Source organism: Ostrea edulis, chromosome 2 (genome assembly GCF_947568905.1).
Source record: "Ostrea edulis chromosome 2, xbOstEdul1.1, whole genome shotgun sequence".
In the NCBI taxonomy this organism is placed as follows: Eukaryota; Metazoa; Mollusca; class Bivalvia; order Ostreida; family Ostreidae; genus Ostrea; species Ostrea edulis.
This window is the reverse complement of record NC_079165.1, coordinates 21,156,329-21,228,417: the sequence shown is the minus strand read 5'-3', so window position 1 is coordinate 21,228,417 and position 72,089 is coordinate 21,156,329. Positions and strand designations below refer to the sequence as shown.

Sequence of the window (72,089 nt, the reverse complement as noted above, 5' to 3'; positions counted from 1 at the left end):
GGAGAAGCATTTTAATGCTCAATTTAAGACTTTGTGACAGACAGACTTACAGATATGGACAGAAAGTACAAAAACCATATAATTATATGAAATGATTTTGCATTTAAAAAGTACATGAAGTGCACAATTATGATTTAAATGTAATTATCATTTTTATTAGGAATTTAGATGTCTCCTCTTTTTGCAAACAATTACACATCTATATATGAAGATGACATATATAGTGAGCATATAAAACACTCCTACCAAAAATGTAAACAAATATGTGCAATGCGAGTTTGAAAAATATGTATGTCTTAAAAAGTGATTGACTAGATATCAGGAAGCAAGCAAGCTCACTCCATGTTACTGTGCTACAACTAACTGAAATTCACTACATTATCCAAAATCCACCCAAAAAGAACCAAAACCTACCAACACTAAATACCAATATATATCCATGTGAGGTCAAGGTTTCAGGAGTGAAACAATGTGTTTTTTAAACTTTAAATCATTATGTTTTACTTTTGTAGGATATTCATAATGTTGAAATTGATTTAAAGCAATCAATTTTCAATTGGAGATACAAGGTACATGTATGCACATAAATGTACCACCCTGAATCTCATATCATACCTTATTATAGCTGGCAAAATTATGAAATGAAATTTAATGTCACCACAGAATTTATAATTTCCATTTCTTTCTCTCAATTCACATGGAGACCTCCTTTTTTAGAGTCTTATTTTCTTTTACTTGAATATTCTAAATTGAAATCTAAGGAATAATAATCTTGGAAGAAAAATCTACATGAAAATATTTTCTACTTTGAGAAACAAAATGACAAACATAACTGTTTTAAATGTAAGTCAGAAATAGAAAAATAATTCAATTTAATGCACTCACATATGTAATTGAAAGAAAATTCCTTTGAGTACATGATTTTAGAATGAAAATAAGATTGATTAATATTCAAAAAAGTATTTCAATTTCTTTAAAACTTCGATCTTCAGATGATTTTCCATCCATTGACACCCCAAACGTATGATCACACACATTTAGCAGGAACATATGTTCCTCAAATCTCCTTCACATAACACTTGACTACTTTTGAAATGCAATTTAAGTCTTTTTAGAAATTAACAAAGATGAGTGTACAGATTCATACCCTAGCTGTTGATGATTGCTAAAACTGATCACTACTCAAAACTCTGAAACAAATCTTTATGGATTTTTTTTGTATTTCACACACACACGCACACATACACGTACATGCATACACACATCAAAAATATCAACAAGACACTGACCCTACCAGCCACCTGAGTTATTTAGTTAAAAGTATTACTAACCTCAATATGAATGAAATCTATATAATACAGTAACTTTTCTTGCTCTAGGCATGCATTTATATGCTAAATTCTAATATTCAGTAGAAGTATAATATAAGGTGTAATTCATTCCCCCAAAAGCGTCTATACTGATGAAACATTTCACAATTATAAACTTGATATACACTTTTAACACTATTTGGATCTGACCTTGAATCAGAACCCTGGAGTTGCAAGCGTCACAATTTTTGTACATCTCTTTCTGTTTTTCTTGACAATGCATCCATCATTTATAATATTCTAGTGTCAACAAAATTAAAGAAGGATTCTTTTAAATCATAAAGACATGTGATTACTATGACCATTTTGGTTCCATCTATTTGAAAGCTAGTATCAAAACCTTTAGATTCTAACATGTATATATAAACTGTGTTTTTAATTATCAAATACCAAAAAAAACAACAACCAAAAAACCAACCAACTTTTAGCTATTGATCTTAATCATAGTGTTTTATTTTGATAATTTAATTTACAGATACATATATAAGTTGTCATAATGTCATTTACTTCTATTTTATTGTTGCATTCCTCTTCTTGCCCTTGTAAAGCACAATCTGATTAAAATAAGATCTTTGATCCGCTCCGTTATTGTTATAAATAAGATCTTTGATCCGCTCCATAACAATAACGGAGCGGATCAAAGATCTTATTGTAACGACATAACAATAACGGAGCGGATCAAAGATCTTATTTTAATCAGATTGTGTAAAGCACCTTAGAGTAATAAACTGTTTTATATAAGGCTGCATGTATATAAATTTTATTATTATTATCACTGATCGAGGTCATGAAATTTACAATTACCTGTTCCTTCTTTACCTAAAAGCATCAATAGCATTAAGGAAGATGTTATCTAAATTTAAATGTTTTACACATAAACACTATATATCAAGTTTGGTTCCTCCTGGAGTCAGAATTTCTACCCTAGGAATCATGATATTTACAAGCTTGATGTTTTGTTTACTGTCACAACAGAAGCTGACCACTAGCAATAGGTCACATGAGAGAACCAATTGACCTAAAAATTTATTAATTAACATGATTGAAATGTTTTAATCTTTATATCCATGATAAAATATTCTTTATATATTTTATATTGAATTCAATTTGGTACTTTGACCTCTTTATTTTCAAAATAATTGGAATTATGTCTATATACACACATGTGAGAGTTGGCCTCCAGGTGTCCAATGAAGAAATTATGAATAATGGAATGACAAATTAATGATTGTCTAATGCTTACAGGGATGGATCCAGGAATTTTTGAGAGAGGGGAATTTTAGCATTAATTTTGGTTATCAAGGGAGGGGGGTCCACCCTCAAAATGTGTTATTTTTACTTTATTTTAGCAAAATTTCCTGAACCAGCACCCCCTCTGGATCCACCACTGGCCACTCAGCCGAGTGGGTTATAATTTACTCCTTCATTCTTGATTACAAACCTAAGGACACTAAATTGTAATTTCACTTTTTTTTTTTATTTAACAATATTTCATTATCACACAACAGCAAAATTATGAAAGCATATACATGTACGTACAATAATAGCAAATTGATTGTTCTGATATATCATTTGATGTACATATATATTCATAAGAAAATTTGAACTATCATGCATATTATGGATTATCAGTCATCAAGTTTTTTGTTGTGTTTTTTTTTTTTTTTTGTTTTTTTTTTTGTTTTTGTTCAAAGTAATTTTACATTTTGAATCTTGCTTATTAATTGATATGGAATCAAATGACATGCATGCACGCAGAAGCTATGTGAAAAATATCAGATGTTGTGTAGCAATTTGTAAACCTAATGATTACAAAGCCTATTAGTATTCTATATCAGTAAAAGAAAATCCTATTTTAATTCATATTTTGCAATAGATATGATAAAAGGAATAAGCATTTAATAATAATTATCAAAATCTATAGTTTAAAATTGAAAAACAATCTCATAAAAAATATAACATTTTTTTTTTGTTCAAAGTAATTTCACATTTTGAATCTTGCTTATTAATTGATATGTTGATATGGAATCAAATGACATGCATGCACGCAGAAGCTATGTGAAAAATGTCAGATCTTGTGTAGCAATTTGTAAACCCAATGATTACAAAGCCTATTAGTATTCTATATCAGTAAAAGAAAATCCTATTTTAATTCATATTTTGCGATAGATATGATAAAAAGAATAAGCATTTAATAATAATTATCAAAATCTATAGTTTAAAATTGAAAAACAATCTCATAAAAAATATAACATATATTTTACACATGCATTTTTGTAAACTTTACGAAAGGAACAGATTTCCCCCCTGAATTTATATAAAAATCAGTATTATGTCCTGTGACATTTTGTTATTATGCTTTAATAAACTTCTAATATTGACTTTGTCCTTGCATGGTCATTTTGTCCATTTTTTTTTTATCTGTACCCAGGTTTTGTTTTGTGACTTTTACCCCAACTAATCCCTTTGTGTATAATACACATTGGATGTTCTTTACAGCTCAGCAAGCCCCTGGCTTTGTTTCTCATTGTTCCTTATCTACAATTACTGGGTGAATGACTTTGTGAAGTTGTAATTTGCCATCTAATACTTTTATAAGCATTTCATGTCATGATCAACATATCATGCTATTTCAGTCAATATTATAAATAATTCATTTGATACATAATATGTAATATTGTAGGCTTATATGGTGATATTTGGAAAATAATGGCAAAGCAATTCTCAGCATGAACATTGAAAATTATGTTGCAATATACATCACCCAATACAAAGGCAAAGGATACATTTTAATTTTTACGTTTAAATTCATATGAAATATTGTGAAATTCATAATCGTGTGAATGCATAGCTGCAAAACTGTAGCTCTTTGAGAAAATATTAATTGGTACAGATCTGTCCCAATATTTTCTCAGAGAGCTACAATTTTGCAGCTAGTGAATGTGGTTAACTTATACTACCATTAAGATATGTAATCTCTTTCTAATATTTGTTTAATTTGTACCTTTTTCATATTGTACAACAAAGTATAATTTAATGCACATTAATCCTCAGATTATAATAATGTTTTTAAATTTTTATTTTTTTTAGGCTTAATTTTTTTTTAAAATATTTGTACAAATAGAAATTAAGTGCATCATAATATATACTTTTAAAGGTAAGATGTACAATTGATACATAATCACTCATACCAACCATTCATACTCCACTCAAACATTTCAAAACTATGGATTATAAATTTTGATTAGTGCAAAATTTGTTAATTTCTATAAGGTCATCTCAAATCTGTTAAAATCGTATTAGTGACTTTTTGGGGGAAAACACCTGAAACACTTTTAAAGCCAATTTAAATGGTCCAGGTCAAGCATATTTTGCTTTTAGGCCAAATCTTTGTAAGATCATTTGTGCACTTTGACAATTATTTCTAAATATTCGGGCTAGTATAATGAAGAAGTATGGATGTTTCAATTTTCATTAACATTTAATACCAAAACCGTATCTCCTTTGCTTGACCAAAAAAGCCCCCCCCCCCCTCCACACACACACAAAGTGAGGTCTAGATCCGCCACTGTTTAATCTGTGATTTTGGGGCGAAGTTGGATCAATTTCATTTTATAAACAGGTCCAGTGGTACGATGGATTTTTCATTTTCAAGACAAATTAATAGAAATATAAATTGTTAGCCAGTAAAAAGAAGTAATGATTTAAATCAGATACTTGGAACAGTGTTGATGTTAACCTATATACTAGTTAGTATATAGGTCCCTGATGTTAACTTATGAAATTCTTATATTGTATACAAGACATTATCCAACTAACAGATAGACTTTTGCAATTATATCTTATGCATTATGAACTGTAGCTAAACAATATCACTATTAAAATCTTATGTCCATTTCCATGTAGTTGGGAATCAATTAAGCTTTCCTGGTTCCGATTTTGATTTAATTGTTATTTTGTGAACATAAATCAATATTTGTCTAATCACAGGAACCGGTAATTTTGTCTGTAATGATAATAATGAGAGTCTATACGATACCACCCCCCCCCCCCCCCGTGTTTTTATTAGGAGGTGGTATTGAATACACCGTAAATATCATTACAGACAAAATGGTAATATATTTACAAGTGCACTTTACGTACTGCTCTCCACGGGCAAGGACACAGGCACCGGAAGTATGGATACATGTATTTAGAGATTGGCCTTCTACTGGTATATAATAAAATGAATTTTATTATACCGGTAGAAGGCCAATCTCTAAAGCTTACAAAAAAAGCGTGAAACGATTACATGAATCGAAAGAGGGATGAAATAGACTACGAATTCATACATTTCAGAGAAATTATTCCCACCAAAAAAAATATGAAAAAAGGTGGGGGGGGGGGGGGTAGTAATATCCATATTTAAGGTGCCTGTGGGCAAGGGCGCATCCAGGAATTGTTTAAAGGATGAGCGGATTGCGACCCAAGTTTGTGCCTATTCCGCCCCGGCCCCAAAGATGGGTGAATATCGCAAACTGGTAAAATGACCAGTTTTGTTTAAAACTATGGAAGTAAAGTGGAGTGACTACAACCCTCTCGATCCGCCACTGATGAACAAGAACTACATTACGGGGATTAGGAAGCACAGGGTTCATTTAGAATAATTGTAATCTTTAAGGAAATCTTCGTGGAGCACATTATCGCAAATAGTTGCTGAAATTGAACCTTACCATAATTCCGCCGGCGAGGATTGCAGCTATTTTCACTTTCACATCGCAGGAGGTGCGTTTGATGAGCTATCAACTTATACAGGCAGTATCTCCTCATATCTACATGTACAGGGGCGGATCCAGGAATTGTGGTTACGGGGCGCCACTTTATGAGGCAGTGGGTCCATGGCGAAGCCCTGGTTGGGGCCCAAGGGGCGAAGCCCCCGGAAACTCCTGGGTTTTACAAATTTTATGGGGCTTGAAATATTTCTCCTATTTAGTCATTTGTACTAGATCTACATGTATTTTCTATCATTTTAATAAGGTGAAATTAATAAAATGACCCAAATTTTAAGTTTCTTGGGGGGGAAATATTAAGTTCTCCCAATAAAGTAATTAAAAAAATTAAAAGATTTTGTCATTTATTTCTCCGCCTGCGCCCCCTCTAAATCCGCCACTGATGTATATTGCAATAATCTACCAGAATATACTGACACCTTATAGGTGATACTTCATTAGTACAAATGGACACCACCACCACCACCACCATCCCTCCAAAGGGAGGGGGTGAGACTAACAACGAAAGGGGAAAAACACATTCATAGGCGTAGCTTGGGTTCGAATATTACCGAGGCAGGGGGTCTGCCTCGGCTATCGACATTTTAACAACGTAAAAGGTGGGTTTTTTTTTTTTTTTTTACCGAGGCAGCTGCCTCGGTTGCCTCAATGGAAGCTACGCCACTGACATTCCGCAAATTATAATATACATGTAACAGGCTGTCTTTGCATTTAGTCCGAGTTTTTTCAGTTATCTTTTTAAAAGTGTAGATTATCAGTATAGCAATGTGCATACTAAAACAGAACAGTTTCTGCAAACCGAAATTTGCGCAAACTTGATCAGCTTTCAGCAAATTTTCGTTGCGGAAACTACTTGAAAACAACGTAGATATATCAAGTTTCAGCAGGACACACCAAGTTTTTGCAGGGAGAAAGCTTTCAAGATGAAAAATGAGTGCGGAAACTTGACGAAAACCACTTGTACACCTAAGTCTATGTAGTGAAATTTGTATTTTTCATCCATTTGTAAATTCCATGTTTTTAATGAAAAGAACTTATAATAATTGACATTAATAAATACTATGTAATATTGCAGGTAAATTTTGTAGGGTATATAAGCGAGTGGGGGGGGGGGGGGAATTCAGACCAGTTTTTAGTGTTAGGAATTGCATGCTTTAGTCCCAGTTTGTGTTACTCTGAAGTGAAGTCCCAATTGGTTATTAAAATGCACGCTTTTTTCTCTCTTCTTTTTATTGCAAAAACTAGCACCAGTACTCTCTAAAGTATTTTGATTGCATATCTTTATTCTTAAAAGCTGTATATTTGGCATGCGCATATTTAATATACATTAATGAAAAAAAAGTCTAAAACTATATCGCATTAAAAGTGTACAAATTAAGTTTACTTAGTTCATTCCCAACATTGGGTGCATGATCTTTAGTTCCTTAGAATGTATTAAGTACTAGAGACACACGTTACATGGATATGAAAACAGACTCAGATTTGATTGATAGGATATTGTTTAAGTTTCCTCTCGAGAATTTTTCACTCATATGAAGACGTCACCATTGCCGGTGAAGGGCTGAAAACATAGGCCTATGCTCGGTGCTTACGGCCTTTGAGCAGGGAGGGAATTTATCGTGCCACAGAAGTTGAGACAGTGGGCCTCGGTTTTTGCGTTCTCACCCGAAGGACTGTCCCATTGGGTCGTCTCTTACGACAGGCAAGGAGTACTGAGGACCTATTCTACCCGGTGTTGTAAAGCATAAGATTTTCCCCCGCATAGACTTTCCCTCCGGAAAAACGGGCCCGGGATAGACATTCCCCCGGAAAGATGGGCCTGGAATAATATTTCCCCTTACGAAGAATTAACCCGGGTCCAACCCAACCCCCTAGGAAAAACCGTCCCAGTATAGAAATTCCCCCTAAATGACAGTACACCCCCATTCTTACATTTTAGCTATGTATCTGTTTCCATTTCTATTACTAGAATTCTCTTGCTTATTTAGACCCAGTAATTCTTCTGATTATTTGTGTGTGTGTGTGTGTGTGTGTGTGTGTGTGTGTGTGTGTGTATCGTGAACAATCATCATCTTATGATTTTTTATAAAAAGGAAATTGCTCAAATCGTGTAATGGTATATCAAAATTCATTCAGACATCTTAAGTCTTTATCGTTATTTACAAGTATCTAACATTTGAATTAGTAAAGTTGGGAAGAACTTAAATGATTTTTTAAATTTAAATAAACGAGAAAATTTAATTACTTTTATTTATACAGTTCATCTATTTTACTTTTCAGATATTTTAATTATACATCGTATAGTCGATTTCTTACGAAAAATCCTACTTATATTGACCATCGTTAAAGTCTTTTGGTATTTACAATATGCATTTCAAAGTTTTCAGCGTGTAAATCCAACTTCATCATGTCAACAACAAAAAATATTAATTTGTTTTATGAATATCGTAATATTAATGAGCGCATATCTATTTCCTTAAACTATTATAACAAATGAAATCCGAAAACAGGGGGGGGGGGGGGGTCCTATATATACCAGGGCGATTTTTCCGCCAAAGGGGAGACTCTATACTGACTTTGTACATAGGGGGAAATTATATGCTGGGGCGCAATTCCGGGCCCGTTTTTCCGGGGGGGGGGGGTGTCTATGATACAACACCGGATCCCCACGGGATAAAACATATCTGATATACATATTACATGTAAAATCCCTACATTAACTGGATACTGGATATTGGACTACAGGGGCTTTGCAATTGAGGACTAACCAAATCACGGTTAGGGTGGTTGGGGAGGGGTTGTCCCCCTCCCTTACGGGAGAAAATATTGAAGCAGAGCAATTTCAAGCACATTAAATTCTAATCTTTGAAATGATGGGGGGGGGGGGGGGGGGAGGGGGGATCTCCACACCCCTTAATTCCGCAAGTGAGAATGTTAGTTAACTCTATGATAAAATTTAGAAGATATAAAACAGAAAGGATTTTGATACAAGTAAAAAGTTTCATATATTTTTGGAAAATTATTTAGATGTGCAATATTTAGGATTAAGCTCAATAAAAATCCGAAGTATGTAACATTTGATAAGGGTAATTTTCGCATGGGGCGCCTCTATGCCGACTTGATTAGATCGCGTCGTATACGTACATTTAATGACAGAGTGAAATTTCAGTGTTTTTATTGAAGAAAATAAGTGGTTGTCATAGACAAAAAACTCCGCACTTTTATCGTCTCCAGAGTTAAATGTCGCACTTTTAAAGGTATTTTGTTGATTAGGAATATGCATTGATTGATCACTATTTTACGATCAAGTGTTGCATCTATATATTTTGGAAAATGAACTATACGTGATGGCTGGTCGAGGGGTTGGGGAAAGGGTGAGTGCTTTGATCAGTCCGCTACTAAAGTTTTCCTAGTAATGAAGACAGTATTAGTTCTTCATTGTAAAATCAATTTCCAATATCAACCGTAACTATTTCAACTCCAGTAAAGCTTCCACCAAAAATTACAACAAACAACAAATCATCGATACATAAATGTTCGAGATTATGTCTCTAGGTAGTGTCAAAAATAACAACGAAATCTTTCTTTGGAAGCGGAAGACCATAATGATAACAGAGATAACAATGAGGTCTTCAGCTGGAAGCGGAGGACCTGAATTATACAGTAAACAAAAAACCCATATATACATGTACTAGACTAGATAGGTTAGGGTCAATGGCTTATGATCTCGTGTCTGACGAAGTGTAACGTGTAGAATTTAATAGGGTAGTTTGTTAATTGGGAATACAAAATGACTGACTAGTGGGGCCACTATTTTTTTTTTTTTTTTATTTAAGTAGTGTCAAGAACAACGAAATCTTTCGTTGGAAACGGAAGACCTTAATGATATCTTATTCAGGTTTCCATTTGGGAGCAGAAGACCTTAATTACAAGACCTGTTCGGTTAGGGTCAATGTGTTATGTTGTCGTGTCCGACGAAGCGTAACGACTAGAATTTAAAAGGATAGTTTGTTAATTGGGAATACACAATGACTGACCAGTTGGGCCACTATATATTTTTTTATATCCGAACTAAACATCGTGTGATTATTTCCTGTACATATATGAAGTATTCAAATTGTACATTGCATAGAATATCAGGGACTAAGTAGAGTGATTGATCAGTATTTTCCGTTCAAGTGCCATTTCTATCTGGTCAAAACGAGCCTTTTGTCAATTTTGGACCATAAATCCTGCAGGAGGAGGGGTGGCTTCTGCTCCTCCGCCGCTAAATTTTTTTTTTTTTTAAATTTCAAAATATTCAAAAATAAACACCGCACGATTATCTATTCTAAATATTTAAATTATTCAAAATGTTAACGTTGTCTATTTCAACTTTCAATATAGTTAGGAAGCTAAGTGAATAACGCTGAATATTACCGCAGATATCCATTGCCTTCATTTACCTAATTAGTATAGATCAACACAATTATATTTATACGTTTACTTAAAAAAAGTGGCGGATCCAGGGGGTTAAATTGCAATATGAATACTTTACTTTTGAAGAAGAAAAAAAATAGAAAACCCAAACAGATAGAAACTCCAAATAAACAATGAAACATACTAGTAAAGATCACAGGAATTTATCACGTACAAAATCAGTATCTAGGTAGTATTAGTGGGTTAGTGTCTGACGAAGCGTAACGGTCAGGACTCAATGGTGAAGTTCGTTAATTGGAATTACACAATGACTGACCAGTGCTTTACGTTCAAGGGTAAAAATGGACCACTTGTCAATTCTAGAAATTGAATTGTGCGAGGGAGAGGGGGATGTTCGCTCTCGGTCATCCACCACTAAAGTTAATAAACATCATATGATGAATTCCTTAACATGTATATATGTAAAGTATTCAAAATTTTAACATTATATCTATTTGTATTTTAACTTCCAATAATGTTACAATGATAGATGAGTACCGCTGTTATAGGCATCACCAAAATTATCTAGCTATTGGCGGATCCAGAGGGGTAAGAAGTAGGCATAAAATCGTGATAACAGTACTTTGCTTTTGGAATAATGATAAATAAACCCTGACAAGACAACCCTGATATATATATAAATGTCCGTGATCATAGAAATGTATCACATAAAAAATCGATGACTAAGTGGAATAACAATTAATTGTCAATGATAACAGGTTTTTATTGCGAAGCAGACCTTAATTACAATAGACAAGTACATCCATACATACAAGACTAGTTCGGATATGTTGTCATGTCTGACGAACCGTAACGAGTAGGATTTAAAAGGGTAGTTTGTTAATTGGGAATACACAATGACTGACCAGTGTCCCCACTACATTTTTTTTTTTAATTTCCTAACTAAACATCGTGTGACTGTTTATACCATACAGATATGAAATATTCAAATTGTACATTGTAGAATACCAGGGACTAAGTAGAGTTACAATGGGAGTAGTTTTTTTAATTGGAAGTACACAATGACTGACCAATATTTTCCGTTTGAAAGTGCTTCCGCTCCTCCGCCTCTAAAGTTGTTTTTAATTTCAAAATATTAAAAAATAATCCTCGTATGATTATGTATCCTAGATATTTAAAGTATTCGAAATGTTAACGTTGTTTATTTCAACTTTCAATATAGTTAGGAAGCTAATATTAAGTGAATAACGCTAAATATTACCGCAGATATCCATTGACTTCATTTACCTAATTAGTAGATCAACACAATACGTCTACCTAATAACTGGCGGTTCCAGGGGGTTAAACTGCAATATCAATACTTTGCTCTTGAAAAAGAAGAAGGAGGGGGAAAAACCAAACAAATAAAAACTCCAAATAAGCAATGAAACATACGAGTAAAGATCATAGGAATTTATCACGTACAAATTCAACTCACGACTAAGTAGTGTCAGTGGCAACATAACGGTCTGTATTCAATGATGAAGTTTGTTTATTAGAAATACACAATGACTGACCAGTGTTTTACGTTCAAGGGTAATGTCTATCTGGTCAAAATGGGCCGCTTGTCAATATTAGAAATTGAATTGTGCGAAGTAGGGGTGGGGTGTCGTTCTAGGTTATCCACCACTAAAGTTAATAAACATCATAGCATCATATGATGAAGGCATGCCTTTATATATATATATATATATATATATATATATATATATATAAATGTATGTTCAAAATGTTTACATTATATCTACATTTATTTTAACTTTCAATAAGAATGATAGGTGAGTACATGTACCGCTGTTATAGGCATCACCAGAATTAATTTAGCTAGTGGCGGATCCAGGGGGGTATTATAAGAAGTAGGTATAAAATCGTTGTAACGGTACATGTACTTTGCTTTTTGAACACTGATAAATAAATCAGATAATCCTGATATATAAATGTCCGAAATCATAGAAATGTATCACAATACAAAATCGTTGACTAAGTAGTGTCAATGGATTGATTTAAGGTTTCATGTCCAACGAAGCGTAACGATTATGATTTACGAGAGTAGATTGTTAATTAATTGGGAGTACACAATGACTGAACAGTGCTTTACATTCAATAGTCGTGTATGTGGCTGGGGAAATAATTAGTACTATGCGTGAGGGATGGGAATGGGACGGGGGATCCGCCCATTCGCCACTGAAGTTATAATTTGAAAAATAAACATCGTATAGTTAAATTCTTTTGCATATACAAGGTATTCAAAATATTAACGTCATCTATTTTATCATCCAATGAAATTAAAATGATAAGTGAAGACTGTTGTAACCACACAACTTGTGTAACTAATTAGTGGCGGATCTCGGGGTTAATACATTTGTAAGTAGACCTAAAAATTTGCGATAACATTGCTTTGCTTTATGAGTAAAAAAGTCTACAATACTCATAAAACATTGATACACAAATGTCGAAAATCATAGAAGTTTATCACTATAAAATCGCTCGAGATGTTTAGAACACTTAAAGCCGAACTTCCCTAGAGTCGAGACGTCTGTTAACCGTTTATTCGGACACGCCTGTCAAAGTCTTTTCGACGCTTAAGGTAATGATAGCAATCGGAGAAAGTACTTTGACTTGAGAATGAATACGATTGTAGAAGGGAGGGAAAGATGGACCGAAGCATGCATTTTGTAAAACGATTCTTGTGTTGTTAAATAATCGAGAATCTTATTTGAGATGTCTGATTCGGTTCACTAAACAACTTAGCATCACCTAGCAGAGTTCATCTTTCACCGTAAGCACTTAACACTAATTTTAGAATATGTAAACAAGTTGTAAGCTAGGCCTATTCCGTAATTCAACAACATATCACAGGAACTGGTAATTTAATATGTAGTAATAATACTGCTACCCTTTATAAAACCACAAGGATGGTGGGTGACGATAATTTTAAGAACTATTTTGAAACGAAGTTTTGAGTGAAGTATCAGCCCTTGTAGGTCCCCCCCCCCCCCCCCCCCCCCCCATAGCAGCTGATTAGGGAATGGTACGGTATATGGTATATACCCACACTATTATTAATACACTGACAAAATTACCGGTTCCTGTGAACGTATTTTAACACCTGACGACATATGAAGGGTTGTGAATAGTGAATGTGAGCAACTGCATGTGAATGCACGGGCAATGGAAGTTGATGTAAATAGATACATGTAGTATGTGCATGTATATATATTTATACATGCACATACTATATATTTACATTAACTTACAGTGCCCGTGTGTGAATGAGTATTTCATAGTATTCTTGTCTGCTTGTTGCAATAATATAGTCCCGTCCAATTTTATATGGATATTTTTGTGCAAGGGTTATATGTATACAATTAAAATTGCATGGGGAAAAGTTTAGTAATGCAGAGCTCTAATATCCTATATTATCTCTCATGTTTTTTAGACATTTATTCACAAACACATAGGCCTACACATAAGAGTTTATAATTACTATATATATTTAAAAATGAATGTCATGCCTTGGCTTTTAAGTACATTTTAAGAATCATGTCAAACAACACTTTTTAAGATACAATTTTCTGTTTTATTGTTATATTCATGGAATAAAAATCCCATCCTGTGTTTTATTTGGGATATCTATTCCCATTCATGCTCAAATAGGATATTTACTGCCATTTCATGTTCATTATGGGACATTTCCTCCTATGGGACATTGTATCCCATATTAAGTTTAAATATGGGAGTTAAAATCCTATGGGAGAAATTATATTTTTTCTCCCATAGGATTTTTGGTGGGAGTGAAAATCCCCCAAGTGGGATTAAAAATCCCTCCAAGATCCCATGGGATTTTTTGATTTCAGGTGAAATATCTTAAAAACTACAATAGTTACAAGTGTAAATGTTGGTGCATGTCTTGTGAACATAAAATCCCATCTTTTTTTGTAAAGGGTTTATTTGTATCCTTAATAAAAGGGTTGGCGAAACTCCGGACTTTTGTCGTGTCCAGAGTTAAATGTCGCACTGTTTAAAGCTGCTCAATATACATTTTTTGTTGCCATGACAATAACCAATTTAAATTTTATTCAGGATATAAAAAGTGCTATTTTTTGAGTTTTAAAATAACATTTTTCTACCAATTAGGATAATCTTATAGATAATACTCTTTTCAAAAATTCTACCAGCTTTTTACCCCATAAGTTTGCCTCGTATAGTTTTTATACCACTAGTATTCCCTTTTGTACAAAGATCTCGAAAATGTAAAACATCACAAAAATAAGCCCATCTGGTCAAAAAACGACACGGGCGATTTTTTTTAAAAAGTCAATTTTTAAAAGATAAATTCCTACTGAACATATTGATATGCAACATGACTTTGTTCGCCACATATCAAAATGTCGTAAACCTTGCCTTAAGCAGGTCAAAAACTTGAACTTTTACATCCTAATTTATGTCTATTTGATATCAACTTCACAAGTTTCATGTGCAATAAACTAATCCTATCGGTCTTCTACTGAGGTGAAATTCATAAGGTAGTCAAGCAATATTATGTATACAAGTAGGGTTCCCTCATAGAATTAAAGTTCTTTTAGTGAAAAAAATTGCATACAAGTTCTATGTAGGTAGCTGGTGTTTGGAATGCGACACCTTGAACATCAGCTTTTGAACCATACGTACAATACAAAAGCTAATGATCCTTAGAATTATTGAAATTTATCTTTAAAAAAAAAAACAACAAGAAAAGTCTTATTTTTATTGTACAGTATTAAAAAAGATTTTCAAAATTTTATATGAAATCTTCATGATTACATAAGAATGTCAGACTGTCTAAAACTGTTGATCTCGTCACAAGTTTGCTACTTTCGGTTACTCAGGGCAAAGACAGGTTTGAAAACCATATTTTTATTTGTAGTATTTGTGCAAAATAATCTGCAAGATTTTTTCCAAGTTGCATCCTGTTTTCAAATCATTTCAAATACAAATGTGTTTATAATTTACATGTAGTTCATACAACATGTACAAGTGAATTGTAGCTCCAGAAATCTTGCCTTTATGATATTATTTAGCAGCATCAACATTTTCCAGTGACAAAATCATAGTCATGCAAGCTAGGCTGAATTTTATGGTGCAATGTTTTTTTTCATTAACCCTTTAACTACCAGAAATTTTCGAGTTTTCCTTCAAAGCTGATACAAATATTTCGAATTGAAATTAAAGCATTTTCTAGTCTTATTTTCGTAATATAACCTATGCATATTCTGAAAGGAAACATCCTGAAGATTTTAATTATGCACTAAAATATTTAACTTTTAAAATGCATTACTTTCATGAAGAAATAGGTCTATGACACTTGCCCGTACCTAAATATGATCATAAGAAAAAAAAGAAGCAAATATTTCAACCTTTCTGAATATGATATACGTTTTTAAATCTTGTGTTTTTCAGAAAAGATATAACACAATTTTTGTCATTTCGGCTTAATTTTCCTACTTTCCGGTAACGATGTGCGATTTTAAATGCGTGTTTTCAACTAGTTCCCAACATCGCACAGAAAAACTTTGAGTAGAAAAATTGTTTAGTTTTTACTCTACTTTTAGAAAATATGATTTGTTTCATTATATTCCAATTAATAACAAAACGCTCCCAATTTAATCCCGTCGTCACATAAAAGGCGTCAAAAGGCGTCACTGGGCGTTAAAGGGTTAAGGGTTGATGCTTCACAGGAAGGCGGTTCGTTTGGACGCCTGTTAAACGATGATCATCTTCATCCAAATTGTAAGCCAAAAGTCATTGAGATAGATGAGAAGCCAGTTATTTGCTTTTACTCTCTAAAACCAATACCTCCAGATACAGAACTGTTGTATGATTATGGGCCTGGTAACATGTATCCTTGGAGAAGAAAGGTAATGAAGCCATATTTGCATGCTTGTTTTTTTGTGAGTGTGTGTGTGTATGTGTGATTTGAGGTGGATGAATATACACATGTAAATATTCAATCTCATCGTCGGAAACCCACGGTTGATTACACTTCGTTCCTCTCTTCATCACCCGGGGGTCCATTCATTCCTACTCGCTCGTTCTAATGAATAAATATTTTAAAATATCGTCCAATCAAAGTAATCGTTATAGTAATGGAACTCTTCTGTTTTTAAAGGTAGCACTAACTTAACTTTGCTACCACAGCAATTCTATACCGAAATTGGGGTGAAAGCGTCTTTTTGATTGGACAAATCGCTTAGGGTTTTCTATGAGCGCCCAATCAAATTGCCTCATTAATTATTCATGAGAACGAGCGAGTAGGTATGAATGGACCCACGGGTGATGGAGAGAGGAACGAAGCGTAATCAACTGTGGGTTTCCGACAATGATTCAATCTAATTTCAGCTCATTTGCAATGCTATATTTCATGTTAGCTGAATCAAAAATAAGATATCGATTGCATGACTCTTTTATCTGTAGATCCAAAAGAAGTGCAAAAAATACAAATCCATGGAAAGGTCTTATTTTTGTGCATTATGTTCTTGTTTTGTTGAAACTTATCACCAGAATTTTTTATTGAACTTAACACTCAGAGAAAAGCAAATTTATAATTTATTTATCTTCAATATGCTAACTTAAGACTATGGTTACAACCCGAGTACAACAGTTTTGAAGCAGTTTACTGAATTTCATCTTAGAGTTCATCTTTTTCTAACTTATATGAAACTTGAATGAATACATAAGCTCAGAAGTTGTGAAATGGTCAATGTACAGTGTTTATACATACAGCAAATTTGCTGGACCTATAACGAAAAGTGTATATATTTGTTTATGGTTACCCAAACAAACCCTAATTTAATAGCTTTCTTTAGAATATATTTTATGCTGGTATGACATTTTCACTGTTTCACTACTGCTGCAAATCACTTCTTTTTCTTTAGAGCTTTATTTTTATGTAATGACTTGAGACTGTCTGCTTACATGTATTTTTAATGTTAAGGATTATTTTCAACAATATACAGATTTCTATAAAGATTTTGTCTTGCTAATAAATACCATATGACTTTCTTGCAGAAATAAGGTGTCAAAAAAATTTGGTGCTCTACAGTGTGTCAGAACTGTTGGTTAGATGGACAATTTATTGTTTACTACCTTGTGTTAAACAAAAAGTGGGTTTCACATAGTTTTTCTTCTTTAGACTAAAATAGATTGGGAATTTCCCGTACTAAGAAAGGAGAAAATGTATGTCAGGACCAGGTATCGAACTGAGACTCCTGCATCACTAGTGCAGGTGCTCTACCAACTGACCTATCCAGGCAAATATACATGGTCCAAACCATTACATTCCAAAGTGATGTAATTGGTTCATTCTTGTCATCCAATGAAATACCTCATTTCTTGCTACGTTAGGCTATGACTTTAGCATATGTAAACAAACTTGCTGAAATGCCAAATTTTGCTCAAATGGGAAAAACTCAAATGGGAAAAATACATGCAAATTAAGTTTTTAATTACTCTATCATGGACTAATGTTTAGAATGCTTGAATTAATCTTTATAAATTATGTAATAGAATGCAGATTGCAAATTATTTTATTTTATATCAAATGGTGGATCGGTCGAACTACACAAAAGTACCCTGAAATTAGTGTTCAGTGTAGAGAGGGTCATTAAACATGTTAAAGCAAAGTGATTTTCATTCCGTTTCGTTGTAAACCATGTTGACAACTTAACAATATAAATTACGTTTATGAGAGCAAAATGGTCAGTCCTTGGTATTTTGCTATAGGGATGTTTTACTGTACATGTATTTATTCACCCTGTGGAAGTTTGATATGTATACTTTCTATACTTACAGTGTTTTAATGTAGAATTATGACCACAGCATTTCTTTTATCTTGGCAGTACTAACTGTAAAAATTAATATTATACCCCCCCCCCACACACACACAACAAGTTGTGGGTGGGTATACTGGAATCGGGTTGTCCGTCTGTCTGTCTGTCCGTCTGTCTGTAGACGCAATGGTTTCCAGGCTCTAAAGCATTATCCGTTCCACCTACCGTCACCATATCATATATATGGACTACCCATGGGATGAAGATGTTCCCTATCGATTTTGGGGTCAAGCGCACTGGACATCAAAGAAGCAATATGGTTTCCGGGCTCTAAAGCGTTATCCTTTCCACCTACAGTCACCATATCATATATATGGACTACCCATGGGATGAAGATGTTCCCTATTGATTTTGGGGTCAAAAGGTCAAAGGTCAAGCGCACTAGACATCAAAGTAGCAATATGGTTTCCGGGCTCTAAAGCGTTATCCTTTCCACCTACAGTCACCATATCATACATATGGACTACCCATGGGATGAAGATGATCCCAATCGATTTTGGGGTCAAAAGGTCAAAGGTCAAGCGTACTGGACATCGAAGTAGCAATATGGTTTCCGGGCTCTAAAGTGTTATCCTTTCCACCTACAGTCACCATATCATACATATGGACTACCCATGGGATGAAGATGTTCCCTATCGATTTTGGGGTCAAAAGGTCAAAGGTCACGCGCACTTGACATCGAAGTACTGTAGCAATATGGTTCAGTTTGTCATGCCATTTCTTTTTTACACTCAGAAAAGAGGTAGTTTATACCTATTACCAACACCCTTTGGGAGATTGGGGTAAGCGGGGGTTATTCTTAGTGTGCATTGCTCACAGTACCTCTTGTTTTTCATTACTAATGCCATAAAATCAGGGATCCAAGGCCTATGATAATTGTGCAAACTTAAAACAAAAAGGTGGAGGCTCATACCTCACATTACAAAGGTTTTGACCTATGAATATGTGTGCCTATCATAAAATGGCACTTTCTATTCTGGTTTAAATATTTGTGTTTTTAAAATTAAGTTGCAATTTTTTCCAGAGGAAGTAAAGGATATTGATGCCAGTTCTTGTGTGGATGATGAGGATCAGAGTGAGGAGGAAATAGATGACAGTCAAGACAACCAGAATTTCCAAACTGTGACTCCAGGTACTGTATACACACTGCATGAAACAATTTTGAGCATCAAGTTTCTTTACTTGATATTGTAAGCATAAGCCCAACATGGACTACATACATGGAAATGTGTAGTTCTCAATACTTGAAATGGAGTTTGTGAATGGCAATCAGGATGATTATACTCAAGAATAGAGCAAGGTTTAGTTCAGGACACAAGTTATTTGCATTGAGTGAACTTTGCCAGTATGAAAGACATTGTGCTTCACACAAAAGTCTTCTGAATGGAGATGGGGGAGCTGAGATTAAATTCCTAGTAGAACAAAGTATATATCTTTGTACATTAACCACTCAAGTACACAGACCATTCAATTAATGAAAGTATTTATTACCAGTACACATAAATATGTAAACAATCACTCTCCTAAATCGCATTCATATGATTAAAATCACTTCACTCTTCTCAAAATATTTAGCCAGTCATGATGTACCACTTTCTGAGCAATTTGCATTATCTATACACATACCATACTACCAACCAAAATTATAGTCTGAAAACTTGATTTTAGGGAAGAGGGAGGCAGTATCTGATAGCGGATGCTCCAGAGAAATGGATGAGTCTTCATCCAAGCGACAGAAGTTACAGAAAGAGCCATGGACTTCATCTGAAATGAACTCCATTCACAAACATTTTTCACATTTTATTACCATATTGAAGGTACCTGGGGAAAATGATGTAACAAATGTTTTGAAAAAAGATAAAAACCTTTCAAAAAGAACTTGGAGAAATGTAAGAGACCAAGTCTACAATCTAATTAAAAAACAGAGAAAATGTTGATTTTGATACTACTTTGATTGTTCACTAAAATTGATGGTATCTGAATGAAAAATGATATTTTTGTTTACATTTCTTACAATTTACATAAATTGTACATAAAGGAATTTGTTGAATCATTATCAAAATAGATTTTGACAAATTTCAGCTTTTTAGCTCATATGAGCCAAAGGCTCAAGTGAGCCTTTCTGATCAAAATTTGTCTGTTGTCTGTCGTTGTTGTGACCGAAAGGTCGGATGTTCGAATCCCTGCTGCGACTTGACCTGAGTCAATAAGAAATAGGTAGCAACTGTTCCATGGCCAAGCGCTCAACACATTGAAATAATAGTTTCAGGTCTTTCAGATGAGACCTTAAAAACTGAGGTTCCGTGTCATGGCAGGTGTTGGCATGATAAAGATCCCTCACTGCTCGATGGCCCTAAGTTCCGAGTAAAGGTCTAAATTTGAAGCCCTTTGCTGGTATATGGTGAAGTCTCTATATGACTGAAAATCTCAAACGGGATGTAAAACAACATACAATCAATCTATCAATCAGTCATTGTCAACTTTTTACAATATCATCTTCTTCTCCAGAACCACTGGGCCAGTTTCAACCAGACTTGGCACAAATTAGGAATTCAAGTTTGTGCAAATGAAGGACCACACCGTCTTTCAAGGGAAAATAATTAAGAAAAAGTAAAATTGGGTGTTGTCATTCAAAAATCTTCTTCTCAAGAACCTTTGGGTCAGTAAAGATGAAACTTAAATGAAAGCTTTCTGACAAAGTGTAAATTCAATTTATTCAAATCATGACCCCGGGGTATTGGTGGAGCCATTATGGGCAATCAAAGTTTTACATAGGAATACATAGGAAAAATCTTTAAAATCTTCTTCTTAAGAACAGCAGAGTCATAATCAGTCACTTTATATGGAAGCATTGTCAGGTAGTGTAGATTCAAGTTTGTTCAAATCATGACCCCTGGGAGTAGGGTGGGGCCATTATGAACAATCAATACCTAGGAATACATAGGGAAAATCCTTAAAATCTATTTCTCAAGAACAGCATAGCCATGATAATTCATTTTATATGGAGGTATCCTCAGGTAGTGTAGAATCAAGTTTGGTCCAATTGTGGCCCTGAGGTAGGGTGGGACAACTATGGGTGGTCAAATTTTTTACTCAGGAATACATAGCAAAATTCTTTAAAACTATTTCCCCCATAAATAAAAAAGTAATGATTAGTTATATTTGTATAGAAGCATCCTATGGTAAGCATAGATTCAAGTTTGCTCTAGTCATGAATCCCCCCCCCCTATCTCCTGGGCTACAATGAGTAATCAAATAAAAGTTTTTCATAGGAATATGTAGGGAAAAAATCTTCTGATTAAAAACAAAAATGGTCATAATTACTCAGGTGAGCATTGTGGCCCATGGGCACATTGTTTAATCAAAATGCAGAGAATATGTTAATTTGCATATTACATGTACATGTAATATTGATCAGTTGGTCATGTGATATAATTTTATATCTGAAATGAAATGATGACAATTGTATGAATGATGATGAGTTTAAAGTCAGATTCTTTAACACATGTATTTTCAAGGGAAAAAAATTGTCTGGAGGTATTTTGGAAATTTACTTTTTATAGTATTGTAATAAATGTTTGTTTTCATGCTATGTTGAAGGTCGAGTATCTACGAACACAACTGACTTGAATGAACATCAGAAGTATTAGATAATGTATTTACAACTGAAACTGTAATAGAATTTTATCAATGGAATTTGTGAAATTAATTTGATAATAAATTTTGATTCTTTACCTAAATTTAAACATTTTGTTGCTTAGTAGATCAGACATTTAAATCATAAGATTTAAACATGATACCAATAGGCCATTTTACTTAAACTGTTTGTATTGACTGAATGGTTCAGTACTTTTTTGTCAGTCAATAACTTAATATCTCAGTATGTGAGCAGGTCCGGGAGAATGGTGTCTGGTGTGAATAAGGGACATGCAGTCAATTTGTAGCTCATGGATCTAAAAGAGGAATAAATATGATATACGCTCTGTATTTGAGTTATAGTTAGCACTGTCCCAGGGTGAAGTTTTTGCAGCAGATCTATCACTATGTAAATACATACTTTGCATAGAAGGAACTCGCATGATTGAACAGTGCTTCACAAGCCTTGCATGACGTGTGTAGCAAACATTGAAGGTGTTGTAGGAAGTTTTACTATGATTTGATTTTACATAAAAAATTCCCAAGTATCACATACTTTTCTTAAAGTAAAAAAGGTGCAATTAAGTTTGATTAAGTCTCCAATTTTAATTAATAACCATATCCTTGTACGAGATCCCCATTTTACTGTACTTTTATCAAGTGCATGTACTGTAATATGTCCTAAATTGAATATAAGTTTATTATTTTCAAGTACCCAAATTTTTCAGTGTAAATAAGGTCCGTGGTTTCTGTTTAAACCATATTATTTAATGTAAGTCCCCAAACTTGTACCCTGTGTATAAGGTCCTCAGTTTCTATATAAACCCTTCTCTTGTTTAAGTCCCCAAACTTTTACCATGTGTATAAGGTCCTCAGTTTCTAAATATACCCTTATCTTGTGTAAGTCCTCAATTTCTACTTATACCCTTATCTTGTGTAAGTCCTCAAAATTTTACCGTGTGTATAAGGTCCTCAGTTTCTCTACCCTTGTGTAGGTCCCCAAACTTTTACTTTGTGTATAAAGTCCTCAGTTTCTGTAGGCACCTTTACCATGTTTAAGTCCCCAAACTTTTACCATGTGTATAAGGTCTTCAGTTTCTACATATACCCTTATCTTGTGTAAGTCCTTAATTTCTATTTTTATCTTGTGTAAGTCCCCAAACTTTTACCGTGTGTATAAGGTCCTTAGTTTCTATACCCTTATTTTGTGTCAGTCCCCAAACTTTTATTTGTGTATAAAGTCCTCAGTTTCTGTAGGTACCCTTACCATATGCAAGTCCCCAAACTTTTACCGTGCGTATAAGGTCCCCCGTTTCTATCCCCCTTCTCTTGTGTAAGTCCCCAAACTTTTACCTTGTGTATAAAGTCCTCAGTTTCTGTAGGTACCCTTATCATGTGTAAGTCCCCAGACTTTTACCTTGTGTATAAAGTCCTCAGTTTCTGTAGGTACCCTTACCATGTGTAAGTCCCCAAACTTTTACCTTGTGTTAAAGGTCCTCAGTTTTCTATATATACCCTTGTCTTGTGTAAGTCTTCAAACTTTCATTGGTTATATATCGTCTTCAGTTTCTATATCTTTATCTTGTGTAATTCCCCTTAAACTTTAACCGCGTGTACAAGGTCCAAGTTTCTGAACCTCTTATTTTGTGTAAGTGTACAATGTGTATAAGGTCCTCAGGTTAATGTACGTTTTTCTTATTCAAGTACACAACATTAATTACGATACTGGGTTCTACAAACATGGCCGTAGAAACCAAAGGGGCCGTGCCCCCATAATCTTGCCGATATATATTATACTAGAGAAAAAATTAGCTCCTTGATGCTTGTGCCCCCACAACAATAGTGTCTGATTACCTTTTTTTTTTTCTTTTTTCTCGTCAAGAAATTTTGCTTGGTAGTTTCTGAAAATATTTGGTTGCTCCCCCCCCCAAAAAAAAACCCACCTGCTTCCTACGGGGCTGTCAAATATGTTTTGATAATATATGAAGGTTTTGTTTAATATTCACATGAAATATTTGACTTGAATGCTTATTTATTTTTCAACGATCATGCGAATGTCCTATGATATATATACACTATTAAGCTACCTGCCTTGTAATACTATTTTAACATTTTTGACCCTTCAAAAATTATGGTACTCATAATGGCTGAGTGAAATCAATGGAATTTTTAGCTCACCTCAACGAAGTGGGGAAAAAGATTTTTAAACAGTTTATTTCCAAGTAACTCTCTGCCCTAGATGCATGGATGATACCTCTCGGGTTTAACTGTACCAGTCAAGTGTCAAAATATTTTCTAAATGTATGAGCAGATTAAAGTTCCGGGATTGTGTCTTATTCCCAATATATAATTGTATAGGCCCTACCTGAATCAAACTCAGTTGCATGGATGATGTTTCATGGGATAAAAATACCAGACCATGCTTCTGATTCTGTACGATACCCATAATTTTGTGATAGTGAAATTGTTAAATTTTTGAAGCAGGTCTTATGCCGGAAAAATAGAGCCATACTTAACTATTTTGCATGGATAAGTCTGATTGGGAAAAAAACCCGTAACAATATCACAATCTTATAATCATTTAAAGGGAATACGTCAGAAAACAGTGTGTGTATGAATTATTACTATTATAGTATCGCACAATTTGGTACATAATAGAATTTTATGTAACCCTTATTTTAACTGACGACATTTCTAGGAATGCACAGAGTATTCATTTAAAATAAAAATCAAGGTTCATTATTCTTCAAACATTCAGTTTTAACTGTCAACTGTCATTTTTTGTGTCAAAATAAAATCAACGCTGATTCTCAGGAGCTTCCCCAGGAACTTTGACATATAACAGTGCCACTTCTACCCCCCCCTCCCACCGTTCCAACGCAAATTCCTGCTGGATCCACATTTATAATCAAATTTTCTGTATACAATCTGACCATTGGGTTGTTAATTTTTCATCATAGTACAGTTTAAACATATATTTGTAGCATAAATTTACGATTTCGTTTTGTGGACATAAAAAAGCTTTGCCCAAAATGAAATCAATCTACAATACACATAGAGAGAAAAAAGAGACCTATTTCGCCATGCACAGACCATGTACCTGTGTACGATGAAGTACAACTAAAAGTGTAGCTGCACTGTATCCATAGTTATGAATAAGCAAAATGATCAACTTTTTTTTTTGTTTTTTGTTTGGCTGCTTCTTTTTTTTTTTACTCTCAATCTGTTTTCGAATCTCAACGGAAGCTTCTCGGAGTTTTAAACAGATTCGGCTTTGGCTACCATATACGCATCCAAGTCATGATCAGGATTCTCGCCATTTTTGTTTTTGATGTTAAATTCATCGGACCCCTAGCAAAATCTTTTGTCATACCTATAAAAATTATTTCTCAAATAAATCTGAACTAAAATAGTCTAACATTTCTGATGAAATCGTAATTGTTGAACAGCTCATTGAGCTATTGTACCTCAGTCGATGAGATATTGGAGATCTATGACTTTTTTTCCGACACACTGTAGGCGGGATAAGTTATTATCTAATCAACGATCGCAAACATGGAAACCATCACAAGATATGATAAAATAAAAAGTAAAAAGGTATGACAACACATTGTTTGACTGTTCTCGGACAAAACGTGTTTTGTCCTTCGAACCAAACTGTTTGCCTTAACAACCCCAAGCAAACAGTTTGGTTCATGGGTCCGACAAACCACATGTTGCCCTAGAACCCAGTCAATAAAATTAATGACATGTATGATTCATAGGTCCATGCTACCCCAAAATTGTAATTCATGAATAGGTCCCCATTTCTCTCTGTGTATGAACGACTGAGGTTAGGTCCTCAATTCTGTTTGCTTATGAGGAATTGGGTCCCCTAATTTTAGACAGAAGTCCTTAGATTGGCACTTCCGGGTCCCCATTTTCTAAATTCATGGAAATATCAGTCTAGCTCAAAGACTCACTCCGTTTACTTAAATCAGGATACCTACAGAGTAAAATGAGTTGAACAATGCCAAATATGTCATGAAATCTCTCAGTCCCCATTTTAAGATGTTATGACAGGGTCCCCAAATCGGAGTCGATACACGTGTGTGTGTGTGTGTGTGTGTGTGTGTGTGTGTGTGTGTGTGTGTGTGTGTGTGTGTGTGTGTGTGTGCGTGCGTGCGTGCGTGTGTGTCGTTGCATATGTCATATGTTCGAGAGTACTTTTTGTCCTTTTATTGTATATGTCCTTTAACCTTAACCGTATGTGTTGTTATTGTTGTTATAGGGTTGTTTTCATTGTTTCCCACTATTAAACAAATATACGACCTTAAAGCTGACATGAAGTAATAAATACATACACCTTTCTCATCTTATCCGCCATATTTCTTTCAGGTAGCCTAATTTACTCTACCCGTATGTACCCCAAATGTGATTGTCACACCTGAGTGATTTTTCTAGGTGGACTCGACCAGTGCACATCTCCGATAGTAATATATAGGGAATGAGAAACAAATAAAATAACATTTTAAAACATTATGCTTTGCTCAAAAAAAAAAAGCTTTTCTTGCATACTTGTAAGTGTATGCAAGTATTTGCATTTTCTAATAAAATAAATGCGGATAAATCATTTGCCAATTACATACTGATAGAATGGAATAGGCAAAGAGCATAAAATATATTATTTATATAAATTCTTGCAAAATAAACGTGCATGCCATATGCATAATATGCAATGCACAATGTATAATCGCCAAAAAAAAGTATCAGATACGGGCGTTTATTCAACAGGTATCGGAGATGTGCACTTACCGAAAATATTAGATTCTCTTTATTCTGATAAATCCACGAAACAAAATGATAAACTCCATTTGTATCTCGTTAGAACTTTACAACACGTTCTCATTCCATTATACAGACTGCGACACACTTCACCCGTGCCAAACAGTGTGTCTTCAATCAGGGGAGATGTCAGAGTCGAAAATTTTTCCTGTATTGAATGCTTGTCTGGTCAAGGTTTTGCAGTTTATAGAAATGGGGAATCTAATATCTGGTTGGATATATTGCGTGCACAATTCAAAATTTCTCGATGATCATATACAAACTTGGATATACAAATAAGGGAATAATGATCGAAAATATACATCTGTGTGCAAATGCGTGTATTACATTTGCAATCCATAATAAACAGTTCATTACACAAAGACACATATGAAAGGAAATTTATAAACGAAAATATAGTTTTGTTGTCTCTTTTGGAACCACATCATTATTTTTTATGGTATCTGTATGTCCATATTCATTGAGAGAGAGAGAGAGAGAGAAAGAAAGAAAGAGAGAGAGAGAGAGAGAGAGAGAGAGAGAGAGCGACCGTCCTACTTCGATTTAGAATATATCATTTCACAGAAGGAAAGAAAATTGATCACTTATATAAATGTAAGCTTTCAAGCATTAAAAATTTCCAGCTATTTACAAATTTGTGATTGACAATATATTGGAAACTTACAGGAGTTGATGCTTATAATTGAATTCAATACAAATTTTAAAAAAAGATATTAGTTTGAACTGTGCATGTAGAAAATACTGACTTTGTATGTTAGAATAACGGGGAAAAAGTAAATTGTCAAAAAAGTGGGGAAAGCAGACCAGCCTTCCTGCCCACCCCAACCCCCTGTTTTCGTACCTGAAACAACATATCAATTCGTGTTGAAAGAAAGGTGCATATCTACATTTCATTAAATTCCAAAGGAGCTCGAATTTATGTGTTCCCTTATTAATTATTTTGTATGCAAGATTAGTTCCGGAATTTAGAATCATGCTTTCAGTCAGAGCAGAAATGAATTCATGTTGAAGTATATCTAGTTTGAATGCAAATGTTGGGTTCCTTCTTTTAATTTCATCAGACTCATTAGAAACCCCTCTCCCAAACTATGCAGCTTTGTTTTTATTGATATCTAAATCGGTATAAATGAATCCGGATATAAATTATATGATGTTTTTTCGTGATCATATAGATATTGATACTGATAATGAAAAAAGAAAATGTTTATACTCTTGCCTTCTGCATATCCTACTAATGCATTACAGTATATTGACATTGTATCATATCAAATAAAAGCTCAACACGAATTTTACTGATTTATGCATACTAACATCTTATCGAATACATTTGAATTTGAAATTTCTATGTACATCGGTATGGCCATTGCGCCAGATCTACGAAATGAAAATATTTATGAATAAATTACACTCAAGCCTCAAAGTAATCATTATGGCATGTTACAGAAACGTTAAAACACACAAATGCTATAGTCCTGCAATGCATGCATGCGATTTTTCTGAATACATGTATTTATGTATTCATGAATGAAGTTCCTACGATTGAAAATATCTTGGTCTTTATGCATTTTGTTTTGTGATTTTGGTTTACCATTCCTTACACTGTGTAAATGAAGGAAAACTTGGTAAAGGGTGCAATTCTACATGCACCATACAATTAGTACACATGCATGTGTTGTAAAACAAAATGTACATGTATTAACCAGACATGCATCGTCATTTTTCATATGGGGTGGGGGGGGGGGGTACAACAGGGGGAAAATGGAAAATTGGATTCTTCAAAATTTCTTGCCATTCAAAATAATAATTAAAAAATATGAACGAAAACAGCAATAAAATAAAACAAAACACCCAAACAAACCAAGATGTTTTGTCCGATGTTCAAAGTCCTAAAGTGGGGTGAAGGGTTAAAGAGTCTTTTACTTGGACTACCTCAATAATGTACCCCTACACTTCATTTTCTTCAACCGTTGGGGGTCGGATGGGGTGGTTAGAATCCTCTACTATGAGTGCCTCATGTCTTCATTTTCTTAATTGGTGGTGGTGTGTGTCTTCTACTATTATATCAGAACTTTCAAGCTGGGGTAAGTGGGGAAGGGGTTGTCCCTCAATGTATCTTTTATTTGTATTACAAACTAACAAAAAATGGATATTGTTATCAAAGATGGGTGACAGATACTCTTGTCCTCTCCTCTTGATGTTTGATAACGACGCATATGATAAACTCGATTATTACATTTTGCATTAGTACAAATTGCGTCGAGTTCGACGCAGAATGTAATAACGCAAAATGGCATAGATATATAAGATCTATTGAGCGCCAAATTAGCATAAAATGAAGTAATTGAAAATAGCATTATTTAAAAATATGTTTAATTAATGCGTGCTTTAAATGAATCAAATAAATCTGTATTATCAATTAATGAGAGCAATATTGAGTTACTAGTACTGTTCTCTTTATTGAATTAACGATATCATTTGTCTTAATAAGAGCACGATTATTACAAGATCATCGGCTCTCTCTCTCTCTCTCTCTCTCTCTCTCTCTCTCTCTCTCATCCCATACACTCGTACAGTGTTGTATATGCAAATTTATATACCTAAATGATTTCCTGATTTATAAATCTGCAATACTCTGACCAGTAAATCATATGGTATAAGGATTCATGCACAATACAGGGTAAATATTATACTCTGATACTTCCCCTGATTGAAGATAGCTGATCGGCACGGGCTAAGTGTGTCGCAGTCTGTACAATGGACAATGTTGTTTACTGTTGGAATGCAAATGGAGTTTATCGTTTTGTTTCATAGATTATACAAATAAAGGGAGTTTTACTACTACTTAGAGTATTTTCGACAAGTGTACACGTACATCTGCGGTCCTTTACAAATATTACGAGTAGGCCCAGGTAAATAGTCGTCCGCATTCGATGTGTTTTCATGGCGAGCATACATGCCATTTTTATAAGTACAGTAGTATCTATGTCTTTGCCTTTTACTTGAAGTAATAGTCAATAGTGCTTATTCTATTTTATCAATAGACCCACAAACCACCAACTATGGCCTAGTCTTAAAAATGATTGATTTTGATATGAAATATTACCAAGGATTTGTGCTATTTGTAATCGTTTTTCTTTTCTTTATATATTTCATAGTATTTAAATACCATGTCTTCAAAATTAGGGCATTTTTTGTCACTAGCTGTCTTCAATGTAACGTCAAAGTTGTGTAAGTGCTGATCTCTTTCATTATATCAGTATATATATGTAATATATACAGCACCTCACATATACAAAATTTACAAACAGCACATTATGTATAAAAGAATTGAATATTCTCTCTGATAACATTTTCTATTAATATTCCCACAGAGTTTGATACATATGTACACTTATTCAACACCGTGTATAGGTAGATCGATATTACCGACAGTGTATTGAAGTATGTCACAGTATTAGTATTTTGACTGTCATTTGCATAATACTTCATGGAACTTTTTATTATTTCATCCTAGCGTGAACTAATATTTAACATCTCATTCAACAATTATGCATTTTAAATATATGATGTAAATGTTAATGTTTCGCTTTAAAATTGCCCGAAAAGTAGCATCCCCTACTTATTTGCAACAAGTTACTGCATGATTGAGGGGGGGGGGGGTTATAAAATATGAATCCTCTTTGAAATCACATTTGCAGTCGCTCTGATAAAGATTGGTAATCAATACATCGTTTGAAATACACACTTATTTTTATATTGTTTCCCACAATCCAGAAGATATGTCCACTGTGGTTTAATGTACATATGATATATGTACACTGTATATGTTGCATAGCATTGCTGCCATGGATGAACTATAAATGTGCCAAGTACACAGGAACCTTTATTGGTAAAGCTAGGACTGTTGTCTTGTGTATTATGATAAGTCTATCAAAAAGATTCCATATTCCAGATACTATGTTACAGTTGGGGCAAGTTCAACTGTCGGTCCTGGTGATGGTCATGCAGACTGTACTTAAGTAATGTAAACTAGTGTTGGGAATAGACATGCACATTGGGCATGAATAACTTGGGTATCCGACGATGATAAATGGGCAGTAGTTATAATTTCACCCGCCAATCATCATGAATATTTTATCCTTTCCTGTTACATGTACTTCACCTAATAATGATATCATATTTCAGCATCTATTGTAGATGTAGATGACTAAAGGCATTGGTCAAGTGATCTTGTTACAAACTTGCACAACTTGATATCTATATTTTAGGACATGTTAAAAAATAATCCATTATTTCATAGTTTGCAAACTAAGAAATAATGGATTATTTTTTAACATCCCCTAAAATATAGATATCAAGTTGTGCAATTCTCCATGGAGAATTAAATTCAATATATATATAATATATACTGTTATCAAGCATTGCAAAAATGTTTTCAATAATTATGACAATAGTCATCTCGTCTTTCATATGAAATCAGTTAATATTATTTGGCAAATACATCAAAGTAAAGGTTCCCAATCTTTCACTTAAATCAGACTGCATTCTTTGAAATATAAAATGTACCCCAATGTGAGCAACTGAAATTGCCAAATATCACATCTGATAAATGTAAAATGTATTGCAATGCTTGCTTAACAATTATGATAAACTGACAAAGTAGATCTGGATAAGAGTATGAAAATTGTTTTAATTACTCATGTTAATATAAAAATAATTGATTGTATCATCTTATGATCACAAAGTGAGATGAAGGAATCTTCCAAATAAATATAAGTTGAATATATAGGAAATAATGATGTTTGAAATAAAAACAACTTATAAGATGATACAAAATCTCTCTCTCTCTCTCTCTCTCTGCAATCAATATCTTCTCTCTCTCTCTCTCTCTCTCTCTCTCTCTCTCTCTCTCTCTCTCAGCAATCAATATCTTCTTCTCTGGTACAACTGTTTTACTCTTCTATTTCACTGCCTTCACTGGAACTCTCAGACTCATCAACCAAAGTGGCATCTTCCAGAAACTCCCCCCAATCACGCACACCTATTCGCCCCGCTGGTTGGTGCCGTGCATACCCCACATACCATAGAATGGCTGCAATGTGTGCACACATGCCAACAACACGAGCACCAGCCTTACACTTACAATACCATGCAATTATTGCACCCTCTGCATACTTTATCCACAGAAGGTAGGACCTGGATGACACATGACGACTCTGCATTCTGATTCGTACTAGACCTGGCTCCTCCTTGTGGACATGAATGGCACAATCTCCTTCAATATGTTCCTGGGCATAGCTTGGGGATAATTTCAGCTGGTACGTGCCACATGTCAGAGACCTCAGTTGCTCTTCATCCAGGTTTGGAAAGTCAGTGATATCATCCATTTCCTCCCAACAAGCTGATCGTCTTTCCAATTTGTTTTCTTCAACATGCTGCCGAAGGGTGTTGATTTGCTTTGATAAGTAAATCATTTTTGTACCAAGGATCTGGTCATCTTCAGCATTACCATTAGAAATACTTTTCAAGTACCTATAATGATAAATCAAGCATAACCTGAATATAAACATTCTGGGTTTTTTAAGTATCAATATACTTAGTGTATCTAATTACTTAGGTAATGGTATTATGATTTCATTTTAATTTCATCTCTTTACAGGATTTCATTGTGAGATGCATGTTTATTTGCAAATTATTGGAATTGATTATAATATACCTGTTACTGATGGCACAAACAATCCTAACAAAATCTCCAATGTACGGAACCTGGCTCGTTGGCAGGATTTTCCCAAGGTAACGCCATTGCTTTATCCTACCATTCGCTGACTCAACCACCCATCTTATCTGTGATTTTAAAATATGTTTACATAAATATATTATGAAGATATATTTTTCTGTAACTAAGTTCTTTGCATTGCAAAATAAACCTAAAATTCACATGAAAAATAAGACTTACCTTTGTCACTAATCGACTAATATTTGCACTTTCAGTTGACATCTGCCTGTCTCCATGAGCCATAAAGGATGGCATCTGTGCCTTGATACCTAGTTCCTCCAAGTAATCCAAGGAGTCTCTGAAACCACGGTCCACCACAAATACATCATCCTCGCAAACCCATCCCTGTATGTCATCGATATTTCTTTTCAAAATGTGGTTGAGTATGGAGGCATCATTGTTTTTTGCAATATAAGGGCCTAATACAGAAACAAAGTAGCCTGTCGATGACACAATGACCATAGGTTTCACAAGTGGCCTGCCTTTGTGGAGACTGTAGGATTGACGTTGAAATCTAAAATTACCACTTTTGTTGATGTAGATGTACGTCCCATCCAATATAAGTATGGCTTGCTGAGTTGTGTCATCACCAAAAAGTGTCTGGGCAAGGGGTCGCGTATGCTTATTGATTATCTCCTCTCGCGTTATGTGACCAAATCCAAGGTTTTCTGTGACAAAACCTCCAGTCATCAATATATTGCGGACAGCTCGCACACTTCTTTGTATACTGGATTTGGAAATATTAAACAATGTGGACAAAATCTTGTTTGACTCCCCTCCTCTCAATTTTAGCAAAAAGATTGCAAGGCTGGTTCTGGTAGTTCTAGCAGGAGTTATTTTGATTTTCCCCTCGATAAACAGCATCATGTCATTGAAAGAAGCTTTTGATATCCCCAGGAGATCTACATATTCAGTGTCTGTAAGATTTTCACTGTCAAAATCTAGCCTTGCTTTCTCACTTCGTATAATCTCAGTTCTTAAGAACTTGATCAGCTCAGTTATTGAAGTTTTATTGAACTTTGTTGTTCTCGCTGTTGGGTTCAAACTTTCAATGTCTCTCTGCAGGTGTTTTGGGCAGCAACGAGCTCCAGCAGGAATTATGACTTCTTTGGTGATAAAGATTCGATGACGAAATCCCACTGGAACCACAACTAGCTTTGGTCCTGGCCTTTTGCAGATGCAACATGCAGCATGTCCTCTTGATGTGCAAGGAAAAGGAAGAGTTACTGATGGTGGACTGAACTGAGGTGTTAAAGTTGTAGATGATGTTGATGGTGCGGATTCACCTTGACAATCTGTCGTGCTCGCCATGCTATGACCTTTGCGTTTTATGTGACGTGCACACATGCACCTACATCTGTTGCATAGGAAGTCATCGTCACCTGGTGTTCTCCCAGATAGTTTGGAGATAACGACTCTGTATTTTCTTGCAATGCTGTATCTGTCTTTCTGTCGTACCACGCGTGGACAATTACAACAGTTGTAAGATTTCTTACCAGGCATCTGAAATGTCAAATAAAATCTGTTTCATTTTACATATTTTTTCTCTATGTTACTTTACAGGAGGGGGGGGGTTGTTTCCACCCCCACCCCCACCCCCACCCCCCCCCCCCTTTTTCTTATAGCAAGTATGACCTATAAAAGTAAAAAAGTTAAAAACCCTCAAAATCCTAGAGCTTTGGAAGGCTTTGCCCACTGAACTCCCACCAGGGCTTTGCTTTAAACTAACTAAAGGCCTTAATGATTAATGTTAATTGAATTAATTGTTCAAACTACCCTTTTCCATCAATGAGATTTAAAAATATATCCACCTACTCAGGAAAGAGATGTTTCATATATTTAATTTGTTCTTGAAAATTATTGATTAATATTCTGTCCATATTTCCTTTCAGGTACTCAAATGCATGCATTAATTATTTGCATTTTTGTAATTTTCTTTGAAATTATAATTATAGTTACCAAAGAAAAAAAAAACAAGAAGACAAAACTGCAGATTTTTTGTTTTACATGTTACAACACACTATATAATTATACAGTATCATATTGCACAATTATTTTGTTAAATACATTTTTTTCAGCAGGGGGATCTGTCCGTGTGATTCATACAGATTTATCGCCCTTTATGGTGATTACATAGTCTTTCAATAAAGAATATTTTACATAGTTGTCATGTAATTTTTTTTTTAATGTACAAGATATTATTATAAACCTTTTTATACACCAAAAGTTGATTTTAGTCAATGTGTTATACATGCGGATATATAAAATTTGATTTTACATTTTACTAACTCGTAACGATAAATTCATGTGAAGTATATTAACAAATTGCGTCATAGATTAGGATCCGCGGCGGAAGTTATAAAGAAATTAAAAAAAAATTGAGCATGACATATTTTGGAAGTTTGTAACTCAGAGTAGTGTAGTATTAAAGTGACAGTAATGTACAACAACATTCTCGGAATGTATTACGTTCGACATGCTGCATAATGTCGCTGAATTTGGTTAGGGAGATCGTATATATAGGCCTATATTTTAAGATAATAAATTCAATAGGAACGCAGTGCATTTAATGATGTAATCATTCTAAATTAGAAAAATTATATTTATTCTTAGCGATATGATAGGCTCTGTATATTACTTCTACTAACAAATGTAAGGCTAATACATAGATGTGGGAAAAATATTTATCAACTTAACCCAGAATATTAAATGAACTATAAACATCTCCTTCACCTGACAGTGTAAATGTAAGACATTTTGAATAGTCTCATTATTTAGTATAATCTATCAATGAACTTACCTTGAAAGTGGATTGCGGATTGCACCGTGTTAATCAGTTGCTGTGAAATGCATCGCTGTTTCTATAGACGCGACGACGCCGATGACCAGACGACAGTTTTAGCGCTTACCGCTAATTCTTAATTAATTTAATTTCGATATAGCGGGTTCCTGACGGCATTTTTTTTTCACTCAAAACTATTTTCAAATGTTTGAATTTTCATATTCTAATTTAATATTTTGCCGTCGATAACCCGATATTAAATAAATTTGAGCTCAAGGTTGACTAAATCGGCGATTTTCCCGGAAATATATAGTCTTTTGTTGATTTTAGCACTTAGTGTACTATTACCAGCATCCGGTCATGTTTAAGCCCCCCATCGTTGAACGGTATCTGTCCTATACAGAAGAAATAAACACTCAGATTTATTACAAATCAGTGTTTATTTTTTCCACATTCGCTAGGCCATAAACAGCCAATGCCGGGTCGAATCCTTAGTATCGGAGATGTACGTGTTACCTGTCGAAGCTACCCGCACAGGTAAATCGAAGACACTGATGTGAAGTGAAGCGTAGCAAAGCTCGTCCCCTTATATACCATGCGAACCCCGATACATATAACAATAGAAATTCCAACTAATATGGCGGATTAGCAGAGAAATATGGCGGACATATAGAATTATACTATATCAATTCATGTCAGCTTTAACCATCTTGTGGATTATCTTTACACCCAAGAATGGTTACATAATCAGTCAACAAGGGAATGTCCATTCCCACTAGGCACCTGATCCCACGTCTAGTATATCCAGGGATTTGTGTTTGCCTCTCAATTTTATATTCTTTGTGGGATTTACCAGAATTACCAATGTTCGGATCTTTTTTATATGATACACGTACGTTCATCAATGTGATCTGACTTCGAGATTATAACAGACGGTCGTTGGGAATATGGAGGGTCTATCAATATCAGACATTGTTCAGATGTATATTTACCTTGAATTTGGTATGTCCTAATATTGATTATACTGCTCTTGCTATCAAATAATATTTACTACAACACGAAGGATACCAAAGTATAAACATGTTGTTTCGAGGGGGGATGGTACACTGAGATTTCCTTTTTGAGTCATGGAATGAACTTTGATAAGCACGGAAAATCAGCTGTAGCCCGTATGCCTTATTAGTAACATGAGTAGTGTTATTATTTTACATGTTTTGTTTTACGTAAATTGTAAATAATTTAGTTGCGCTATTCGTTTTTTTTATGACAGGCTGGCCGAGCCACAATCTGTAGTAGGAAAAGATTACATAGCTTCGCTGGTAGTCGAAACCGGAATCCATGCATTACTATTACCAGGATAGTTTTGTTGACATTAAATATTTAAGTTGTTTACCTTTGACCATCCCAAATTTCTACTACATTGGATACACTAAACACATCTCTGAAATGTATGTTAAGCCGATATTGTTGAACAAAAATTCGTTAATACTAAAACACCAGGCTCTACAATGGTTTTAATTTCTTAAAGATCATGCTAACAATCTGAGCATCCCGCGCAGTGCCAAACACACGGCTTGCGTCGTTTGCAGTGATCAAATATGCCCTCACGTAAAAGCCCAGGAGAAGCTTTTATGAATTCGACACGCACCACTTTGCCATCATCTAAACAAAACGATGAATTTGTCGATCAGTATTGCAATCAGAAAATTATTAAAACATCTGATGATTTGTGTACTCTTAATCTTTTAAATCATATTTCAATTGACCTGTTATTTTTTTTTTTTCATTTGTAATCCAGAGTGAATACCTGTCTTCAATCTGAAGCTTTGTTTGTAAAAAAAAAAAAAAAAAAAAAAAAAAAAAAAGAATCAATGTATTGACTATAATTTCCTGTCATTTGCAGTCTAGAGGAGTATTAACGCTGGAGAGAAAAGCAGATTCCTTACGATTTTTATCTAGTGTGTTAAAAATGGTCTCCGGACTCATTTTCTCATAACCATCTGCAGCATACAGGAATTCGGTTATGAGAATGATTCCATCCCTGTTCAAATCGTATTCTCCAAAACTACATGGCATTTGGGATCCTCTCTTAAAAAGAAAACAAAAAATGTGTCCATTAAGTTGATTAGCAATGCCATGTAAAAGTAAGACGGAACACAATAGGAAAGAAACTCATCAATTAGAGATGCATTAAGATTCAAGTTATTGATGTAAAACTTATACGGTACCAATTTTGATGCACCAGATGCGCATTTCGACAAATTATGTCTCTTCAGTGATGCTCAACCGAAATGTTTGAAATCCGAAATAACTATGAAGTTTTAGATCTAAGTATAGCCAAAAACAGCGTGTCAAACAAGTGGAGCCAAATTCGTCCAAGGATAAGAGCTATGCATGAGGGAGATAATCCTTAATTTTGAAATGAATTTCTAAATTTTATAACAGCAATTAAATATACATCCGTATTTTCAAGCTAGTAACGAAGTACTTAGCTACTGGGCTGTAAAGACCCTCAGGGACTAACAGTCCACCAGCAGAGGCCTCGACCCAGGGGTCATAATGTAAAACTTATACGGTACCAATTTTGATGCACCAGATGCGCATTTCGACAAATTATGTCTCTTCAGTGATGCTCAACCGAAATGTTTGAAATCCGAAATAACTATGAAGTTTTAGATCTAAGTATAGCCAAAAACAGCGTGCCAAATAAGTGGAGCCAAATTCGTCCAAGGATAAGAGCTGTTTTGAATAAGCAATACAAAATAGATCCTTACGTGTTTACTCAACTCGACTCCAGTCATAAGAAGGAAAACATAGAGGAATGTTGCAATCATTCTGATCTCTTGTCACCAGTCCCTAACAGAAAATTTCAAAAAGTCAAGTGATTTCTCAAAACTACTCGAACAAATATCAATTCATGCGTCAAATTCTGACAACAAAAAGGTGGGTATCAATTTTGATCTAAACCTTTAAAGTTTTCATATCGAAAGAAATTTCAAATTCTCCATTGACAGATATGCTGGTTTTGGAGATTCCAATAGTTAACTTGATGAGGTTTGGATAGAAAAATATGTCATAAAAGTAGCATAAATTACGTTTCTGTTTTCGGTTTATTCTAGGTTTAAAATGAAAAGTGAAATTTACGAACATCAATCCATTTCATAATTCCTATCAAGAATACAATATTAAGAGTAGGGCAAACAAGTAGGACAATTTGGCACATCAGAGGTGGAATCAGGTGCCTAAGAGGAGGGAGTATCCCCTGCTGACCGGTCACACCTGTCGTGAACCCTTTATCTTGATCAGGGAAACGGTGTAATCCGCAATCAAAATCAATATGTAAAGAACGCCCTAACAATTGGTATGGAACTTGTAAGACAGTATTCTACCTAATGACAAGATGTATTTGCAAATTACATGTAGATCGTTATCTGCAAAATGTTGCCTATAAACGAGAATGTTGAAACTTATGTAACATCAACTTAATTGCCAGTTGCCTGACTCGATTAAAAACCTATCATGCGCACATACTCTTGTATATTAAATTAGTTTTCAGACATAAACACTAAATGTAGGTAATAATGGAATATTGTTACATATATAGATATGGGAAGTTGACGACGGAGAAGCTGAAATCATTCCGTTTGTCATAAAGTTGAGAAGATAAAACCACCCTTCCTGCCATAACGTTGAGTTGTTAGTTTTTCTTGATCATCTATGTTGTATAAAATATCATAGTATGAATGATTTGTAGAAGACTCCATGGTGTCGTATTACGAGTTCACTGAGTTATATTGAATCGAGATACATGTGTGAATGAAAATGAGTGTTCGTATGATATAAAGCGTCGTTAATATATCTAAATGTCGAGCTGATTACCACAGCAAGAACTTTTCTTTTGTCGTGAATATATACTGTCTTAGAAGATGATAAAACAGATTATCTTGTGCCCGTGGAATTTCAAACAAACTATTAGAAGACCAGGTCACCAAAGACTATGTAGATATTGTCAATAAGGAACTCTGGCGTCTTTTTAATATCAACAGGAAAGTTGATTGATTGATTGATGTTTTCCGCCACACTCAACAATTTTTCAGTTATAAGGTGGCGCCTAGTTTTTATTGGTAGAAGAGAGAACCCAGATACAATGTACCTGGGACGAGACCACCGACCTTCCGAAAGTAAACTGGGAAACTTCCTCACTTACCGGCGCGAGGAGAGTAGTTGTGCTGAGAATCAGAGTGATGTTTGACAAGGTATTTTTGGATGACTGATCACAAGATACGACTATTTCCGTATTCCATTATTACTAAAGAAGCAGCTGTCTGTGATGTCAAAAAGCCTATTCTTTGATTTACAGTAAGGAATGATTGTGTAAAGTCTAGAAAAGCCATATGCTTTGATGTTGTTGATTTTAGAAAATTTTTGTCATTTCCTCAAATTTAATATAAGTTTTTCTTGGATTGTTTAAGATCCACATTTGATTTACATCACTTCTCGCATATGTTGTGGCCCAATACGTTTGAAGCTTCTCTTTTAAAGCATTTGATATATTTATACGGGGTAAAGATAGGGACTTGGACGAACATTTACTAGATAGAGCAATGTGTCTGTTTGTAAGGGTTTTGGAATCCACTATAGCTACGGTACATGTACCTCATATGAGTTCAGATCGTGACCATGCCCTATAAGAACACGTATTGTGTACAATCAAAGACGGTGCCCTGGCCTGTCATGCAGGGACCCCGTGATCTTGACATTAAAGACAACATAGATTCTCCCACATCTGCCTCCTATTTAGGCATTTTTTAACATAGATGTTAACGGCAAACTATCTATTTTATCATGAACGGGACAATTTCAACTTTTCCATCTTCAACTTCCCATATTTAGGTAGCAATTCTCCTTTATCATCTACATATAGTGTTTAAGTTTCTCAACTGATTTTATACCTAAGAGCCTGTTCTCTGTATGGTCAGTTTTTAAATCGGGACAGGCTACTAACAAATACGTTGATGTTACAACTAACAAATACGTTGATGTTACATGGGTTTCAACGGTGTCGTTTAAAAGCAACGGTTCGCAAATTTTATGGTAATTATAGCGATCTAATTTACCATTAGAACATGTCATTGGGTAAATTGCTGTCGGGCATGTTTCCTGCCAATTGTTAGTGTTCGTTATTTTCACCTTTTCATTCATTCGTCCCATTCACTGGTATATCAAATGTATGTAAAACTAAAGCGGGATTTTGAAGACTTTCATCTTCTGAAGGTTAACTTGAAGTTTAAGTAGGATTGCTAAATGAAAGGTAAAGATAACGAACAGTGATCAATCTTATAAATCCCATAAGCAATGCAAAATAAATAGTTGGGCAAACACGGACCCCGGGAAACACCATAGGTGGAATAATGTGCCTAGAATGTAGAATTAAAGCCAAGTAAGTTTAAACTATAGTTGTAAAAATAAGCTTTAGAGACAAAGACAATTTTGCTACAAGCCTTGTTAGCTGAAACGAGTACATATTCATCATGTAACCTCTCTACATGTAATTCTTTGATAAATTGACAAAACGCAAGAAGTGTACGTACCTTATGCTCCAGTGCTTTCAAACAAAGAATATTCGATTGTTATATATACTAAAAATTAAATCCTATATGTTATAAATTTTCTGTTAAGTAGACAGTCATTATCGAAATATATTTCCCTATTTCAGCAAGCTGTTGAATTTTGATATTTAATCTTAATTGATGTGACACTAAAGCTATGACGTATTGTTCAAGAGAATGACAAATTACTGTTATCAATTACTGTTACTATTATCAATGAAATTAATAATGTACTTCGATAGATTGTGGAAAACCGGAGCTTGTATTTACCATTATAAATCACATGCATCTTATGTGTCATATCTGAAAGGTCAAGTTGAATGTTATCTAAAGAGTTGTGTTTTCGGGTTAAAATATTCACAAAGCTAATGAAAAAGATATGCTGGTTCAATAAGAGTCATTTTCAAATAATAAACTATTCTAAATATGGCATCAAAATATCTACCTGTACCGGAAACAATATATTTACACATAGTTTACTCGACAAAATACAGGGTAATTCTTACGAACTTTAAACAATCCATCAAGGCACTGAGTCTGAGCAATTCACATACTGTGATTGTATTTCTATATACATTTTGTGAGTAAAACATCTAGTCAACATGCATGGATTTGTGCTAATGTCTAGTAATTCAAAAAACATATGAATCATGCCGTGATATTAATTGCTGCATACTTTGCAGTTAAATGTATGAAGTATGAATGTTTTGTGTGAAAATATGTGAACTTGAACAGTTAGGTCCACAGTACTGTTTCAATATTGTTAAAATGGAATGTTCTGCCGTTCCATCTAGTACCCTAAGATGTCATAACCATAATGAGTTCCTGTGGATCATTATAAGAAATATATAGATATTTACTATTTCTGAGTGTAATCAAATGCCAATCAAGGAATGTTTGTAGAAATTAAGTGTAATTACTGACAAATTACAAATGATATGACTGTACAAATTTCTTAGTCATTTATTAGATTTATACATGTATGTCCAGCATGTGATTTTTCGCAGCCCTCAGCATCTTTAGATGAGGTTAAGGATGCCTTTAGCATGTCAGCGATTCTTCATTATTATGTGTTATTAATATTTTCGATGACCTAAAACACAATCAATATTCCAGAAATTACAACGGCATGGAATTATTAATTTGAAATCCTTCCACACGGCGAGCAAATTAGATAATCAGGTGTCAATAAACGGAACATGTTATAATAAATATTGAATCCGTATCTTTAATGTCATTTTTCTGTTGAAATATGTTTTCTAACGTACGCGAGAGATTCAATCTTTTGAACATTAATGTTTGTGTAAATCAACTTGAACTAAAAGTGAACAAAAATCATCAAGTTCGTTAAGAGAGAGCGAAAGAGAGAGCGAGACCGAGAGAGAGAGAGAGAGAGAGAGAGAGAGAGAGAGAGAGAGAGAGAAGTGATGTTGTTTTTCCGACAATTTACTATTTTTGTCATCATTACAAAGTTTGTTCTATAGGTTGTCCCCTTTTTATATAGTAATGTTGAGTTATGGTGGATCTATAAAATTTAAAGAACGAACTGTATACACACTATTTGAAATATTTTCAAATTTAAGGAAGCATTGAATTGAAGTTCAGGATCAACCTCTCTACCACCCCATCCCTTCCTTCCCCATGATCTAGAATGTGGAGCTTTTAGGTTTCGTTAGATTTGTTTGATTTTGCATGTCAAGAATTTTCAGACAATTGTGAAATCAACTTCATATTGTCTCTCCCTTTTTGAAAGCAATGTTAAATACCCGATTGTATTTATATTTGGTTTCATTGTGCTTTTCTTTCCAGGTGTCTGTTATTTTTTCCAGATTACTCATGAAAGTTTTGATATTAATTGTATCATAACTTGGATAGAATTAAGCATCAAATACTGGATTTAGGTCTATATCCCTTCCCCATCCCTTCAAATTAACGAAATATATATTCTAAAAAGTGTTCTTTGTAAAATCGAAGAAACTAAACTTCGTTATTATAGGAGATATGATACAACCTGTCAAAACTTAGCCCATAATAAAGATTTTGGCTTTATGATACTCTATATGTTACTACTATTTTATCTGAAAAATTAGGACCCCTTCGGTAAGCACCCACCCTACTCCCTGTGTAAGGACAGTAACTGCAAAAATAAACACAATTGTCTACGAAATACAATGTGTGTGTGTGTGTGTGTGTGTGTGTGTGTGTGTGTGTGTGTGTGTGTGTGTGTGTGTGTGTGTGTGTGTCGCAGTAAAATTAGATAAAATCTCTTAATACTTTCTTGAATTATTTCGACCGTGTTGCTGGTCTTTAGTCGTGTTTATATGTCATAACAACGTAATGCAAGACTACTTTGGCACTCAAAAGTACTATGACGTCACAGTGAGTATTACAATTGAAAAGTATCGTCAAAGTTGATATTACGCGAAAAACAATTAACAATTCTCACACAGTCCCCTGGACACATCCTGAGATATGAATATACGTAGAATTACATATTTGGTAAGTAATGTTGCAAAATTTTAGAAATGTTTGTTTACAAAGCAGACAACTTTTGGCCCAAGTGAATAGAAACATGAAATATTACAGTATGTAGTTAATCGTAAAGACATCAATTTATACATTTAAATTGTTAAATTCAGGTATTGCATACAAGACATCGATTATGAAAGATCAAAATGTTTCCTTTTGTTTATTCCAAATAGTACATAAGCATTTAATTTCTTCCATAAGATACCCTTAATTGCTTGTCGTAAGAGGCGACTAAGTGGGACGGTCCTTCGGATGAGACCGAAAAAACTGAGGTCCCATGTCACAGCAGGTTTGGCACGATAAAGATCACTCCCTGCTGAAAGGCCGTAAGCGCCGAGCATAGGCCTAAATTTTGCAGCCCTTCATCGGCATTGGTGACGTCGCCATATAAGTGAAATATTCTCGAGCGTTCCGTAATATACAATCAATCAATCCATAAAATTTCTCTAAAGCGACGATAAATGTCATCTTTGCAAAGTTTTTCAATTCCTATTACAGGATAATCATCTATACAATGAAAATAGAGACTAGTAATCCTAATTGTTCGCGAACAATTAGAGGGCTTTCCACCTGCGATGATTTAAAAAGAGATATTTAAGAATATTTAAGATGATGCTAGAAACTCAAAACCACCTTGAAAATAAAAATAATAGTTTTCACGATGACCTTGACCTTTGACATTGACCTCATTTTGAAGGTCAAAGGTCAAGGGTCTTTATGCAAATGATCCCATGTCTCTATATATATTAATATAAACGTTATAGGCTTAGATAATGATATTGGAAACTTTCAGGGGCAATAACTATGCTTAAGAGGTTTCGTATCCCTTTGATTATTTTTTCTTTGCAAGAGGATTTTACTGTGAATTCATTAGCGAAGGTTTCATGTCTCTACGACTTTCCGTTAAGTAGGAGTAGCGATAACAAGGTTTTCAACGCGAGTCTCCGAAATTCACAGAAGGGTCAAAGTTCAAAGTTATAATGCATACTATCAAAACCAATCAAGAAGTCAATACTTACCCATATAAAATTTCAACGCTATCTTAAGCAGGAAAGAGAGTATAAAAAGTGTTATTTTTTCCTCTTTTCTGATGACCTTGACCTTTGACCTTGACCTCATTTTCAAGGTCAAAGGTCAAGTATCATATTCCAGTTGGTCCCATGTCTCTACGACAAACCGTTCTGAAGTTCGACATGTTTTACGAATAAATCGCAAAACATAAAGAGGCATTAACTCCCTATAGGGGACACCGAATCCCTTCATTTGAAATTCTTCGCTTCTATCAATTACCCTCTATGCTTTAGAAAAGGTTTCATCTTCCTATCATTTACGGTTAAAAAGTAGAAGCGATAACAATGATTTCTGCGAAAGGTCCAATAACTCCGTAAGGGGTCAAAGTTCAATTACGTTGGGTGAACTGTATTCGTTTCTCAAAAAGTACTATATGATGGACTATAAAGTTTTTCGATAAGTCTTAAGACGAACATTTTTTTTGACGGCAGGAAAATAATAAACAGAACAATAACAATAGAACTTTCCACAGAAAGGTGGAAAGCCCTAAATATAGAAATGAATAACAACTGGGTCATCAGATTATCGTCTAATAAAAGACAAATTCAAAACAATATGCGTTTCGCACCAAGTTACCCCATTTTCTTCCACATTTACAATTTTATGCATTTTTTGCAAAACACTCCACAAACTACATTACTGCAATTCAAAGAATCACACTGCACCAATTTCATAAATAGATAAACTCGTTCATTCGTCTGCGTCTCTCTGATTCTGTCATATCACTAATGGAAAATAAAAAGGTAAACATAACGAACAGTGATCAACCTCATAACTCCTATGAAGAATACAAAATTACGAGTAGGGCAAACATAAACCACTGGGAATACCAGAGGTGGCATTATATGCCCAGGAAGAGTGAACATCCCCTGCCGACCGGTCCCATCCACTGTGAATCCTACATTTTGATCAAGTAAACGAAGTAATCCGTAGTCAAACTCATTCCGTAAAGAATGGCCTAACAGATGGTATGAAACATACCAGGCACCAGTGCACCCAATGGCAGTTTGTGTGTGTAAATTACATCGTTATAACACCATAGGATTTGAAAAATGTTGAATTTAGATGAGACTGTTCAATACAAAATCTAATTATGAAGCAAATGAGGAATTTCGAGTTCACTGTTGGTCGAAGATTGTTTGTTTGAAAGAGTTGGAAGTGAAATTAAGTAAATTTCTTGCAAATTTTCAAGTAACTTGCGAGTAAATAAATTGTTTACGTTGCATGTAGAGATTTTGATGGCAATTTAGAAAAGTTTATGGTTTGTACATTACTATCTATGCTCCAAAATATTTTTGATTAGCTTTGTAAAGCATTTTAACCAGAAAGCATAACTCTTTAGACAACATTCAACTTGACCCTTAAAGTATGACTCGTACGATGTACCCGATATATAATGGAAAACAGTTTTCCGGTTTTCCACAATTTATCGAATTGCATGATTAATTTCGTTGATAACATACAAGATGCTTGAATCAGGAAGCGGGAAATAGAATTATGGCATATATATAATTTATCATTCTCTGGAACAATACTTCATAGTTTTAGTGTCACGTGAATGAAGATTAAAAAGTAAAATTCAACACGTTGCTAAATGTTTTAAAGCAAATAGGGGAACATATTTAGATAATTACTTTCTACTTAACTGGGAATTTATAACATCTGGGATTGAATTTTTAGTATATATAACAATCGAACATTCTTTGTTTGAAAGCGATAGAATAGAAAGGTAAGTAAATGTGTTGCATGTTTTCAATTTGACTCGAAACTGGCTTTTTTATTTTATTGGTTTAAAACAATTTTAATCAACAAAACGTTCGTATTGATATCATGACACATCTGGATAAAAATCAAAGGAACCCCATAAATAATGATACATACATGTTTATGGTACATTCTGGAGATATATAAATGGACAGACATCGGCTGTATAATGATTTTTGTGTAGATACTAGGGATTTGTTTAACTTAACTTGTAAGCCGTACAAAGAGCTTGCGCTACTCCTAATTTTCTGTTCGTTACAGAAATTATAATATACATTGCTGTTCGTAATTTTCTCTTTTACATTTTCATCCTAAAACCCACGGGTTAACTGTATTAGAATTTCCCACACTAACGCACCTGTCAATGGAGAAATTGGAACATGTTTTGATATGAAGACCTCAAATGTTTTAAACAAAATCGATACCAACCTCTTTCCCTTGTTACCACAATTTGACGCACTAATTGTTAAAACATTTCTGTTGCGCAATCCTTTGTATTTTTTAGGCTTTTAAGTCCACGTGTAGTGAAAAGGTTATCTGTAGGTGTCCAATAAGTTGACAATTGCTGTCCATTATTTTTAAGAATGGACAGATAAGTGTCCGTTCCTAAAAATAATGGACAGTAATTGTGAACTTATTGGACAGTGCCAGGTAAACCCAATAACTTATTAGACGTCTACAGGTAGACTGAAAATAAGAGAAAGACAATATGTTTGTCAAACAGATACAAATTTAATTTTAAATTCCCTACAATTAAGAATCAACACGGAAAAATCACTGAAACACTTAAAACGATATTTCCCCTTAGAAGAATTATCTGCTTCAACTTTAAGATTCACAATTTTTTAAATTCCAGTGGCCATTATACCACATCAAAACTTGAATTTGAAAGACGTATTTCCATACTGAATTTTAATTTCGCTAGATTCATAGGTACATTCCGAAACTTCTTCACAACGCTTTTTTATGTTTTCTTTATTAGCATATCCTAATTCTGAATTACTATTTTCGCTTTCATGAATAATTTCATTTCACGAGATGGCCGTATTGGGTTCTTTTGGCTGGTGTTAATTATTTCCTCATCCAAATATTCGAAAACACGATGTTTTTCAGATCAAAAATTGGCTCCATAACTTTCTCATCCTCCATATCCAGAATATAACACTCATTAAGATGATATTCGCAGTACTTTCATTAAAATCCTTAGATTTTGATTGTGCAATGAAAATGCTCCCCCCATCAGAGGAAGACATTTTGATATGGCTCAGTACTATGGGGTGAGTGAATATAAAACCTGCAATACAAGACTATTTACCTGACACTGTCCAATAAATGAGCAAAAGAAACAGACTTCTATGCAAGAATGAATATATTGTAAAACTATTCAAAAATAGCTTTATTCATAATTATCATTGTCAATTGGTTTACCTGAGCTTGTCCATTCTTAGAACAAAAGATGTAATGTTTTAAGTAGGATATAAGCCTCAAACTGTCCATTATGTGAGAGAGAAAAACTGATCTCGGCCCTACGGGTCTCGATCAGTTCTCTCTCTCTCACAGAATGGACAGTTTTTGACTTATATCCTTTATACATTTATTCACGTAGTTTTGATAAAACGTTTCACCTTTTGGAATTTTCTGTTAAGGACAGGTGACAAGAATTCAGAATGATTGCAACATTCCTCTATGTTTTCCTTCTTATGACTGGAGTCGAGTTGAGTAAACACGTAAGGATCTATTTTGTATTGCTTATTCAAAACATCAATAACTTGAATCTTAATGAATCTCTAATTGATGGGTTTCCTTCCTATTGTGTTCCGTCTTACTTTTACATGGCATTGGTAATTAACTTAATGAACACATTTTTTGTTTTCTTTTTAAGAGAGGATCCCAAATGCCATGTAGTTTTGGAGAATACGATTTGAACAGGGATGGAATCATTCTCATAACCGAATTCCTGTATGCTGAGTTATGAGAAAATGAGTCCGGAGACCATTTTTAACACACTAGATAAAAATCGTAAGCAATCTACTTTTCTATCCAGCGCTAGTATATTACATTATATTACTTACAAAGAAAGTCTTAAATTAATGACATATGTTCACTCTGGAATATAAATGAATATAGTTCTGTACAATTCAAATTTACTTTTAAGAGGGTGTCCATTATGATATCAGGCAGAGGTCGGCACATGCTATCTCTCAGATTTTCATGAAACTTTGTGCACAGGTTCCTACTGACCCCAATATGAAATTTGCCAAATAAAAAGTTTCTATCATGTTTAGTTTGGGTTCGACATGGAAAAACAACTTTGAGATAATTTTCGGTGCAAAAAGGTCACGAAATATTGGAAAAAAGTGCTATGTTTGAACAGCTCTAAAATGTCATATAACTAAAAAATAGAGAAAATCAATATTTTATATGTTAGATATACACTATATGCAATAACTAAGAGAGTTTTTGTGTGTATATTCATCCAATGAATGAATTTATTAATTGTTAAAATTGCACATATTTCACACCAATATATTTTACAAAATAATGATCAAAATATAAGATCTCACAAAACCCAATACAATGTCTCAAAAGAAATAGATTATGTATAACCAGAAACTTTAAGAGGTGTATTTCAAGTTACAAAAATAAATTCAGTGGGAAAAGCAAGGTTTGATGGTGAAAAGTTGAACTGAAATCTCAAAATTTTCAATAAGTGCAAAAAGGTCAACTACTTAAATGAAGATTGTTGAACTACATAAATAGAAATAAATATGAAGTAGATATAATAAATCAATGATTAAATGATTAAAATTCATGAAAAATTACTAGAACATATGAACATTCAGAAATGAATTTCATGTCTTTGTATACATTCTATATAATAAAGGCAAAAAAATGCCTATGTAATTCATTGTATAAAATTTTACAATGTTGATTTTTAGAGGTCATTTCTGACACAGGATTTGAGATAATAGTCAATTAATTAACACACATATATGAAGTTAAAATTATCAGTAAAACAAATTTTAATAAATTGCCTATCATGAAGAATCTAAATTCATTCACTCACATTACAAACTTGACATTGGCAGATCCCGAGGGGGTTGGGGTGGAGGGGTAGAAAACACCCTCTCCTTTTCTCTGGGACATCTAGATAGTTATTTAGCATTAACCAGAAATTTTTTGACTCTCTTGTAAAGCATTTCCCTTTGCATTCATGAAATAACATGCCATATTCCATTTTCTGCCTACATCAGATTGGCAGACTTGCTTTAATGCATGTTTACTCTGATGTTGAAATATATATTGACCACTTCCAGATACACAAAATGCTTGTTGAATTTTACCCAGTGACAGAAAATGTTCATAAAGTATCTTCAACTGATGCATAAAAGGTTACATGTAACTAGCAATCAATAATAAACATATTTACTTTATCAATTCATCGGATATGACCGAATGCAGATTTTAGATCATTTTTCTGGACCCCCCCCCTCCCTTCAAATCACTGTCTCTGTCTCTGTTTAACAAATGACAATAAACAAATCATGTCTTAATGCCTGGTACTTAGTAGCATGGTTTGCAAAGTAAGAGCTAGTGCATATTTCTGACATTTGTTACAAACAAACTTTTCCCCTAGAAATTATGAAAATTGGCACTGAATTTATATTGATACATGTATATTAACAATTGATACATTTCACAGTATGGAATCTTATTTTGCCACCCCACCACTCTCTTCTAATTTATGTCTAATGCCATAGCAGTGTTTCTTTTGAATATTGGTTCACAAACAGGAATAAAATTTGTCACTTCAAAAATTGAAATATGCTGCAACCATAGAGTTAAAGTAGTGGTCATCATTTGATTATCTTTGTCAGCTGCAAAGTGTTTCTGTGAAATAACTGTCAACATATCTAGATTGAAGTGGAGCTATGAGTTCTGCAATTCCCCTTATAACTTCACAAGTCTTTTGTCTGTAGTAATTCTGTGTTCTCTCCAAAGCCTCTTCCTATCTTGGACTCAGCTGAGATCTAAATAACAACAGTTGTGTAAATTAATGGAAATAAAATGATGAACATGTTTAAATAGCACTGTAAGCAATGCACTAAGAAAGTCAAGATCATATGTTTGATATAGTCACAAGGTAAAAGGTCGTGATATAAAATAAATTCTGGTCATTAGGCATTTCATGTGAAACAAACTAACCCAATACCTTATCCCTCAAGATATAACAGATCTGGTAATAATGAATGTTTTTCAAAAGTAGGTCAACATGGTCAAAGTCAGAAGTTCAAAAGTAAAGCTCTTTTCTTTAGTAATCTATAATATGTGAAATCTATATCAAAGCCCAATCCAAAGTGGCTGAGAAACTATATACCAATTTAAAGTTTTTGAAAATCATGCTATTTTAAAGACTAAGGTCAGGTACTAAATTAAAAGTCTGGTAATAAAGAATATACACATTTTGTATATCTTTATGTAAAATATCAATATAATAAAATCTGGGTTAAACTTCAAAACCAAGGTCACAATATCAAACAGCATGGTATCAAATGAAAGTTCTTGCCATAAGATATCTAAATACTAAACATAAAAGGCTAGACTACCTTATATATAGTTCAGGAGAATTGCCTACTGTAGGTTATATTTTGTTAAAAGTAGGCCAAGCACAAAAGTAAAAAAAAAATTGATATCAAAAGAAATGTCTTATTATAAGGAATAAAAATATGAGAGCCTTATTACTAACATGAGCAAGTTCCAGACAGATATTGCCTTCCCCCCCCCCCCCCCCCCCCCCCCCGACTTTAGTCATGGGTGCATAGAAATGAAAAATGAATCAACACAAATTAGGAACATTTGCAGTTTGAAAGGATTTAGTGTGGCCCTGCTAACCTTGAAAAGAATTTGTTTTAATTTCCTGTATATTCCCACATCATACTTTGATCGCCTCCATACCCTAATTCTTTAGCCTCTTTAGCCTTCAGCTCAGGTGAGCTAAAAAATAAAAAATAAAAAAACTATATATTCATTGATTCAAAAATTAAACCACATTCTGATTTCAAAACATCACCTCTATATATATACGAGCTAGTATTTGAAATTATCTAAACAAGAATTATCTGAAGAGAGTTTAAAACTTGTCGAGTGGGTTAAAATCTTTGATAACAGTCATGAATTAAAAATGCATGTATGTGTTGTGTGTGGCATGGTGACATCACATAAAACTTCAATATGAAGGGTCAAGGTCGTAAGGTAAAAATGTTACTATCATATGACATGAAGGAACACACATTTCTGAAATATCCAACCCCCATCTCTAACCATTCTTATGTTATTGTCAAAGTTAAAGTTTTTATATTCTACATGTATGTCTGTCAAGTGAGTTAAAACAAAAGGATTGTGACATCATAACATTGGATGCCTTTGGCCAGGATTTGTCTCAAGAAATATACATGTCAAATGTGGAATTAAGCTCATATCTGTAATAGTTCTAAACTTACATAATTTATGAATTATGACAATATGACAAGGTCAGATGTACCATGTTCTGAATTTAAAATCTTTTGATTGAAATAAATAAATATACTCACTGATACAGTCTGATAATTGGATTGCAGTAGGGGTGATTTGACTATAACTATTTTCCAAATCTGTAATGAAATGGGCGTTGTATTCATTATCGAGCTTTGGTAATTGGTATATACATGTATGTCACACTAATACACTTTAGTACCTGTGTGCATGCAAATAAATCATCAGATTTTTTGTCATGTTAAACCATCTGAATTTTATAATCCATTCAGCTTAAATTTAGAGAAATTAATGATATACATCAACCTGTAACACACACCCCACCCCCACCCCCACCCCCACACACATAATGGTTCTTATAGTTGCATAATTACATGAATAAATATATATCATTATTTTTTTTATATTTATTATTCGGTTTTTGTCACATACATACATGTACATATACTACCCTCTCACACTGATTCATTCATCCTTTAATAGTTATTAAATCTAGGAATCCAAAAACCAAACACATGTGAAAAGTAGCTAGTAAAAAAAAATCAGTCAAAAGTAATCTGATATAATTTTAATATATATTATTTTTTATGCATGCATGCTGATATGTACATAGCTTGCAGGACAATAAACACTTTTCACCACTTTCATCTTGTTTTTGTGTGATTCTATTGTTTCTTAATTCAATGATTTGTGGATAAACATTGTGTTGTAGTACAGATTTTAAAAATCCCTACATTAACACCCCCCCCCCCCCCCCAGATTGATTTAATAGTTTTTTTACTGTGGGGATTTATCATTTTAATCATTATTATTTTAAAAAGAATCATTTCATCAAATGAATTGTTTGCATTGACATATCATGAGAACTTGCATCAAAATTGTCTAGCAATCAAAGACAGTTTTCAAAGAAAAATAACAGAGAAAATTCGACATTTATACTTACCACTTCCAACGGGAACAAATATTTCCCTTGAAACATTGAAGTTTACTGTTCTGTCTGCTTTACACTTTCCTTTGTGTAGTAGATAACAACATTTGGTGGTGGTTGCCTCCAGTAAATCCCAAAAGAATCGCAATGACCTCGGCATACTAGTAAGCATTTGCACCGTGCACGATAGTTTAAACAGTTAAACTTTTACGTCGAATTCGAAGTACCCCGATCTGTACAGCAGGGGGTCAATCTCGGTTGAATATTACACGCAGTTCCAACTTTAAAATATCTTGAATATCCACTTATGTCTTTTGAACAATTATTAAGGATTGACAAGTCCCTAAAATAAGAACCATTCCTAGAAAAACTTCACGTTTCTATCACTTGTCAGCCATATCTGTTTACCCACGAAACTTTGATAAGGTCCGGGGTGAATATTTATTTTTCACCATCAAATTCAAAAAAAAATTAATTCCATGTTTACACTTGATAAAAAAAATCGAGATAAGTGAAAAATGTTCTAAATAAATACTGTTTTCTTCGAAAATTACAATTTATGCAAGTTTCGGATCATTTTACATTTTTTACGCCAAGGGAGGTAACTCAAATTACTGGCTTTTTGGCTACTTCTGTCAGTAATTGCTCAACAACAGCATTGTTTCCCAGCAATTTTATTGTTTCATCTTAATTATTAAGGAATTTCCTTCAAATATTGTTTATACTTTCTGGACAAATTTTATTGTATTGGGTATTATTTAACTTTACAAAATGATCATTTTCTATAGATTATATAGTGTCCTCGAATTTATGAAATAGGCCAAGTTTTGGCATCTAACAATGTTTTTTGTGAAATTCACTTTACATACGATAAAATTGGCGTATGACCTTAACTTTTATTGGGTATGAATAAAATTTTGGGGAATTGCATGTGCCAGCCGTATTATAGCTACTGCCTGATATCTCCGTGGACGGCCTCTTAAAGATCAAATAAACATAAATCAAAGTTTCTTTTACCATTTTATGATTACAATACTGATTTGACAAACGTGTTCCCCAACTTTATCAAGATAGGTCTTAAATGTACTCAAACACATTTGAGAAACTAGTGTCATGAGTACATGAGTACTAAATTAGAGACGAATAAAGTAGATTTGAAGGGTAAATATTATATATACATTAATTTTGAATTTATTGCTTTATTTAGATGATGGCAAAGTGATGCGTGTCGAATTCATAAAACCTTCTCCTGGGCTTTCACGTGAGGGCATTTTTGATCACTGCAAACGACGCAAGCCGTGTATTTGGGACTGTGATGGATGCAGCAATTGTTAGCATGAACGTTAATAAATAAAAACATTGTACAGTTTGATTCTTTTCTATCAAAATTCGTTTTGAATAATCAGCTGATTGGGATTGATTTTAACGTAAAAAAAAAAGACAGACTTGATCTGATATTTCCAAAGTTTTCGAAATATGGAATAGCATATTTTCGAATTACTTCCGGAACACCTTCTTTACCTGAATTTTACATGCGCCCTCAGATTTGGTTAGCTCTATACATTTCCGGTTTTAAAATGTAAATATAACGGCAAGTTTTTAAATGATGGAAAAAACTCCTTCAATCGACTATTTTCATGGAAAGTGCCAGATCCTAAGTTCTTTCTTTTGATTGATGGATATCATGTTCCTTTTGTTGGTTTAGTTAGTTGTGGAACTAAAGCTAGAGGTAATTTGTATTTCTGATCACCACTTGAACATAATCATGAATAAAAATATCAAACAAAACGTGTTTTACTTTGCCGTATATAGAATTTTGGCCTGGCGAAATATGATTCGGTCCAGTAATACTATTATGCAAGGTGAAGATAACGAACAGTGGTCAATCTCATAACTCCTATAAGCAATACAAAATAGATAGTTGGGCAAACACGGACCCTGGACACACCGGTCACAGCCATTACTGGACTAAATATCCAGTAAGTACCAGAAGACCTTGGGAATCACTGCACCAGTGGCGGATTTAAAAGTCCATATCCCCTTCACCACGAGAAATAATGTGAGCAAAAACTCAGATTTATCACTCGAAATGGCTGAGTATTTTGGCTATTACTTGACTCTCACTAGCCCCACCCCCTTTTCGGAAGAAATGGATCCGCCACTGATCACGATGACTACAGAACTTGTTAATCGTCGACAAAAACGGAGTAACTATAGTCATTCCATCACCCACTGAGGGTATTACCTGGAACAAGTGCTTGAGATATTGTATGACTTACCTTCAGATTATTCAATTTAAGTCATATTAAAAGTGTACAAATGTCTTAAAAACTCGGAATAGTTGCCATTCAACCAGACTGCATTCATGTAACGAGACAAACATTAAATCCTTACAATGCATGGGTGCTGGTGCACCAGTCGGGACAAAAAGGTGTCTGGATGTTGTAGCTGTAAGTTTTCATGTTGTTTGAAATTTAATGCCAATATTTTATATTCCCTTACATTAGGAATAGATTATATTCATGCTACACAAAAATGTATTGTAAAAGTATCGCACCATGTCAGATATCGCCCCCGTTGTGGTATCTTGTTATCCAATCATTAACATATATTTGATTTTTCATGTTTTTGTCTTTCATTTATAGCAATTTTCCATTTTCCACCAGCTGTTTAGTTCCTTTCGATTTTGTAGTTGTGGATCACTGTGTAAAAGTTGTCTTGATATTTCAAAGCTAGCATTTTTTGTACTCTGATTGGTGGCTATGCTTTATTATCATGAGTATCCAAATATCACCACTGCCATTATTATGCTATGAATTGATCATGTATTGGTAATAATATCCAAATAACTGATATTAAAGTATTCTAATAGGGTAAAATCTCATAATTATTCCAAGAAATATTCAGAACAAGTGAGAAGACAGGTAATTTTTTGCCCAACTCTCTATTATGTATTGCTTATAGGAGTCATGAGATTGATCACTGTTCGTTATTTTCACCTTTCATTATATACTATAAATTACAGTAGTAGTAATTTGCATTTGAAACTTTAAAACATTCAATTTTCCAGTACATTATGCTTCAATAGAATACAAATGACAACATTCTATCATTAATTTATAATACACTTATATATATAAAATAACGGTCCCCATATTTTCATGAATATTCTCTAATCGTTTGTAGCGATAGTGGAAACATTCAATGACACTCCAGTATACTGTTCCGCGCTCCTGTCACTAAATGTTAATGTAACTTTATAAACAATCAACATCAGGGTTCTAGGATTTGGACTACATGTCCAGGAGCTCTGTCATTTCTTATATCTGTCTGTTCCTCCATTTGTACTGTTTCCTTGATGTTTGGTTGTGACGAGCTGAGAAACCAATATAATTGTGATCAGTTGGAAATTGTATTCCTAAAACACATGCATATCATTTTCTTTTCTTCTTAGCTTAGTATGATACAATGCTACCACTGCAATGTAATATTGAATTAAATGATAAATGGTATTCACCATGTTCATGTCTTTAATGTTAATCACAATCAAGATCTTCCTTTAACTTGAGTTCTTTAGTCCACTTAGATTCACCCTTTGGTTTATTGTACTTATGGGAAGACAAAAATATGTCATATATTGCCTTAGAACCTTTCTTATTCAATATTTTCATAAAGTCTGGCTGAAAAGGTCTTGTAGTGGAGTATGACTTGTATTGTTTAACATTAGGCCAAGAATGAAAATTGCTCTTTTTATTCCCTCATAAAAAGCGAAGGGGAGTTTAAGAGAAAGATTTTCAATAATATCTTTAAAACGCATATAGTTGCTATTACCATCAAACAAGTCACCTACAATAGTAAACCCCTTTTCATACAAAGACTTTGAAAAAACATACCTATTTTGGATCATGGTTTTATTGTTATACCATAAAGGTCCCACTAAAATATCTCCTGGGGTTGTGTTGCATGCTATAATACATGCATTTAGAAAATCTGAAAATATATTTAGAACTTCTTTCCAGAAACTATTATTAATATTCTTTGCTTTAACTTTAGAGTATTCTGGTCCAAACTAAGATAGATGGGCAATATTACAGTTTGTGATTTCAGTGAACAGTGGAATCCATCCAGAGTCTGTATGAAATAATCTTCTAAACCATGTTAGTTTTAAAGATTTGATAAAGAGCTCGATATTCGTCATTCGAATACCATCATCCCCTTTTGAAAGTTGCATTGTTTTTCTTGAATTTTTTTCTGTTTTGTTGTTCCATATAAAGTTATAAAAAAAATTCCAATTCTTTTATCCATTTTTTATCAGACTGTGGAAGAACAGTAAACAAATGAGTGATTTTGGATAAAAGCAAACTTTTTATGATTGTAATTTTTCCAATTGGAGATATGTTTCTTTTTGACCAGGATTGTATCTCCTTTTTAATGTGTTGAAGACATTTGTGAAAATTCAAATGCATTATGTTTTTTAAGTCTGCAGTATATATTATTCCAAGTACTGTAAATGGTTCCTCTGTCCACTGAAGTCCTGTATCAATACATAATGTGTCTGTTCAGTTAATTTTGGAACCAATCCATGAAGCTTTCTTTTTTGTGATGTTTGGTTTAAGTCCTGAAAATTTGAAAAATTCAAAAAGAAGATCTAAAGAACTCTTTAAGCTTTTTTCTAAACCATCTAGAAATATTACAGTGTCATCAGCATATTGAAGTAAACAGATTTTTTCTTTGCCAATCTTTATTCCCTTTATGCTTTTGTTTTGTCTTATCATATATCCCATGGTTTCTACACAGAGATTAAATATATAGGGGAAACAGGGTCCCCTTGTCGACAGCCCTTCCCTATTTTGAAATATTGTGAAAATATACCATTTTGAATTACACATAACTTAAGTTGATTATAAAGTACATGTATCCATTTAATAAGGTCAGGTCCAAAGTTGACGAATTTTAGTGTTTTGTACATAAATTTCCAAGAAATTGAATCGAATGCTTTTTCAAAATCAATAAGCAAAATAATTCCAGGTATATTCCAGGGGTCCGTGTTTGCCCAACTATCTATTTTGTATTGCTTGTAGGAGTTATGAGATTGATCACTGTTCGTTATCTTCACCTTGCATATTCCTGTTCTGCACACATTGAAGAACATAAATTATACGTGTATTTTCACCAATAAATCTATTTTTGAGAAATCCTTTTTGATTGTCATGTATAAAATAATCTAAAACACTTTTTATTCTATTTGCAATGCATGCAGAAGCAATTTTGTATGAGACATTAAGTAAAGATATTGGACGTCAGTTTTTAAGAAATTGTCTTGGTTTATCTCCCTTTGGTAAGATGGAGATAATTCCTTGCTTTTGTGAAATTGATAATTCTCCTTTTTGAAATCCATAATTAAGTGATCTAATAAGGAACTGTCTAACATCTTTCCATAAGAATTTAAAAAAAAACTCAGCTGTAAAGCCATCGTTTCCAGGACTTTTGTCATTTTTCATGTTTTTAGTGCTGTTAAGGCTTCAACTTTGGTTATTCCACCTTCTAACTGATTTGACAATTCATAATTAAGAATTTTAACATATTTCATGTCTACAATATTCATCAAGTCTACATCATACAATTTATCATCACAACATTCATATAGTTTTTTGTAGAAGTTTTCGATTTTTGCTAAGATATCAGACTGCTCTGTTATGATATTACCACTGTCCTGAGCAAGTTTGAATATTGTTTAATTTATATAATTTCTTTTCTCCAAGCTTAAGAAATGCTTTGTTGGCTTCTCCCCTTCTTCAATCCACTTAATTTTTGTTCTCACAAATAGACCTTTAATAAATTCTTTTCGTATATTTTCCAATTTTTATTTTGATTGTTCCAATTTTTCTATGGTTTCAGTTGAGTTGTCATTGTTTCTGGCAATTTCTAATTGATATATTTCACCTTCTAATATTTTTACTTGCAGTTCCTTTTCTTTTTTCCTCCTTGAACAGTAGCTTATTGTCACCCCTCTTATACTTAATAAAAGTTGTTCAAAAAACCTTTAGTCATCAATTTGAAAACAACGATTTCCATTTTTTTTTTATTTCATTAACATTTAAAGGACTGTATGGAGAAGCCATATACTGTTTTTTTTACAACTGTAATTGTGTCATTTACAAGCTTGATATACTTGCTATCCCTAAGTAAGGAATTGTTAAATTTCCAAAAGCCTTTGCCTTTAGTAAAGTCTGAAAAAGACAGAGTAAGCTCAATAATTAGTCCACAATTAAATGGTCTTAACGTATATTATATAGGCTAGTAATAACACCAGTATTTCACGAGTGCCGAAAAAAATCCAAAGCTTTGTTGTCCATTCCCGTTTCATTCGATGACAGATAAGCTGATCTTACCTCTAATACATGTATGTGGTTAATATCACCGAGCAAACACAACAAATTAATCCAAGTGCAGGATTTTTCAACAATTCTTCTTTCAGCAATTGTACTTTCAATTTCTCAAAATGACAACATGGCCATTCCCTATAGTGACTATGCCTACGCTGTTTAAAACAAGTTGATGGTACAGGGATTTCAACAGTCTCGATTGAAGTCAGCATTTCGCAAATTCTATGGTCGTTATAACGATCTAGTTCGTCAATATAACCTCGCATTGGGTCAAATGCTGTCTGACGTGTTTCATACCGATTGTTAATCCGTTCTTGGCACACTGATTTTGACTGCGGATAACTCCGTTTACCTGATCAGGATATGGGGCTCACGGCGGGTGTGACCGGTCAACAGGGGATGCTTACTCCTCCTAGGCACCTGATCCCACCTCTGGTGTGTCCAGGGGTCCATGTTTGCCCAACTATCTATTTTGTATTGCTTGTAGGAGTTATGAGATTGATCACTGTTCGTTATCTTCACCTTGCATAGATTTTAACTGTTTAAACCCAGTTCAGATTGTAAGCTTTGGTGATAAGTTGATTTTTATGATATTTATTGTAAATCAATTCAAGAATTGGACTATAAAAGGACAAAAACCATGTTTAGCAAAATTCGGCCTAACGTCCAAAGTATATTCTTTAACATTTTCTTTTTCTATAATGTACTGTTTTTTATGTTGAGTTGGTGAAAGAACACTATTTTAGGTTTATATTACAAGTATAAAACCTGTAATTTGCGCTAATTTTTAAGATTGCGTCATACAACGTCGCTATATATTATCACCTGCATATGGTGTTTATATACATGTATCTCAACTGATTCGATATGCAAGAGCTTGTTCTGGGTTTAGTCAGTTTTTAATCGAGGTAAGCTACTGACAAACAAATTGATGGTACAGGGATTTCAACAGTCTCGATTGAAGTCAGCATTTCGCAAATTCTATGGTCGTTATAACGATCTAGTTCGTCAATACAACCTCGCATTGGGTCAAATGCTGTCTGGCGTGTTTCATACCGATTGTTAATCCGTTCTTGGCACACTGATTTTGACTGCGGATAACTCCGTTTACCTGATCAGGATATGGGGCTCACGGCGGGTGTGACCGGTCAACAGGGGATGCTTACTCCTCCTAGGCACCTGATCCCACCTCTGGTGTGTCCAGGGGTCCGTGTTTGTCCAACTATCTATTTTGTTTTGCTTGTAGGAGTTATGAGATTGATCACTGTTCGTTTTCTTCACCTTGCATTAGAAGTGGTAACGTATTGTAAAACATAATTATGCAATGCCTTAATATTATGTTCACACGCTGTTTGTGCAGTTCGTGGAAGTTGCAGAGGATGTGTTCATCGCATTTCAACGTAAGTTTTAAAAATATGAATACATTTCACCTTTACTCGTTAAACTGTATAACCAAATAGGTGTACTAATTGGTCTTTAAAGTAATAAACAAGTCGCATGGAACGAGTAGTATGGTGCACCTGGGGTATGTTGACATAAACTCATAATATTCACGCATTGCTCTGTTGAAAAAGCCACAACAAATCTACTAACGTAACTGTTGTCAACATATATTTATTGTTTATCTATTATAATGATGTAACCGAGCAGGAAGGCAGATGTTGGTTTTATTAATTTATTCAGTAGAAAATAAAGGCATTGACCTACAATAACAGATAGATAATATTACAAATCAAGCTACATAGGTAAGCGCGGTAGATTTATATATATACTGAAATACTATTATTGGATAAAGAAATATGAAATGACCAATGAAATCAAAGAACCAATGAAATAACAGAATAAAACTTTACTCAGCCAACTCCATCCAGATGCGCAATTGAACTTACGGTAAAGTGAATTTTAAGATTGTACTTAGCAAAACGAGCAATGAAAAATATCAAAACGAATAAATACATATAGAAATTCATATTTATACTATCACAATTATAAAGCCTATTGTGAAGATTTAAAATTGTATATATATCAGCTGATCATAAAAATCAGCTGTTCAAAGAACACGATCATACCACTTCCAATTCCGAGTGCATGAACTTCTCGGGTCTATTTGCATTTTCTTACATGATGTTTGGCTCTCTTGTGACACTGAACTTCATGTATAGTCTAAAAGTATTTGTATAGGTTAAAGAGACCTGTAATTGTATATAATGTATATTTACATTATGGTATACATGTATGTTCTGGAGTAACATTTACGCGGAAACATGGGTTAGGAAAAGTCGGAATGATTTTTAGATTCAATATTTTTAAATACTTAGAAGCACCATTAAACCAAGAAAATCATAAGAACACTGTTTGGTTCTATAATTTAAAAATGCCTTATTTCAAGATAAATTGTAAACATGTCGAACTTAATTTTCACCAGTTAAGTACTGTACATACCTGCATTGGGATTACCAGCTCTTGAAAAGATATAGGATCACTCAGAGAATGTTGAATTTCATGGATACTACCATGATTTAAGCATATAATTTTTTGTTAGCTTATCTCATGTATATTATTCAATATTTGATTTTTCCATACATCTACCACAAGAAAGAGAATGAAAGGTAAAAATATTTCGTGAATTTGCTGAGAATTGTGAAGTAACTTAGTAAGATAATATTCAACATTAGCTACAACAAAAATTATTAGATGGCCATGGGGTAGTCAAATTCAAATGAAATGTTTGTGTATAGAATTATTTATGCAGTCTAAATGTACATGTAGCTAAACTGTCCTATTGTTTAGTTGGAGACATGTCTCCCACCGAATACATATATGTAATTTTTCTTAATTCTATATCAATGAAAACACACGAGGGCAAGGAAGTACAACCTTATTGATGTTATAATACATTTATAATATAGTTCTGATAATGATATGATACTTGAATGATTTGAATTTCAGGGTGATACAATATGTGCAACAAAAATTGATGGCAAGGGTGACATGAATCAGAATGACAAGAATCCATATTCCTACTCCTCAATAATGCTATCATCACTGCCATCACATTCATCAATGATAGTGGTATCAGTGACACAAGCGGATCAGTCTTGGACATCACTGCAGGAATAGCTTCCTTGTGTCTGCCAATAGCAAGGTACTATATTTTACAGCAGCTATGTGGAAACAGACTCCCACAATACGGGCACCAAATGGACACCTACAGTATCAGGCAGTTAAAGGACACCTCGCATGTTTTTAAACTTTTTAATTTTTTCAGCAAAATTAATTCATTTCATGCCTAAAACTACTTTACATGTGTTTTAAAGGAAACAGTTTGCATAGTTTTCGAGTTTGAAAGCGATGAAATTCAAATCTTGCGATATGCATATTTTCTTCGATATTTTACGCGCCATTATCTGTGACGTCATATGCGACCTCGAGCGAGAAGATTTCAAAACAGTTGTTAGCCATTTCATTAACAGATTAGATTTAATTGACAAACAAACAATTATCACATTAACGGCTTGTAAATAACACTGCATTAGGGTGTTTTGTGCCGTTTAAGGGTGTACTTGCTGTCAGTAGAGAGGCTTTGGACTGTTTTTTTCAATTTTCGAAGGAAGGTATGAGGGACAAGACGTGAATATTTTTTGTCGGCACAACGACTTTGCCATAAAAAACCCAGTAGACTTTGTCCCTGTACTTTTTTAAACAAGCACTTGGACAAAGACGTAGATAAACTGCGAGAAAATGGTTCTATCGAAGCTACCCACTGTTATATATAGGACTACGGCTTATGCTTTCCGTTCTGCTCTCAAATTCAATACACACTCGCACCAACTGACCTTCACCTTGTAACACCATATAGGCAGAACTTCGCTAGCAATGTCTACCAACTGGTAGTTTTAAAATAGAAATTTGAAGATAAAAGATAATTGAACTTTCAATTATAAATAATAAAATATGATATTTCCCAACTTTGAATTGAATTATAATGCTTTCATTTTTTTTTAAGGAACACGTACGTGTTTACAACAACGTACAGCACGCCGCGCTCCCACTTCCTAAGTAACAACGTGTAGATAACAAAAAAATAATGATTAATAAAATTGCTTGAATAAAATAATCTAAAAGTATTGGGATTTTCACCATAAGTTTGATAATTTTTATTATTATTTTTTTTCTCGAAATGCATCCGTGACAGTAGGCCTAGTTGTCAATGATACATAATCGTATCATAATTTAGATCTAACTTCTCCAAAATAAATTTAATAATAATTGCACTGTTTATTTTCAAAAAGCAACAACGCTAATTACAGTTCTTTACAGAAATGACATTACCATATTGTGTTTAGACAGTGATCCCATGTAAACATTATTTACTCGCAGATTTCATACTCGCTTTCCTCGTTACATTTGGGCCGCTATTTGTATGCACTGGTGGCTTAAAGATATAAGACTCGGGAAATTGGTTAACATCGAAATAAGTGTTATCCATGGTAAATTTATTAGGCCCCTAAAACCCGAGTTTTTAAAAATATCTAACACTACTTTTACAACAAGTTGATCGACGAAGGTCGCATATGACGTCACTGTACCACGTGACTACCTATCTAATTAACTAGGCTTTTTGAAATCGGGGCTTAGATTTAAGTCCGTATTGTGGCTAATTATCGCAATACTTCAGCGAACGAACTATTACAATTAATTTCTATAAGCATAAGGAAGACAAAATGCATATAATTTTGTATACTTTGAAAACACGATATGTGTCCTTTAAGTCAGAATTGGAAAAAGACTGTTGCTTGGAAGAAACGTACATGTTGACTCTGAAGTTTAACCCTTAATAACCCATGGAACTTCCAAGAGAAGTCCTGATACCATGGTTCTGTGTGTTTATGCCATTTGAAATATAGATGTGGAGGTTTTCAAAGTTGTTTTGGATTTGTTAATTGGAAGAATTCATATTTGATGGTTCAAATGAAAATCTGCATGTTGAATTGTGAATGTCATAATTTGTCTAACTTTTTGAATGAGTTCAAGAATGGCAACCCTGATGACAAGTGTAGAGTCAAAAGTTAACAAATTGTCCAAAACACCAGGTCTGAATTCATCATCTTGGAACCGCATGAATTGGACACTTTGCAGTTGAAATTATGATCGAAGAAATGCTGAAAATCTTGCAAAAGAGGAAACGACAAGTTTGGGTCCAAGGCACTTACAGATATGCATGAGAAGGTGTTCTATCCAGGTCTGAGGTGAATTACATAGAAATGCAATGCATTACATTAACATTACTTAGAAAATTTCACATTACCATTGGCATTACTTCTATTTTGAAATGTAATGCATTACATTACCCGAGAGTGCATTACATTACTCATTTACACCAATTTCTGATATTAAAGAAATGGCAAAAAAATATTTCTTTATAATGATTTAGGATTTTTAATTATAAAGTAACATAAGCACGCAAATATTCATCAATGTTAGGAAACACATCTAAGTTATTAATTGCATTTGATTGTCATCAATGTTTCAAATGTTTCAGTCAATCACTAATATAATGAATTAATTGAAATCTTCAAAACATCATCAAATATTTGAAGTAATGTAAATGTAATGGAATATAATGTGCAGTACAGTATATTTTCTGCAAGTAATGCATTACATTACCATTACTTGTAATGCAAAAATGGTCAATTAGACCATTACATTGAAACTGGCTGTCATTTAGTTACCATTACCCCAGGCCTGGTTCTATCGAGAGGTTATTGAAATTGTCTGTGGAGACTTTGTCTCAGGAAGTGGCCGAGATTGATTGGGACATTTTTGTTGGATGTGATACACATGTCTACACTTGCTACACAATATATCATGTGGTGTTTTCAACAAGAAAGTTCTTGCTCAGGAAATGACAAATAGGTATGGATTCACATTTTTTCTGACTTCTTACTGTACATTAGATGTATTAGAAAAACTTTTTTACTTTCCATTATCTTTTACTGGTTCATGCTTTGCAATAAAGTCAACTCTGAAAATGGAGTATTTTGTTGGGTTTCTTCTATGAATTTAAAGAAATATAATCTGTAATCCTTGCATATTTCCTTGGTGTTTGAGATGTGATTGTGTATTGATGTATTTATATTCAGGTACACAATTTCATGTTGAGTGTCTTGAAAGAAATGAATTTTTCAATAATGTAAACAAAAATGTAGTTAACATTATAATTTTTAAAAAAAGATTGCTACACGTAGCCATGCCCCCACCGCCGCAAAAAGTTGAAGCACAAAAGTCCCATAACTCCTGTAAAAGTTGTCGAATCAAAATGATGGCGCGATATGACCAACTACAGATGGTGACTAACAGCCCTACATAATTTAAACAAACTCCGCTGAGCGGTTTTGGAGGAGTTGCGTCCACAAAGTGTTCCTAAAGTGTAGCGTGTACAAATTCAACAAAGTCCCATAACTTCTCTAAAATTTGTCAAATCAAAAGACGTCAAACTATGATTAACTACATATGGTGACTAACAATCCTACAAATTATGAACAAAATCCATTGAGCGGTTTCTGAGGAGTTGCGTCCACAAAGTGAAGTGGGACGCACGGACACCGGTTTTTCTTTGTCCCCTTCCGCGTTGCGGTGGGGAACAAAAAATATTGATACGGGTAGGTATTGAACCCGGACCTCCCACTTTAAAGACTGGCCCTCTACCACTACACCATGACGTCACTCGATCAAAATCCTCAATACATAGGAGGCCTACTAGGCCTAGTTAACGTTATACTTCCGATGTATCGGCAATATTTTCAGTATATCATGTTCTATTAATTCTTTTCATTTTGATCTTAGTAATTATATTGGTGTCGTGTAAAATAAAAAAAACTTTCTATAGCATTGAAGGTCCGATTTATCGGACTGCAGATTCGTTTGTTTACGTTTTAAAATTCTATAGCTTTTCAAATTCCTGCACAAACTTGTAATAAAAACACCACATAAGGGTGTATTCTCCATGAAAACGACATTGACTCCACATAAGTACTTTGTTTTAATTTTTGAAAGCAAAATATTTCATAAAATACCCACAACTCTCACAAAAATAAATAATTCCGGATTGCTCTCGATTTAGTTCAAAGTTGATATTCATCAACAGCACACCTTATTTTGTATACGGGAGAGATTGTCTAAGTTGCTAGAACTTGTAACCAATCCCTTTGTATATTTATACAATAAAATATGTTCAAATCATATCAAACCACCTTTTGATCCGAAAAATCTCTCGTGCAAAATTTATTTATATTGATAGATTTTGATAGGCTACAGTCACTTTCTGGATCGAAGGTCGTGTTTTATGTGAATTATATCACTAAATTTGAAATAGTGGAGATTTCTGTCTGTTTTGTCTTGTATAGAATTCCACAAGCTGACGTTTTGGCGGGGAAATCTTGGCACGTCGCGATGGTATAAAGATTATATTAACAAATGATAACAATTTTATTTGAATTCATTCTACTTTATTTATCAACACACCACAGGGCCGATATAGCTAAACATGATCTTAGTCCATGAAAAAAATAAACACCATCCACTGCTCTGAGCTCGTAAGTGCATTGATATTTTTTCATCCAAGTCCCAAATTTTGCAGTAGTTCTTAATCTCCGTAACTTGATCAAACATTTTTAATTGTATGTCATCATCAAGGTAAATGAAGTACCTTTTAAATATATATATATATATATATATATATATATATATATATATATATATATATATTCGAAATATTTCAGCCGTTTTACCAGCCTTCATCAGTCGTGTTTATTACAATCATTCAATACCATGTTTGTTTCTACAGTCTTGCTTGGATCGTAATATTATACCTAATGAATTTAAACTTAAATGGACTTTGGGTTTGGATGCAACAACTGACAAGAAAGAAAATTTGATGGAATTTTAATCTCAACATCCAGGAAACTTATGCAAGAATCGGTAAAGGTTTGTGGTGAAACTGTTTCAAAACTAAGTGTTTCTATAGAAAACAATGTGTTAACTTAAAGTCAATACTTGGAGAGGAACAATACAAGGCAGCTCTCTCATCTATCGGGGAGAATGTAGAAAAAAGTGCAAGCAAACTTCAGAAAACTAAGAGTAAGAAACTTTCTGCGTTAACAAAAAATGGGAGTGTGCAAGATTATACAGAGTTGAACGTGAATGTTAATTCAAAGGCAGATGATTCAATCACATGTAATAAAACAATGGACATTCAAATAGAGAGAGATGGGAACTGTTTTTATAGATGCATTGCCTACTATTTATTTGATGATCAGGAATTTCATGCTGATGTTATGAAAACCGTTGTAGAAGAACCGAGTGCAAATAGACAATTTTATCAAGAGTTCATAGATATAGATTTTCAAGATCATTTGAACAATGTAGGATTTTAATAAACACGACTGATGAAGGCTGGTAAAACGGCTGAAATATTTCGAAAAGTGTTTTAATGTTGTTTTTTTTATTATTCTTACAAAAGAGAGACTTTGGATATATATATATATATATATATATATATATATATATATATATATATATATATATATATGAATTTCAAATCTATGCATTATTCCTGTATTAAGGGAAATAACTATCTTTTTAAGATAAAAAACATCTCTTGATCCAATCGTCAAGTGCATATGTTTTATGTAGACACGGAGTTATAGTATGTATCAGTCCTCTTTTGTAAGGTTGGGTCTACAATTGAAATGTGAAGATTACGAACATAGATCAAATCTCATAACTTCCATAAGCAATACAAAATAGATAGTAGGACAAACATGGACCCTTGGTTATACCAGAGGTGGGGTCAGGTGCCTAGGAAGAGTAAGCATCCCCTGTCGACTGGTCACACCCCCGTGAGCTTTATATCTTGATAAGGAAAATGGAGTTATCCGTCGTCAATATCAATGTGCCAAGAACGGCCTAACAATTGGTATAAAACACGTCAGACAGTATTTGATCCAATGTAGGTTGTATTGGCAAACTAGATCGTTACAACGACCACAGAATTTGCGAAATGTTGACTTTAAACGAGACTGTTAAACCCTGCACCATCAACTTCTTTGTCAGTAGCCTGCCTCGATTTAAAAAACTGATCATATGCAGGACAAACTCTTGCGTATCGAATCAGTTGAGATACAGTGTGTATACACACACCATATGCAAGTGATAATGGAATATTGCTACATAAATATGGGAAGTTGAGGATAGAGAAGGTGAACTCATCCCATTTGTCATTAAGTTGAGTTGTTAGTTTGCCGTTAATATCTATTTCAATAAAATATCTAAGCATGAAGCAGAAGTGGACGACTCTATGATATCTTGCTGCAAAACTGAACTAACATTTAACCTCGTAAGACAATTTAGACTGCCCTCCTATCTAATCTGAATAATCGGAATACATGTATATCAGACCGGTATACATGTTTTGAAAATCAGTTTATAGGTGGTGGTTTTCCGAAAACACGAAAACGAAAGTAGAAATCCAACTACATGTAGTAACAATATATGATATGTTATCGTAGTGCAAAAAAATCAAAAGTAATACGTAATCTAAGGAACGATATTTTACTGCGGCGGTTTTTGTCGAGTGCGCAAATGGGAAGGACCTCTATGTATACGTTTTGAAACCTCATTTTGTTTACATTCATGTCAGTATTTCATAATTGAATGTTAGAGGTCATTATTCAAACGATTCCTTATAATGGTTTAAAAATTGGTCCCTCTATGTGCAAGGTTTGGGGGCTTACATGTAACTTCCGATGGACGTAGCTAGGCAAAACATGTCTTCTGAAAATGACGTCTAGAGAAACTGGTAAACTGTTAAACATTACACTGTCAAGCAAAATAAACATAATCTCCATTTTTCGATCATATTCGAAGTCCACGAGTTTCGGTATCTTTGCGGTCCGGAGACATCAGGTTCCAGAACACGGATGTGCTTCTAAGCAAACTGAACATTTCTGTGCAGTTTAGAATGCTCCTTACCCTCCATTGCTTCCCCAATTGTTGACATTTATATGTAGATGTATTCATTCAATCGTACAAGTAGATTAATATTTCCATATCTTTTGTATCAGTAGTTGTTCTTTCACGACAGTATACTCGTACTTAAATTCCACAACTCATTACTATAATCGGTCACATCATAGTGTCCAATATCCTTTTGTTGGGGGCGGGGGCTAGTGGGCAGTTATACTACTTTATCTTTGTCGCAAAGAGTAACTCTTGTACCTACATCAATATTTGTTTGTACTTGTTCATATTGAAATGTTTAATGTTCTAGTTGTTCATTACTCAAATTGATATGATATGGCACATATTATTGATCATACTCAATTTTATGCCAAATGGGATTACGTCAGTTTCTCCATTGTCATCTTCCGATAATTATGTAGCAATATTGTGTTATCACCTGCATATGGTGATTATGTCTCTTATCTAATCAATAGGGGCCTCCGTGGCCGATATATAAAGCATAGCGCTCAAAATCACACGGCTCTCACCTCTGGTCGGTGCGGGTTCCAATCCTGCTCGCGCCGGTAAGTGAGAAAGTTTCCAAGTTTACTTTCGGAAGGTGGGTGATCTCTTCCCAGGTACATTGTATCTGGGATCTCTCTTCTACCAATAAAAACTGGGCGCCACCAGATAACTGAAAAATTGTTGAATGTGGCGGAAAACAGCAAACAATCAATCAATCTAATCTATACATATTATTCGATGTTAAAGAGCTTGTTTTGCGTATGGTTAGCTTTTAAATCGAGGCAGGCTACTGACAAACAAGACAAAGTTACAGTGATTTCAACAGTCTCGTTTAAAGTCAGCATTTTTCAAATCCTTTGGTCGTTATAACGATTTAGTTTACCAATACAACCTGGCATTGCCTTGGGTCAAATGTTGTCTGACGTGTTTTATGCCGATTGTTCGGCCGTTCTTTACACACTGATTCTGACAGAGGATAACTCTGTTTACCCGATTGAGATGTAGGGCTCATAACGGGTATGACCAGTCGACAGGGAATGCTTACTTCTCCTAGGCACCTGACCCCCACCTCTGATATATCCGGGGGCCCGTGTTTGCTTAATTATATAGTCCTAATTGGAGTTATAAAATTCATCCCTGTTCCTTATCTTCACCTTTTCATTAAGTTGTTTTAAAAGTTGTCAGTTGTTCGTTTGTCGTTAACATACATGTTCAATATAATATCCGAATCAACATATGAATAAAAATGATTGTTGTTATCGCAATTCACCTTTGAATTAGAACGCTTTGTCCGATATAGTATTGCGTTGTGTGACGACACAATTGAATCTGTTTGTAATACAATTGCGAAATGCAACAGACACTCTCATTGGTCCATATGTATAAGTCCGCCCAAATTCCCTTATACGGGAGTAGTCAGCATTTGAAAACATTACAGCCAGATGCTAGATGGAAAAAAACTTCAAAGGAAGAAAGAGAAAAAGTTGTATTCTTGTGTTGTTGTCTCATAACTTTAATATCAAAAAAATCCTAACATATTTTCCTACTATACTTGTGTCCAAACATACCTTCAAACATTTATTAAAGCCCCAAAACTCGATCACAGCTTTTGATGATTTCGTTCGTAGACGTAGCCATGTTAGGTAGCCAGTCAATTCGAATCCCGGTTCATTTCCATACTAGCAAAATAGCGTCTAGATGTGTACTAATACCCTACAAATATTTTAGCTAAATAGTTTAGATAATATACCACCCCAGTCCCATTAAATGATAATTATTCAAATAGCTAAACTCACGGCAATGTGGCTTTCATTAGTCATGAGCGGCCGCGCCGGCCGGTCTCCATTTATTGGGTTTATGAAGCATTTTCGTTAATCAAGAGCCTATTTTACCTTTACAAAAACTGGTACAAAAAATGTTTTAATTTCTATTAATTATTCGTGTTGATAATAAATGAAGAGCGAATACATAACATACAACCGATTTTATGAATAGATACCAATAGGAAGAGTTCGAATTGACCGGCTACCTAACATGGCTACGTCAACAAACGCAATCATTTGAAACTGCGAGTTTTCGGGCCGTGTGTGGCTTTAATGAAAATTTGAAGGTATGTTTGGACACAAGTATATAGTAGGAAAATATGTTAAGATTTTTTTATATTGAGTTTATGAGACAGCAACACAAGAATACACCGATTTCAGGCCTCAATCGTGCGCAGCTTTTTTGTGACCCGTAAATCGAAGGTTTTTATAAGGGGTGGATCTTTTCAGAAAGCAATGTACATTTCTCCAGCTGCACTGACTCCGCTCGAGAAAGTGGGCGGGCTGTAATCGGCCAATGAAAACTCTTGTTGTATTACATCAAACATGTCATTCAAATTGTTCAATCGTCTCATTCAATTGTGTCGTCACACAACGCAATACTATATCGGGTAAAGCGTTCTAATTCAAAGGTGAATTGCGATAATAGATAAAACGTCGTTGACATGTATCTAAATGTCGAGTTGAAGGCCACAACAGGAGCTTTTTAATCATTTATTAAAAGAAATATTTCATGAGGTTTTGTTTTAAATTTACAGCAGGAGTGTTGTGCAGTAAATACCTTGTCAGGACAGACAGATAGTTAAAATAACCACACATCTTGGAGAGGTGACACCGGAAGTAACATTGTCCCCATCTTCTGCTAACCCGGTAATAACACGGATTCTACTAGCGCCACCTACACGTCATGTGTGGATAACATCGGCACCGGATGCATT

At 34.0% G+C, this 72,089-nt stretch overlaps 2 protein-coding genes and 3 long non-coding RNA genes across 5 annotated transcripts; 3 read left to right on the top strand and 2 right to left on the bottom strand.

The window, feature by feature from the left end:
* Positions 1 to 16,297: 16,297 nt before the first annotated feature.
* Positions 16,298 to 22,448, top strand: LOC130052161 (uncharacterized). The gene is made up of 3 exons (XM_056156397.1): positions 16,298 to 16,494; positions 19,492 to 19,597; positions 20,134 to 22,448. Exons 1-3 carry the CDS (start codon positions 16,474 to 16,476, stop codon positions 20,400 to 20,402), a joined length of 396 nt encoding a protein of 131 aa, XP_056012372.1. The 5' UTR covers positions 16,298 to 16,473; the 3' UTR covers positions 20,403 to 22,448.
* Positions 22,449 to 31,591: 9,143 nt separating this feature from the next.
* On the bottom strand, positions 31,592 to 34,204 carry LOC125675259 (uncharacterized). The gene is made up of 3 exons (XM_048912787.2): positions 32,882 to 34,204; positions 32,642 to 32,769; positions 31,592 to 32,457 (listed from the first exon to the last, which is right to left on the bottom strand). The coding sequence occupies exons 1-3, from the start codon at positions 34,202 to 34,204 to the stop codon at positions 31,878 to 31,880; spliced, it is 2,031 nt and encodes a 676-aa protein (XP_048768744.2). The 3' UTR covers positions 31,592 to 31,877.
* LOC130052160 (uncharacterized) lies at positions 32,453 to 34,236 on the top strand. The gene is made up of 3 exons (XR_008800541.1): positions 32,453 to 32,718; positions 32,917 to 33,048; positions 33,767 to 34,236. It is a non-coding gene; the product is annotated as an uncharacterized LOC130052160 (long non-coding RNA).
* A 2,742-nt stretch (positions 34,237 to 36,978) lies between these two features.
* On the bottom strand, positions 36,979 to 41,140 carry LOC130052159 (uncharacterized). The gene is made up of 4 exons (XR_008800540.1): positions 41,075 to 41,140; positions 38,258 to 38,339; positions 37,430 to 37,571; positions 36,979 to 37,145 (listed from the first exon to the last, which is right to left on the bottom strand). It is a non-coding gene; the product is annotated as an uncharacterized LOC130052159 (long non-coding RNA).
* Positions 41,141 to 48,099: 6,959 nt separating this feature from the next.
* Positions 48,100 to 54,240, top strand: LOC130052158 (uncharacterized). Its single transcript, XR_008800539.1, has 3 exons — positions 48,100 to 48,183; positions 48,339 to 48,475; positions 54,124 to 54,240. It is a non-coding gene; the product is annotated as an uncharacterized LOC130052158 (long non-coding RNA).
* The last annotated feature ends 17,849 nt before the right edge of the window (positions 54,241 to 72,089 follow it).

Bases quoted from the DNA above. Each gene is read 5' to 3' on its own strand.
- LOC130052161 (XM_056156397.1), top strand. From the start codon at position 16,474: ATGTATCCTTGGAGAAGAAAG. The intron at 16,495-19,491 runs GTAATGAAGCCA...TTTTTTCCAGAG, and splicing joins TGTATCCTTGGAGAAGAAAG to GAAGTAAAGGATATTGATGC. The intron at 19,598-20,133 runs GTACTGTATACA...ACTTGATTTTAG, and splicing joins TTTCCAAACTGTGACTCCAG to GGAAGAGGGAGGCAGTATCT.
- LOC125675259 (XM_048912787.2), bottom strand. From the start codon at position 34,204: ATGCCTGGTAAGAAATCTTACAACTGTTGTAATTGTCCACGCGTGGTA. The intron at 32,770-32,881 runs GTAAGTCTTATT...TTAAAATCACAG, and splicing joins TTAGTCGATTAGTGACAAAG to ATAAGATGGGTGGTTGAGTC. The intron at 32,458-32,641 runs GTATATTATAAT...TTATCATTATAG, and splicing joins GTTTGTGCCATCAGTAACAG to GTACTTGAAAAGTATTTCTA.